Source organism: Pipra filicauda, unplaced genomic scaffold, assembly GCF_003945595.2.
Source record: "Pipra filicauda isolate LSUMZ 115617 unplaced genomic scaffold, ASM394559v2 scaffold8_size5757611_pilon, whole genome shotgun sequence".
Lineage (NCBI taxonomy): Eukaryota > Metazoa > Chordata > Aves > Passeriformes > Pipridae > Pipra > Pipra filicauda.
In genome coordinates this window covers 2428108-2500196 of record NW_024105087.1, presented here as the reverse complement: position 1 = coordinate 2500196, position 72089 = coordinate 2428108, and positions in this window count along the sequence as shown.

Sequence of the window (72089 nt, the reverse complement as noted above, 5' to 3'; positions counted from 1 at the left end):
GCGGGAAATTATGTCGATGCAGAAATTTACAGATCTTCTCCTTGACACGCACTTGTCGGAAGAGGTGTAAGCATGTGGGCCTACACAATCAAACACAATTAGGAATCTCTGTTAAGATAAATATTCAATATCTTTTGTATGTCTCCAGGAGTACTCAGGTAGAAATGCAACTCGGCTGCTAGAGAACATCACACACAGCCTCACAACTTCCTCGAAAATCAAGCAAGGGAGCTGGCCCCTCTATCTAACTGCTGAGAGGATGGTTCAGAATACAGCTCATGTGGGGAAGCACAGGTAATTTTTGCACCCATGTGTTCCTGCTTCCAGCCTCTCCTCCCTGTCAGAACCAGGCTATCAGCTAACTGGGGACAGACATATCCAATCTCTGCAGGCAGAGGTTGGACAGGGCTGTAATGTACTGCTCTTAATGAGGTACTTTGATCTTGCCCCTCCCTTTTTTATTTGCTTTACAGTGCTTTACCTCACTTTCATCTGCAGCAGACGGCCGTCGAACTGCAGAGATCCTCCTTTCACAAATAAGTTTACAAGGAAGGAACCTGTGAAGTCGGGCTGCATTTCAGGGAACTTAAACCTGTGTACATTTGTTTATAACAATTCATAGGATTCCTGGGAAGCCGTCCAGTCATGAAAGTGCTATGAATAATATTTTAAAAATCCAACTAACTATGAAAAATAATGTGGGTTTTTTTCCTCCGGTTTTTCAAGTTAGCTAAATGTAATCAACTAATGCAATCAATGTTAACTGAATGTAGTCAAGAGTTTCCAATTTCAGTGGTAGATTTACCATGCACTAAGGACTGAATATAGCCCACTGCCTTCTCTATTTATCATTGAATATATTGATATTCAATATCAATATCATGAAGAAGCTGACTGTTCTTTAGCAATTTCCATTAAAATGAATCTCTGTCATGGGAGCCATAGACAAATCTCTGATACTGGATATTTATGTGTCTTAATATCCCTTTTCTTCACATATATCTATATGTACTTATTCACACTTTTATACTCAAAAGATAGTTTTATGAGCAGGACTAAGACATCTTCTTGGATATCAGCAGATCTCCAATAGGAGCATTTGCACTAGCCATATTGCTGAAACAGATTCTATATCTTCAAAAATTGTAAAAAAAAAAAAAGAAAATCTAAATAATTAATTAAATAAAAGCCAGATCTTGTGAAAAAGACCTCATCAGCTACTTAACAGCTCTAGCAGATGCAAAGGCATTGGGCAGTTGCCTATAGCAATTTCATACACGTAGAAGTTTGGGAAAATGAAAATGAGAGAAAAATGCTAACTTATCAACTTATCGGGGGGGGGGAGGCTGTGACTCTGAGTATCACTTCTCTTCCCAGACAACTCAAAATCACTGTTATGTAAAAGATGCAATTTAGTGCCCATGTGCCTTCCTCTAAACATTGATGACACATACAGGTGTCTGACACCAGCACCAATAAACACCCACATATCTGTCAGCATCGGGGCACACGTGCATGCCGTTTACATGATTCGGGGTTTGTTTTTTAGTCATACCTAACTGAGCAGCCACATGAGAGCCATGGCCCATGAGTCACTGTCAGACATCAGATATCACATGTGGGAGAATCGCAAAGTATGACAGATACTGTTACCATTATGTAAACTTCCTGTCATCGTAGTTCTTGGATGTTCATATTCATCAGTTACCCTCTGCATGCTTCGAGCTGCAGCTTTGCTTTCTATGTAGGAACAGGCAAACCCAGTTGTTTCTGATTCTGAGATAGAGCCCGTTTTTTCCTATTGTTCAGAGTCTTGGTTCAGTTTTTTTACCAAGCCAGGAACAAACTACACACTTTGCTATTGCCGTACATTAAGTTTCTAATGCTAGGATTGTCAAAAAAGTTTCAATTGTTAATTTGCACCTGCTAATACAGAGACTATATATGCAGACCACATATTCAAACTTAAGATCAATTTGACAAGTGAATAGTTGAAGGGAGGGGCTGTCTTTAATTTCCTGGTATTTGTCTGACTCCATCATGTTGTGTAATCTTTTTCCCCCCACCTGAATGAAAAGATCTATAATGCCCCTTGGCACTATTATTTTCTCACATTAATAAGGAGAGCATCTGTGTGTCTTGACTCAGAAAATAATCTGTAACACATACAGTCTGCTAAACACAAAAAAAAGAAAGTGAGAAACCTGTATTTATCTGAAAGGCTGTGTTTTATAAGCAATGTATGCTCATAACCTGAAATGATATATGGAGGTAGCTGATGGCTGAACTGTGCCATGTTTTGAAGACACCCAGGATGGGAGTAAAATATCCTGCCTGGATGACTGCCCACCCTTACCAGGTATATACCCAGCCTCTGGGCAGCCACATATTACACACCAATTTCAACATTCAGAGGAGGTAACTTGGAGCAAGTTTCACAACCTGGCAGCTGATGGTTTTGCTGTCTTTTAAAAGGTTTTTGTATTCCTCAAAATTAAAGCGAAAGGTGTTATCCGATGCCTTGAAATGGCACAGAGAACGGCAAAGGCACCTTTGTTCCCACAGACTGTCTGAACAATGTGTTAATCCTTACCTTGAGAGATCACCTCTAGAAAACAGAGGAGGGTTCCAACCTCTCTGTCAGCGTGAGCCAGTTTTTCTACTGTTGCAGCCAAAAAAAGGTGCCAAGTGACGGCAAACTAGGTGTAGTTTTGTAATGAATAGGTTTGAGCAAACCTTGGCTTTGTGCATCTCCGCAAAACCAGGGGGATGGAAAAAAAAGCAGAGTTGTTCAAGCGAAGGTGGAGGAAAAATGCATATGGAAATGAAGTATTATTTTTGTTATCAAGCACCTGCTAAAGGACGGTGTCTCCATGCAGCTATACCTGAGATGATGGTGCAGAAGGTGACAGTGTCATCTTGGGCTCTATGTCAGCACCTGTTTCAGAGCAGGCTAGGCAGAGCTGCCCTGGAAAGCCCACCAGAGGCAGGGAAGCTGGATTGTGGAGTTCTGCAAGGCTGAGGAGGGTAAACTCTGCCCAAAAGGAATGGCAGTGGGTTAGGTATTACTTTCAGTGTTCTTCTACATCCAGGAACTCAACATGCTGCCCACGCTCCTCTCAAAAAATGTGGAAACCTGGACTGCCGAAGTGTTCTACCAGTTTTCTTCAGTTCATTTCCCTAGGGAGGTTGTTGGAGGAGAATGGTCTTTTTTTTACATCTGAATGTTTTGCAACAGAAAAAAAATCTTTTTGAAATGTTTCAGTCTCATTTAAATATAAGTGTTAAAGAGTCTGCTGTTAATTATCCATCCAGGATGATGGCATCTGTTATTTCTTTTTAAATGCTCAATTTACTTTAACTTTATAATGAAGTACAGTAAATCTATTTGCAGTGGTTGTTAACTCTTTGAATTAGTTTAAATTTTTTTTTTTAATATAGACTTTTTTTAGATTTTTGTGCCACCTTGTTCTGTTGAAGGACAGAAGAGAAAGCTAATACACGCATTTGAGGGAGGTTTAGTTCTGACCTGTTATGAAATCTCTCCTGATAGTTCAAAAAAAAAAAGAACTTTAGAAATTTTGAAGGAAGCAAACTATGTCATTTCTCTCAACTTTTTTTTTTTTTGAATTGCCAACATTTCATACAAATTTGCACTCCCAAATCTTTCTGCTGGAAGCTATTTACATCAGAAAGAAAGAATTGTGAAGCTGAGGGCTGAAAAACAGAATTTACACTTTTTTTCCCACAGCATTTCACATATATTTAGTGTTTCTTTTTTTTTTTCCTCAGGTCTTTGTAACACACTGTGTTCCAGATCTCAAGCTGGAAAGATTAAGTGGCATATACTCTATTTGACATGTCAAATTTCTGTTACTGCTGCCTGCAATACATGGGAGCAAATGTCACTTGTATTTTTTGAACATATGCAACAAATTTCAACCTAGAAGTCAGCTTCTCTTTCTTTCTTTTTTCTTCGTTCTAGTAAATGCCAAAAGAGCCAATCTAACTGTAGCTGACATCAGTAGTTCTGTGACTCCTCACCCAGAGTAATTTACTGGAGACTTCAGTAAAAATGAGAATTTTTCCCTCTAGGATGATTCTCCTAGGATCTGCAGTCCTGGAAAGCTAAGAAGCTTGGAGCACTCCACATTTTCCCAGTTTTGTTCGAAGCAGACAGACGAAAATAGAAAATCTTGCCCTTTGTCCTAAGAATGTGTATTAGGTCACAGGTCTGCAAACCAGGCAAAAGCTGGTGGCAGTGGCAGGACTGTCTATGCCCTCACTTGTACCCCTTCCTGCAAATGCCTGTCCCCTGAGCCCACTGATGTGTGGGGCCATGCAGCGAGGAGTAGGGTTGGGGAGGGATTAATCTGCTGTGATCCCTCCCTGGAGACAGTGCAAGGCTGTACCAAAGCTTGTGCTGGTGCCAGTTAAGGATGGATGACCCCCGAGTAAGTCTAAGCTCTGGTCACTTCTCTTGACCCAACTTTTCTTGTTCCCTTCTTGCAACAGCTTATGTTTCATTCTAATTTAACAGGATTGTTCTAAAAAACATCTTGAAGGTGAGATTCCTATTGCAAAATCTTGCATTCCATTTAAATTGCTACCAAAATTTACTTCCTTCTCAAAGCCTGTTGTTATAAGCAAGCTACAATTAACCAAGGAAATGGGTTATCCTTTCTAATTCCAAACCGGGTTGAATATCTTTCTCATGCGATTGAAAAAGGATATTACATAAAATATCAGTCTATATTATAAAAGGCAGTAGTGCAGCAATACTTCTACTTGTGACCATGATGTACTGAAAACGTTGTTATGATGGTCTGTTAGAAGTTCAAAACATACAGAAGTGAAAAGTTATTCTATACAGAAAGGGAAAAAAACCCAAGTCATATTTAAGTGACTTTTTTTGGTAAAAATATTTAAATTGATGGTAAATAATTTGTTAAATATGAAAATCAACTGAACAAACATAGTATTTTTGTAGTACTGTGTACATCTGACAAAAAAAAGGGAGAAAATCAGTGCACACCACAGATGATTTTGTATAAGTCAAAACAGTATTTATATACAGTTTCAAAAATACTTTGGAGACTGCTTATTCCCTATGAACAAGTATTCTCTCTGGAAAGACTTAATAGACATGGAGATATTTGTGAATATCTTTTCTCCTCCAAGAACAACCCAAAATTATATTTATTGCAACTAGATGACCAGTTCCTCTGAAATTTTCTCCGGGGCTGTGGAGCCCTTTGAGATGTCCCCCAGTTTTGCTGCTTAGCTTCCGGATCTGCTGGAGGACAGACTTAATTTTTTTTCTGTTCTTACCAGCTTTCTCCTCCCCAGACTCCTGTCACCCAAAAACTGCAAAGCCGTGGAGATTATTTATTTAAATATTAGGGCTAATCCTACTCAAAGTGGAATTAACTGCTGTGAATGCCCCTGATTAGCAGCCTGGTGTCTGTGCAAGGACAGGAAAATCTCTGATAATTAAAAAAAAAAAAAAAAGAAAAATCTTTATTTCCAAAACTCTGTCTCTCTTAGCTTAAAGTAATAGAATTTGTCTTTATCTTTTAACATTTTGAACTATGCTTTAAAGCTTTCCATTTTTAATTCTCTCGCTCTCTTCTACTGCTCCCTATACCAGAAAAAGAAAAAAAAAATGAAAATAAAAGAAAGCACTTTCTTTAGCAGATATAAAAATTGCATTGCACAGAATTTGAACCATGGATTTCAGCTGAGGAACTCTTACCTCCTCAGTCCTCCTTTTGAGCTGCCTGACCGTGCTCCTACTAGCCTTGGCTTTCTGCCTAAAGTTAAACTACATGTTTAGTATCTTTTTAATATTTCATGTGTCTCCCATCTGGTGGACCATGTTCTAGTGTCACAGGAAATGGACGTAATGATCTGGAGTTAGGTGGCCATTTCTCACTACATATGGGTATTATAAGCCAGTCTGATAATATACTGAAGGATTATTCATTAATAACTACCTGGCCCTTTCCTTTTTCAGGACTGTGTTAGATCACTCCACTAAACGCTACAACCCACGTTTGGATTATTTTTTTTACAATCATTATTCTATATTTATCCACACCAAAGTATATTTTTAGCCCACATCTTTCATCCGTTAGAGGATCTGTGTCCCTTTAGACCTATTTCATTCTTCCCTGCCATTTGCCAAATTTAGCTAACTGACATTACCATGTTGCTACTTATTCTTTTGGGGATTGTTATGATACTGCTAAGGCTTTGCTGATGAACTGTGGTGTAAATTTTCTTGACCGTTAATTAATAGCAAACATTATATTTTATGGATGGTTCAGGATGAAATAGGATTTCATCTTCCTACAAGACACATCAAGGATATATGGATTTTAGAAATTAGAGACAGGCATGCATGCACTCCGCATAAAAAATATATTCCCAGGAACCAATTTCCTGGTGGCAAATTATTGGCTGAATATATCAGTACAGATGGCTGTCTAAAATGCAATAATGCTAGGCATGTGTCACCATGATGTGGGAACTCATTCAGAAATGGAATACTGCAGCATTGGAATAAATAGATATGTAGCTGAAATTACAGATTGTGGAATATAGGATGGGCGCGGGCTGCTGCTGCTGCTTGGTACCGAGGCTCTAAGTTCCCTTCCTAAGAAGCACAGCTCTCTGTAGGCATCTTGTCATGTACTTGGTGCAATTTCAGGCCTTAATTGTCTATTACAGAATGGAGAAGGAAAAAAACAAAACAAAACAAAAATGTTTGGAGTTTGGCATAGCCAGGAGCTAATCCTTGAGGTCCATCATCGTCATTACAAGCAATAAGGGACCAAGCCAGACGGCCTGGTCTGACTGAGGTCAGGAGTTAATCTTGCCCCGTGGTGTAGTGTGATGCCTGGCAGCTTGTGGAGCAGTCACCAGCTATGGCAGGGAGTGTCACTGCAAAGTCACGTCCTGTGACCAGGAAGAAAGGGTGTCCCCTAGTCGGGAGGCACATCCCCAGCACAAGGCAGTCGGAGTTTCTGTTAGAGATGTCTTCTATTATAAAACAGATGTTTTGAGACGAAGTCAATTAAAAAATCCTTAAACACTGAGGTGAAGTGGGATGAGATGGTAGATGGTTTAACAAGGTTAAAGAATTACAAAAAACATCCCCAAAAAATTGTTGGAATGGGCCATGCAGATTAACTTGCACAAGGAGTAGAGTAAGGAAAACTATCAGGTGGTGAGAAGATATTCAGAGGTGCTGCCTACTGCGTAAACAGGCTCTGGAAGAGGAATTCTTTTAATCCTCAGTCCACATGTGCAATATTTCTTTTTGTGCGATCAAGTTCAAACTAGACCAATTGGTCTATTGAGAAGTATAGGAAGTGTTGGTGCAGATCAATGTCTTCCCAAGCAGTCACCATTCCATAACTATGAAGTCCACTTTGGCAACTCTTTTAGTTTTCGTTTGTGTATTTCATTTCAGAGAACAATAAACTGCAGTATTGTGGATATCCCAGATTTTGAAGAAATTCCTTTCAGTTATTAGATGGAGAGTTTTTGGTTTACAAGTATAATTCTTGAAAAGGCTAGACAGAAGTGAAGACACAAAATCACTGAAGCACTTCAGATGAAGAGAGAAAGCAATTATTTTCTCAATCTCCATATGTTTGTATTTTGAACATGGGTTTTCGTTTTATGTTGGTAACCAGAAAGACTCAGTTTTCACTTTGTATTTTTGCTTCTTAACACAGCACTTTAGTCATCTATAAATGCTGTGAACCCCACAAACACAGAAATAACTCACGGTTCTGAAGATCAGTAATGAAGCAACTGTTTGAAATCTTGAAAGGGCTACTTTAAGCGTCACATTAAAAATTTTGAGTTTACAAGAAGCTCTTTTAAATTTTCAGTAAAAATGAATAATGGGACACTTACAGCTTATAGACCTTACTGCACTTCATGCTCTTCAGTGACACCACACAATTGGTCATGATTTGCTATAGGAAATGTAATGATTTTACTTTAATTCCTTTCTATCGAATTTTCGTACTCTTCCTGTGCTACAATAGAATTAAAAAGGGGAAGAGAGATGGAACCTTGACAGTTGTGCCATTCTGGTACGTGCATAAAGTTTCTTAGCTTTTCGCTCTTTCAAGAAATGTAAAAGTCTACTTCTCTTTATCACATGTCATAAAAACACATGCCATGTGCATTGCCATAATGATGGTGTACATGGTAAAGCACTTAGCTTGTCTATGAAATAGGTATGAAGACAAAGAAACCCAAAGACTGTGAGTTTGCTTTGATTTAATTTGAATAATGATCAAAGAGGAAATCAATGCTGTTTCTCTATATGGATGTATAAATCACTAATATCCTTATACCAAGGTGTCTTCCTTAATGCTGTTTAAATACAAAAGCTCCTTAAAGTACAAAGATCAGACTATTCTCTCTTTAGCAGACTAGTTAGATATGTTATTTGTAGGCTTGTCAATAGACACTGAAAATACGGATATATGGTGTTAAATTCAACTTTCAGTGACAGATTCATGCAATTCGTGGGCATCCAAAGTGTTGCACTGAGAGCAGAATTCTGCTATCCAACCTTGCCTAGAATAAAATTTGTTCTTTGGATTAATAGAATTTTTGAAAGATCACAAAAGGATTGCAGTATACTGAAGATGTTTTAAATTTTGTTCCAACATTTCATCAAGCTAGAAGTCCTATCAGAAGCTGAAATTTCTCTGTCTTTCCCCCACCCCCTAAGGCCTGTGAAGGTTTGTTCTTGGAATGTAAAAGCATAGGAAGAAAATCTGAGAATTCATTATATATTTGGGGAATAGCAATTATAATTGCTTTTCTCACTGTCTCTTCTTGTATGGGCATAGTTGTACGTGAATCTGCTAAATATGGTACATATATTTCACTCAGATTAGAAACCAGGCTGACCTTCATAACCACGTGTACTTATGTTCTGCCTAAGGATAAATACTTTTCCTTAGCATCCATGGAAGAGCCTTCTATTCAGTCAGGTAAAGACAATTTATGTTTTAAGAAACATGCAATTTGGTTTTCATGTGGAAGTCTTTTTTCATGAGAAAGGAAGGGAGATGAACCAGTTTAAGAAATCTACAGTTATTCATTCATCTTAAATATAGAAGTTATTCAGTCCAATAGATTTTTTCTTAAATTCTAAAACTAATAGTACTTGTAAGTGTTGAACAATAGAAGAAGAAATACCACTCTCATTTCCTATGTCATCAAAAGATGATGTGTTATATTTTACTTTCTAATTCAGTTTTTAACTGTAAAAGTGGGATTTACAATGAGTTGAGAAATGCCTGAATAAAGGAGAAATGGGTCAAAAAATATTTACTATGACTATTAAACCACCATTACTATTCCTCACCACAATACCTTTCTGATTTATAAGAGCTGCCCCCAGAACAACTTTTTAGTTGGTCTCCTAGTTGGATTAAATCTTATTAGATGATTGACTGTATGTTAACTGAGAGGTGATTTATTATCTTTTATGAGACCTGGACATGTTAAATGTTATTTTCTCTGTTCTTGAGAGATATTTTCTCAAATACCTCTTAAAAAGTGCAGGACTTCTAAAGAGAGCTTTGAGAGAGCTTACACTTGAAACAGTGGCTGAACTGAGAAGTTGCTAAAAATAAATAAATGGAGAAAACTAGAAATCTGTGCTTGTGTATGGGTTTTTCTCCTCAGCAGTCACTAATGCCCACACACAAGCACAAACTGCCGGGTGCATCCTCACCTGAGATAAACTTACACAGCTTTCAAAGCTGCTCACACGACATTGATTCATCTATGATGAATCTAAGTTTGAAAAAGCTTAATAATACCCTCTCTATACAACAGCATAAGCAAGGAAGAAATTTAAAGTTGCTGCATTTTCTATGAAGCAGACTTCCTTTGCCTCTTTAATTCTAGAATCAAAAATTTATCACTTGGATGTAACCCCGTATTTCCATTAGAAGTGACCATTTAAAATTAGGAAGTGTGTGTTTCCATTTAAAGACAAATTTGTAGGAAGAAGGAAACAGGCTCCCTGAATTATTTAAAGCTTGGATGAGATATTTGTAGATTTATTAAAAGAAAAAAAAATTCAAACTGTGTTTTTCTCCTCATACTAAGGGATTCTACGCTTTCCTCTTGGCTTTCATGGGCACTTTGCCCAACTGCAGGAGAGGGCTCTGAGGTATTTAGTGCAGAATGAAGGCTAATTAAATTGTTGCATGTTGACACACTGTAGACTCCAGTCCAAAACCATTCTGAAATGTTTACTACATTACTGATTTATTTTCCTTGTGGGCACAACTCTAACTGCTTTGGAAGCTTGCAGCTGCACTGTCTGACTGGTGACCATATTTATATTGCATTCTGCTGTATTCTTCCCCACCATTCTCGTGACTTACTGCATGTCAGGATCAATCACATTCACTTTTAATTTTAACAAATTATTGCAATCATTCAGGCTGGTGGGCTCTCCTACAATTGACTGGCACTTTTTGGGAAAAAGAGAGAAATTCTTAGTCTGTACATTATTGGTGCCTCCAGAGCTCCTGACCCAGGAAGCAGAACATCTGAACAACTAAAGACAAAAAAAAAATTTCTTTGTCTCAAAACAGAAGGTAGAATTACTCTACAGTGCCTTTTTTCGACAAAACTTTGCAAAACTTTCATCCTCAGGGAATTTTCTTCCGACTTTATTTTATGCTTTAAAGCGCTAGGGATTGACACTTGTCATTTCAATGTAACAGGTGTAAGTGAAAAACTTTTAATCCATACTGCAGTACAACCTTTTCCTGAAAATGCTTTTTATGCCAGTAGTGAGCTATGTTTGCTTATCCAGTGCAGGAAAACCTTTCTCAGATTTATGTTTTTCTTGCCTTTTAATCTCTATACTTTCAAAAGCAGAGGGACACAGCTGGTTCAAGGCAGACTGGTTGATCCCCAGTTTGTTTTAGAACCTGATTTAGCCATCTGATCACAGTACTCCTCGAGATGGTCTCCCATTTGCAGAAACTCATGAGAATCCATCCTCGTGAAATCCAACAGGAGCTGCTCCTGGCTTCGCTTATGAGCAGACTTTGAAGAAGTCTATAACTTTGAAGAAGATGAGGTTACAAGAAAATTTTGGGGGAATTTCATTAAGTAGCACAGGTCGGAAATCAATGGTTGTGATTTCTGTGACTGTGGCCCAGGATGCTAGTTTGATTTAATGGACAAGAAAAGAATAAAAATGGTTGAACAGACCTGATATGAATTTCCAAACTAGCTGTTAAGCAGGGGTGTATTGCTGTAGCAGCATAACAACAGTCACAATGTTTTCCAGAATACAAGAACAAGAGCATTTCTTTCAGAAGACAGAAGTAGCTGGTGTGCAACAGAAATCTGGGTGACGTAAAATTCCAGAAACTGAGGTGTATCTGACAGCACAAGACTTGTTGAGGCCCAATCTGAATCAGAAACCGCAATTTGCCAATTCACGTGCTCTGGGAAAACGAGTCTGTCATACACGCTAGCGCGCCAGCAGCGTTTTGGCTTGTGATTCCCTTTTGCCAGCGGGAGCTATGGTGTGAGGTGAGAGATCTTCCCAGGGCTGGAATGTGCTTCTGGCCTTGGTTCATGTCGTGATCGACCTGCACTGCTACGTCTGCTGGTGTGCCAGCGTAAGAATGCAGTCAGAAGCAAACTGAATGGAAAAATTGGGCAAACCTCCACAATGGAAAGAGCAAGGAAGTGGATTTTTGGTTTAGAATAGAATAAGGTAGAATATTTCAGTTTGTAGAGGTCTACAGTGACCATCAAGTCCAACTGCCCGATCACTTCAGGGCTGACCAGAAGTTAAAGCATGTTATATCAAAGGTGTTTCTTAAGGGAAGCTTGGGCTAGGACGGTCTAAGCTCTCTGATGTGGCAAGCAAGTAAGACTTGGCAAAGGGAGTGCATGTGAAGTTCCCTCTCAAGGCTTCACTGAGGCTTTCATCAGAATGCTATATACATTTAGTTTTAGTTACTGCATACACAGACAAGGCAGGTGTACATTTATTTTTAGATAGCTTCTGAGAAAATAAGAGTAAAGCTGCATGCAGCAAAATTCTACTCTGGCAGCACAACATAAAAATAATTTGCTTTCTGTCTGCAAACAAATTTAAATCCTTATTTTGCAGTATTAAAAACAATGTAAAATGAACAGTTAGCATAAATAAGTCTTATTGCTCAGTGGACTCTCAGCTACATGTGATAAAGAATGTAGATGCCCATATGTTTAGATGCTGCAAATTGAATATTTAGCCAACTGGTCCCTGGAATAGAAGCAAAAATCTGAAGAGCTTGGACCCTTTGAACAGCACATAGGCACATTGAAAGGGCTTGTTAAAAAAACCATGGCAGCTAAGTGGAGACTTGTCTACTTGAAAACTGTAAGCAAAGGGCTTAGTTTTAAATGTGTCCATCTCACAAGACTCAGGACCCACGGTGGGTGTTGCCCTGGGGTCTGAAGCCAGGACTGGTCCCATTACTGGAGGGTGCTGTGAGGAGGGCTGATGGCGCAAGGCGAGGAGAGAGCGCTGTGTTTCCTGTAGGAGGGGTGAGTCACAAGTTCAACACTAACATGTTGCAGCACAAGTGGAAGCAGAAATCTCCCATGGGAAAACACGCTTCATAATTCTGGGAGCTGCAGGAGGCAGCAGGAGAAGCAAATCAGGTGGTTTGGCTGTGTGAGCAAGCCCTCCCAGGGACCCTGCACCTCCAGCATCTCAATACATCCCTCTGTTGCAGTATTACTGACTTGATGCTTCTTCAGCTTCTCACTGGTTTGGGTGCTGTATGAGATGCCATACTGCTTCTGCAGTGCTTGCTGGAAATCACAGGAGGATGCAGCCATAGTGGTAATTTCTTAATTGCTTTTCTTCTGTGGCCACAGCTTGTTAAAATACTTCTCTGGCTTACGGGAGCAGTGGTAGTCAGATTTGGAAAGGAAGTCTGTGTGGTTTTGCAGAAATTTGCAGCTTATTAAATGATAATAATGAAACCAAGGGAGAAAGATGACTACAGATCTGACTATTTGATGACTAACCTGGCCAATGTGGTAAAACAGACATGATTTGTGGATTAAGGACAGTGGTAATCTCTGGTTATGAAAAATGAAAAATGTATTTTTAGAATGAGAAAGAGGAGATGTTGATAGTGGCATTCAAGAGTCACAAAGTATTCCTACAATAGAAAAGCACATTAATAAAGGCCTGGCTGTGCTGCGACTGCCAGTCTCAGGTAATGCACACAAGATTCTTGGAGAGGGGAATGTTGAGTCCAGATCTTGACACAATTGTCATGAACCACAGAAAACAGATATTAAACATGTATAAAACAACAATAGCATCCATATCCCTTCAACTTTTTGATTCCAATAATTGTTCTCAACTACAATTTCTTGTCTTGCTGAATTACCTGTTTCTAGTAAATATGGAACAAATTATGTTTGGCATGAAAATATCATCTAACAGTCAGTTCTATAAGTTCAAAATATAACTCTTTCAGTGAAAAACTGGAATACTTTATGTTTACTGAAAGAAGTCCTTGGAACACTAAGATATTTATGAAAAGCCAAGCCAAGAAATCTCCAAGATACAATCAATTTGCATTGAACTCCCAAGCCACATCAGGCATTGCACTGCTTGCTTCCAATCAGAGATTATTCTAGAGAGAGAGAGGCTAGATTTTTGAAGTTTCTTAGATGTATACTTCCCACCGATTTCATAAGAAACATCTGTAAGTCTTGATTTCAAAGGGAGATCATCACCTACCTGCTTCAGCCAGTGTGGTTCTAAATTCTCTGCACATAAAAGCTGTGGCAGGATATGAGAAACAAACCCAAACTCCAACTGCTCTGCAAAATCCTTTTGAAACATTCATTTTAGGTCTTTTAATAAATAATTACAGAGAAGTAGCATGCCAGAACCTGATAACCTGCAGATGTGATGGTATCAGAAGCAACCTGCTGAATCTCCAGACTTTCTTTCTCAGACTGAGAAGGAGAAGGTTTCTTAACAGAAATTATTTTATTACAATTGTGAACAAATATTGAGAATTTAATGCTTTTATTGTGGTTTCTATGAAGGCACAATATCTCTTTTGGCAACTCATATGTTAATGGTTATTGGATTATGCCATAAAAAATTAAAAGGATGATCTTATACATTTGCCTTTTTGATGAAGCAAATATTGCTAAAGCTCATTTCTGTTTCTCCTTTCAGTTAGACTAGCTTTTAATACTAGGGAAGTTCAACTGATTGCAATCAAACATATATAAGCAATTTGCAACATGTATGTCTACACATGAGGAAGAAAATCTTTAGCTACTGCTTATTCAAGACTTTGTAAGATGAGATAAGTTAGGGCAAGAAAGAAATTTACAGGACTCACAAAACTATTCCAGGCACTTGGTAAATAGATTTATACTCTCAGACATGGAGGGGAATGACAAGCTTTTAGGCCTTCTGAAGTCATTCTGTAAGGGGTCAACATCCTACGACTTAGATGCATGTATGAAACAGACTGGCAATACACTGACACACCAAAGAAAAATGTTATGCTTGAGCATATTTAATTAAATACAGAAAAATAGTTATGTGAGCCTCTGCAGGGATTTTTCTTTTTTTTCTTTCTTTTTTTTTTTTTTTTGTAAAATATTGAGAAATCAGTTTGTTTAAACGTTAAGCTGTTCATAGGAAAGTAAGACCCTGGAGGTTAGAGAAAGTGTTGTCACTCAAATCTGTTCTCCCAAAGAGCAATTACTGTAGTCATTAACGTGCCTTGCTCCAAAATCTAGTCTGACATTAAATACTGCTTGAAATGTTCAGAAGACAGTTAAAAGGTAGGAATGGATCATTTTCTCATGTAACGTGCTGAAAAGCTTCCCCGTGCATTCAATCATCTGGCTTCACAAATCCTAGTGGTACCCTTCTGAAGCTGTTATGGAACATATTGGTTGCATATTTCATTTGTTTCTGGCAAGAATAATTAGATGAATGTTTAATTAGAAGTGATTTTCTTTCATGAATCATGGCCAGCTGACTGAAGGGTTGATGACAGTCCATATTAACCAATAATACATACATCAGAATAACTCTGACTTGATAGTATAACAAAATTATAGGTAGTTTAGAAATGCCCTAGCAGAAGGATAAATCCCCAGTCAGTATAAATCAAAGATTCACTGAAGTTGACAGGACTATTTTATTAGAAATCTCTTAAGAATCTGGGAAAATTTATTGAAATATTATTCAAAAAGGTTTCTGCTTTGCCGTGCTCTCTGGCTTGGATTCAAACCTTTGTGAGGCAAAATGCATCACTCCCTCTCATCCCTCCCCCTGCACCCAACTCGCTTTGTCCACCTGTTCCCATTCCTTTGGATCTGTCCATCTCTCCCATCTTGAGATGCGTTTCTTCCATCCACCCGCGGTATCGTCTATCAGCACCCCCTCACATCAGGGAGAAAACACCAGCTCTATGCCCTGTAGCCAAATATGCCTCTGCAGCAGCATGGGCAGGACAAACTTGCCCTCTCCGCTACTGCCATATTATCACCTTGCAATGGCCCCACTTGGCTGGTGGGAGACAGGTGAGTTCTGCATGAAATAAGACAAAAGATCTTCAGAAGAAAGACCCTAAAGCTGCCTGTGGTGAGGGCAGGCAGGATTTGTGGGCAGGTGAACCTCTACAGTCCCTGTACAAGGTTCCTCATGCAATTTGCATTAGACTTGTGTATTGAAAACATCCAACATCTTGTCATAACTGGTTTTGACTGCATTTGATGCATTCACGTGGCGACTCAGAGGTTACATGTTTATGTCATTTAGATATCTTTCATAACCTATAACCTTATATTTTTATATAAACACCAAGTAAAACATTGTATATGTTTTCAGTAAGCTGGAAATTTCATCTTCTTTTGTGAAGAAAATTCACTTATTTTACAGCCCACACTTTTTCCAGTTTTTCCAATTAACCTTACTAGTTAGTAGGACCATACGTACACATTCATTCCCAGTCATTACCAATTACTTTGGTCCATGGAACATTTGCTTGCTCTGGGGTACCAGCAAGGAAACAGTAATTAACTGAGATAGTTGCTGCTTTCCCTTGAAAGCTAAAGAATAGGATTATGCTCTTTTGATAAACTAATAGGCTTAAATCAATTCAATGTTAATAGGAACCCTGATAACAGGAAGACACCTCAAAGCCTTCACTGTGAACTTTTCCCATTACTTCAAAACTGCAGACAATGAAGATAAATGAAATTGCAATTCAACAGTCATAACAGAAAGGGTAGAGGATGAAATCGGTTTAGAATCAAAGACTAAGTTGAATGATCATTTTCTAATTAATGATTGTTATAATTCTTCAGACATCTGCAGAATCCTTTGCAAACTTTAGCTTTCCTTTGAGTTAGGCAAGTGACATCATCCTCGTTTTACAGATCTTGAATATAACACATGCTAAACTTGAACTTGCTCTTTGCCTCAGTCTCTTTGCCTTTTTCCATTCATCATGTTTAATATCAGATCTAATAAAAGCAGGAAGGATGGTGAAGGCAAGGCACTGCTCTTCTCTGCAGAACCTATTGAAGAAATGGAGCCATAGTTTGTTATGCAGCTTCATGGGCTTTTTTGCCCATGAAGTAGGGTCATGTTTGGCTCAATAAGATCAGTTGTCAAAGATAAGTCTTGACCAAGAACTTGGTGCCTAGAGCAGGATTTAAATGGATTTTGAATCCTTCTGCCAAAAACAAAATTCCAGTGTTCACCTGGAATTTGACATTTTCTCAGGGAATGCCTCAGATGTCGAAGGGATGAGCACCTCACAAAGAAACCAGCTGCAGCTGCTGCATTTTAAATTGCTACTGGTGCTCTCTCCGTCCTCTTTAAACAGTCACTCAGCTGCTGAGACTTATGGGTTCAGTGCCTTCCGACAGGAGGCCATGCTTCACTGCCTTGAACAGTTGAGACCACAGGAGATTTTGGGTGACTGAATGGCATATCCTTTCTTGTAGAACAAGGATTTCCAGTGTAATCCAGCTGGATAGCATAAAGCAGACAGGAACTGATACAACGTGACTAAGGCATTTTTGGTGAAGACCTGAGATCTAATCCATGGTTTTAAAATTGCATATAGTCCTTCAAACAATGTGAAATGAAGAAAGAAGTTACTACTATATACCAGGGTCCATATGTCCACTGGTCTGCGGATTTCAGATAAATAGAAGTAACTCCTTTAAAGCCTCACCTGAGGTGACTGAAAGCTTGGCAGACAGTGACCCTCCTCTCACATCTCAGTTTCTCTTCTGTCACTACCCAAAGTGACACCTGTTTAGTATCTTATTTGGAACAACTCAAGGGTCCAAGCACTTAACCTGGGTCTACACTTCACTTAGTCGCTTCGGTTTGTAGTTGTTTGCTAACTGTGAGCCTCTTACAGGACCATTAGCTCCTGCAGGAGCCTAAAGTTGAACTCACACCTCTAATATCTGGGATGAGTAGCCTGTTATTCAAAAATACTGGCTGTCCATCTTACTCTGCAATACTGTATAGAATTGCTCTATTTTTTTTCAATGTCTGTTTATTACCATGTCTACTTTTACAGAAACACTTTTCCCCTCCTTCCTTTGATTTGCCTGCTGGCTGTTTGTGTTTCAGTCTTTCTAACTGTTGGCCAAATAGTGTCTGCTTGTACAAAATCCTTTTATTCAGTATCCAATTTCAATGGAATCAGGAATTTTCCCCAATACTCTATCATACCAAATACAGCGCCTTATTCCCTGCATGTGAAATTAGACCAGGAACAGTTTGCTACTCCACAGAAGTTTTGGGAAGGTTAATTAATAAAAATATCTCAAAGTTAATGGGATAATACTAAATAAGTAACGCTGAAATGGATAAAAACTTAATACACCAGTCCGAAGGCTGGAAAAAAGCCAGTGGAAGGAGCACTATGACAAGGCTACAGTTTGGAGCACAAGGGTAACCAGGGGGAATACAGAACTGTATTTAAGCATTTTTGGAAGAGTATCTTCTCCCATGAATTGATAAAACTGTTGCCATGTGAAAATGAGTAGGGATTATATTTACTAAGTTTTACTTGTCATCTGCAAGAGGGATGAGTTAGGTAAGCTCCACACAGTGATTTACTCCTTCTGCTTAATTTTGCTTTTAGTAGATGGTGGGGAGGGAGGAGGGAGAGCTGAAAGGGAGGGCAGTGATCTAAAATACAAACAACCACAATAATTACGTAGCTTTATAAGGTTAACCTAGCTCTGCCTTCAGACAGAAGGGAGGCAGAAGAACTTTATTGCCTTAGATTACCTCTGTCTACAAATCTGAAGCACATTTAACTCCACCCTGTCTTCTAGGCCAAAAGTAACAGTCATTAAGTATATACATTTAAAGCTCAAGTTAAAGAAAGCCCAGAAACCACACACTGGTGGGGGTTAATTTCTCCTGTGCATTATCAGGAAGAGTGCTTGCTCCTGTAAAACTTAAGGTCTTGTTTTTAAGGGATTTGGAGGGAGTGGTTTTTGTTTTGGTTTGGTTTTTACTTTTTACAGTAACTACTTTTTGCACATCTAACCTGACAAGAAGCATGTCTCAATAGTGAGGTTAAACAGGTACAGCTGCCATGACAACAAACAAGCTGCTGGTGCTTCTTCAAACTGTTGCTGAAACAGTGTTTTAAATTCCCTGAAAGAAGATGCTTTAGCTTACCATGTCCAAGAAAATTAATATTTTTATGGCCAACTTTCCCCCATGCCAGTAGAAATACAAATATATATAAATAAAGCTGTCTTGAGTCGAAAGGCATGGTTGCTAGGTAGCCACTGTCATGATACTGAAGGTACCAGTGAAGCACTGAGAGGTGAGTCCCTCATAATTGCAGAGATCCATTTTTCATTCTCCTTGAAAATGAGTCTTTTTTTTTTTTTTCTATATAGATGACAAGATTACCAGCTCAGCAGGAAAAAGTGTGCAGAAAAACACAAGCATGAGGGTTTACTGTGTCTCCCTGTAGAGACACAAAGATTTTTCAGATGCATCCTAGAAGTGGGTGGGGAAATGGGAGAAGGAGCCCCTGCACTTTAATTATGAGAGGATGGTTATATGTAATAACAATGGGTGGCAAAGAAGCACTGCTTCTAACTGCCAGTGCTGCAAGATTACCAGTATTAAATGACAGAGCAAGGATAAAAAAATCACCAAAGCACAAATCTGATTGCTCGTTTCAAGAACTATGGAAGCAGCTGCGGTCTGTGGCCCTCATGTAAATCCTTGCTCCTCTGGACAGCAACAGTGTTAGAAGAGAGCGGGCTGTCTGGCTGTGAAAAGAAATGCTGCCAATCAAGTCACACCTTACCTTAGACCCTTTCCGGGATCTTTGGTATAAATGGGTAACAACTAAATTACAGATTGGCTAGAAATTAATTCTCTTTTTAAAAAATCACATTAAGCCCATGGGGGTAGGAATATGTAAAATCACTGCAAGGCATTTACTTTGATCCTGCCAAAGTCCTCCTTGGGGCAGGGAGTGAGGGGGTAGGTATGCTGGGGCTCAGTTAGTCTGTAGAACTCATCCTCTGGACAGGGGCGATATTTTGCTCATTGCACTGAAAGGGAAATGAGATACAGGGAAGATTAATTGGTTTGCTCATAGATGCACAGAAAGTTTGCAACTATACAAGGAACTGAAATCAACCCCAGATGGATCTTGTAGCACAAGCAATTATTTCTATTTATTTACAGTTTCTGTGCAAGTCACATTTTATGATATGTTCTTAAGAGACGGCTGCTTTTTTAAACATTTACCAACTGAAACAATAAACCATAATTGCTCTGGTGAGGAACTCCTTACTTTGCAGCTCAGTTCAAAAAAATCCTACCCTATCTCCTGGGGTATGAAAGATTCAGTAAGATTTCATCCTCAGGAAAGATGAAAGCAACGTATGAACAGCAAGAGCAAGGAGTCAGGCATCCCTTTGCAGAGTATGTTTTGCAGGCGCACTCTAAATGTTATGATGTAGTCCAAGGGCAAGATGTTGATTACTCAACAGAATGAAGCTATCAAATATTTTTTCTCTGCAATTGATGACTTACTACAAGCAAGACTGTTATAATATATACGAGGTAGTTTCTTGGGCTCTTAAGTCTGCTGGGGGGAAAAGAGTGCTATATTTTAAGCAAACTGTATGTTTGGGACCCTTTGTGGAACTCTGGATAAGCAGTTTGAGAAACTGAAACTTGATATTCACCACCCCCCACCCAGTTTCAGCATATTATGTAGCAATGTGCCTCAGTCCTACCTGAAAAGACAACTCTTGGTCAGAGAAGTTGTTGTGTCCACTCAGCCCATGGTTTTCCAAAAAGGCAGCAAACAAGACTGACAATTACACCTGAGTCAGCTGCAAGGTGACTCTAACTTACACACTCTAACTTACACACTCCCAAAGGTTTAGCTGGATTTGCTTAAGAACAAATGAGTTTCAATAAGGTTCTTGCAGTAGTGTCTCCACCCCACCAGTGATACAGTAGCTGGTTGAACATCTGGAGGGGAGAAAAGGCTGAAGTGCCACATTTTCATTTTGGGCACAGCGAGAGAAATCTTGAGGGCTTGCATATCTCTGCTGGGTAGGGATAATTGTGTCTTGTCCACTATGATGTTCCATCCATGTTGTGATTGATCTGTGTTTTTCTTGCTATAAAGGAGAAAACAGGACACAAGAAACAAGATGATAAAGTGCATTCTCATGGACCAGAGAATGGGATGGAGATTTTTCTGGAGGATGGTTGTCCAGGGTACCTGAATTGATACATACGGCCATGGTAAAGGTTTGGTTGCAGATGCCTACAAAGCTAGTTGAAACATATGAGTGTCAAGCGTTAAAGCTGGCACAGTGTGTACACTGACAGTGGTAGATTTACTCAGTAAACACTTGGGAACAGCTAGAGAGTGCTGCCCAGCATTTCAGAGGGCCTTAGTGTCTGGGAAGCTTGTAAAACTCACTGGTTGATTGGCATGTAGGGAGTTAATGAAGTTACTGCTCAGTTAGCTTTGTGGCTTTATCAGCTTGGTGTCAATCTTTAGTTGAGACAATGGTTAACCACTTATCTCATTAAAAGTGTGAGGTGTGGCCTCATGGGCAGTTATTTTCACTGGAAATAGTATCCAAAGCAAATACATTGATTCTGTAGCTCTAGCAGATGATTCAGCAAATATGGATAAACCTCTTGCTCTGGTGATGGCATAAGCAAGAGGAAAGCCCACAACTCTCCCAGTTGTGAGATGGTCAAACCTATGACTTAATGAGAAGGCAACCCAGCTCATCAGTGTTCTTGATCTCTAGCACAGCACTAAAGCAGTAATTCAGAGAATACTGAGTTTTCAAGGCACTCTAACACACTCATAAAATAATGCTTATAACATGACTAAGAGCTGAATAAGCCCTATCAATATTTTATGGCTGGTGAAAATAAGCAGAAGAGGAAGAGAAACATGCAGCTCAACACCTTGGGATCAGCAAAGAGGTCTCCAGTCCCTCCCATTTCAATCCTCACCATCTCTGGAATGCCATGCCAGCATGAGACTGCCCTCTGCCCTTTGCCTCTTGGTGGCAGGCCTCAGATAAAAGAAATAAATAACATAAAAATGGCCTCACCAGTGTCAGTGTCACTTTGGCATGACTCCTGCTGTGGGTGCCAGGCTGTCTCTCCTCCTCTCTGAGCCAAGGACACTGCATTCATCCCAGGGCTTGTTTCTAATATCTTGGTACCCCGAGGTCCATGGCAGTGGCATGTGTGGAAATTCACACTTCTGATGTTGCAAAAGCTGACTGAAACATGTTTCAGTGGTACCCCAGCTTTTTCCTTCGTTCTGACATTCCCAGCAGATTAATCTCATTTCCAGAGCTCTGTGAAGTATAATATCAACATCTGAGGAAAACACAAGCAGATGCTAATAACTGAAGATTGTACCTGTGATGACTTTGTGGTCTTCTCATGGTAGGAAAAGACATGATTTCCTATGGGATCACCTCCTGCACAGCAGTGCTGAGCACTTCCAGAGATGCCCAGCTGCAGAGGAACAGCCATCATCTGCACTCTGCCAGAGCCACTGGCTGTCTCACGTAGCTCCTCCACGGGAAGCAATTGATTACGCTGTGACATTTGGTAAACTCTCTCCACCTAAATGTGTATCTTGAAGAAAGTATCTTTCCTATCAAACAGTGCCTCCTCAGATTACTGTCAATCAGAATGAGCTTTCTCCGAATGAGCCTGATGCTGCCTGACAGGGAATGATCGAATTTTTCTCAAACTTCTTGGACAAAGTGAGAAAGCATGGTGCAATTTGACAGCAGCCTCAGCAACAAACAGCACATTTTATAGGGAATTGTTAATCGTGACGAGCCTTTCCTGAGCAGATTCACAGGTGACCCAATGCTTGTCAGGCTCCCAGCAGAGTCATTTTAGCTGATGTATGGAGATTTCTACTTAAGAAACAATATATAGTACATATATTTTGCATGTTTAATCCTCAGAAACAATTATAAAATGTAACAGAAACATTTGTCTGGGCTTCCTAATGGATGGATAAGTAAAGTGGAATAAATTCTGTGAGTCTGAATTCTTAGCAAAGATTACAGGAAAAAAGTGCTGCTAGTTAAGATAAAAAATCAGTTCACATTCATCAAGACATTAGTGATTAGTAAGGCTAAAATCTGAAATCAATGCACAGTCTCTTTTAAGAGTGTCTCTAGTTAGTTGAAATATTTATTTTTTATTTTCTTGCTTCCATCACAACCTTTCACAACACCAGGAAATGCAGTACCAAAGGAAAACTTCCAACCAAAATAGGAAATCTGTGAACATCAGGGATGGACCTTTCCCAGTAGCTAGATGCAGAGCATGAAACTCATCTTTCACAGGTAGCAGTGATTGTTAACCTCGCTATACCTAGAAATGATAAATGCATCTTCTTGCTTTGATTTAGCTTTTAGTAGAAATAGTTGTTCACAGGCAAAAATAAGAATGACAAAAGACAGCTAGTAATTATTACCAACACAAGAAATGTTTGCATTTAGTTAGGAAGAAAGGAAGAGCTTCTCATTGATACTTGCATATAATTCTGGCAATTAGACACCATTTCACTAATTACCTACCTTTATAGGATTTTAGAATAATTTTCTAATCTCTCCACATCCCACATATTAATTAGCTCCTACTTCCCTGTCATTGACTCCCAACTGTAAGAATCAGTTTAAGCTAGGATAGCCAAATTTCTGACTGCTTCCTCCAGCAGCTTGCCATAAAGGCTTGTATTAATGTCACATTTTACTGTATCTATCAACATTATGCAGATGTTAGCCATCAGGTACTAGCCAGCTCTCCACACTGCCAAGTATCCTGCCACTAGTTCTGGGTAGCATTTATAGAATACATTTTCTTCTGCTATCACAGCATAATAAAGGGTTATGAGTGCAGACTTTCAAAATTAAATCCTTCCAACATGAAACTTCTTGATAGACAACCCTAGGTGAAAAATTCATGAAATGTGAGATTAACAAACCTTTCACAAATGGTGAGCAAGGACGGTCATAATAATCCTGCAGTAATAAAGCTGGTTGATTTTCTTGTAGAAAACACACATACCTCACTTTTAAAATGAGGCAGCCGGTAGTGACTGGGGTTGACAAAATACAGAGAGTTTGTGGGGACGCCTGCCAAACCCTTTTCTTTCCCCATTGACGTATCACTTTGAAATAAATGTTAGTTAAAAAAAGCCACAGGTTTCGGAAATGAGTTGCTGGGATTTGCTTAAATTACAATGAAATAAAAAAGGTCTCAGCAGCTGAAGGGCAGGGGAATTGCCACCCCCAGAATACTAATTTAGCATTATTATGAGTGAACTGTGAAGGTCACTGGTGCAAGACAAGATACTGAGTGAGTGGAGTGGGTGAGTTTTATCTCCCAGCAATAAGGAAACCCAAGTCAGACAATAAGTGATTATGAAAGTGTTTCATACAGTCTACAATCTGAACATATAATAAACCAAATATGCAAGAACGGCTCCTGTACTTTCAGTATTAGTTGTATACTCCTAGATATGAATGCAAAAATGAGTCATCATACTTGAACGTTTCCCCCTCTTAGAGCAATTTACATACATTGATAAAAAATACCTATTTTTAATAGCAGAAATGCATATAAATTTTTTTTCTGTGGGTGGCAACTCCACCATGTGAGCTGATTGTGCAGGTGGCAGTGCTGGGCTATCCCAGTGGGCTGTGGCCTCTGGGAGCTTCTCCATGACTTCTCCATGCTCTTTCTCGCAGTATCTCCCTGATGCAGCAGAACAGTGATGGTGTTTATTCTTAGATATGTTTCAGCTGTCATAGCTTCATGCTGCGCAATTTAGTGATACAATCCTCTTTGCAAAGGTGCTCAACAGTAGCTCATCTAAGTAGTACTGTCTTCCCTCTGTAGTAACTTCACAGGATGGAAGTGCCTTAAGTGTGAACACTGCATGGTGTGCAAGTCAAATGGTGATGCTCTTCCTGAAGTTAGCTGTCATTACGAGCTCCTTTTTTAACTTCAGGAATTAAAGGAGACAGATGGAGGTTGCCTGGGAGGTTCTGTCATGTCTTGGACAATGTGTACACACATCTAGAAAGCCGGTTCCCAGTCACACTTGGTTTCCCATGAATTTGATACTATTTCCAATACTGAACTACTGTGACTAAGATGAGATCCTGGCACCTAATGTGCATTGCACCAGTATTTGGAAGCCTGCCTTTGTTTTCAGTGTGGTTTTTTACTGTTTTACCCATTTCTTTGACTGTCCCTGATACCCTAGAGGGGCTGATGTATAGCATGAGGTACAGCAGGCCATTGCAAATTGCCCTTAATAGGGCAAGGAAATCCACTCTGCTGTACTGAGGTCCCTGAGAAACCCCTCAGGAGAAGGTGTGTGGGACATCCTTCCGTGGTACTGGAACTGGTTGCCCAGAGAAGTTGTGGATGCCTCATCTCTAGAAGTGCTCAAGTTCAGGTTGGATAGGACCCTGCGCAACCTGATCTAGTGGGTGGCATTACTGCCCATGGCAGGAGACTGAAACTAGATAATCTTTAAGGTCCCTTCCAACCCAGACCGTTCTATGATTTAATGATCTTGTGCTTATGGGGCTCAGGTACACGTGAGAAGTTGGATTTCCACGAGTTTTCAGTACTGAAAACCAGGGCCAGATATTCAAACAAGTTCAGTTGCTTGCAACTTTTCTTTTGCAATCAAAAAAAAAAAAAAAAAAAAAAAGAGTGACTAAAACCACAACGGGAATTACATGTTGAGGGCTTTACAGAGAATTGCCCACTTAGTGCCTCAGCAAGAGGTGGGCTCATCTGAAAATTCAGCTCCAGATGTGGGGCTGAATACTTGAAAATTTAACCCGGATCTCCTTTGAAAATCTGGTTCTGTGTGAGAACATCTGTCACTGAAATGGTAATCAGACTATTATCCATGTACAATTTTACCATTTACATATTTTAATGACTCTTGACTCTTTCAAGCAACTTTGATAATGTATTTTCTTCAAGTGCTATAGATACATTTTCAGAGGCAAACCCAGCTCAAATGTTAAAGTCTTCATCTGTCCCACAGACCACTGCAAACTGACCGGGTGCTGTTACGTGGGACCCCCTCTTCGCTCGAGGATGGGGATCACAGGACTGGGAGAGAGCATGAGGAACGTCTCTGGCTGGGCCCAAGCATGAGGAATGTCTTTGGCTGGGCCCAGTGAGAAGCCTCTGGGCTCCTGAACTCCCAGCCAGCTGACTCACCCACCCTGTGGGGACCAGGGGCAGGATTGCTGCCAGAGCCTGCAGGGCTCTGAATTTCCTACGCTCCCTCGTGGGAAGATGTTGATGCTTGCTTGGGGCAGGGAGGAGGCTGTCTACCTCTCCAGTGACTGCAGAGTGCGTGGAGGAGATTACCCTCACTTACTCTTCAGGTTTCTGTGAATCCCTCCCCACGTGCATCATCTGGCAGAATATCAGGCAAGAAAGACAATGAACTAATTCCTGGAAACTCCTCCCTGTACATTTTCTCTGAATGGGGTTTTATATGGCTAGGGGCAGGCTGAGCCTTGCACTGGTAATAAATGAGGGAGGCCATCACAGTGCCTTCCTGAGATATTGACTGCAAGCAACAGGCAGGATTGTATTTTTTGTTATATTCTGTAAACTGCTGACAAATACAAAGGCATTTTGTTGCATGAGAAGACTTTACATACACATGTTTATTTGTATAGTTGACAGTCTCCTTTGTTTGCACAAAACAAAATTTGCATATTCAAGTCCCTCATTAAATGCACACCTTTATCCAAAACTGGCATGCAAATTGCAGCATAGCAGGGGTTGAGGATATACAACATAACTTTTATTATGGGTCAGATCAGACATGGGGATGTCCAGATATCAGAGACCAGCTTGTGTTTTCTGAGCTGATGGTTCAGAAAGAGAATGTTTTATTTATAAACAGCAAAGAGTATTATACCTGGAAGTAAATTAAACACGAAGTTTAGGCAGTCTAATGCCATTTTTAGAGTCACTTTTAATCACACTTTAGATATAAATAATATGCCTTGCCTCTGCTTAGCTATAAAATAAAAACAAAATGTGAACATATGCCAATTCTATAACCTTCCTATTACCCTACTTAATTGTTATATTAATACTTCTTTAAGCATGCCATTTGACTCATTTTATGGCTTCTTTCACAGTTCATGTTCAAATCAACACTAAAATTCACATAAATCTTAATTTGTCTCATATGTTTATGTACATTTACCTGCATTTGACCCTGACCTGCCAATCAGGGGCATAAATCTTCATCTTAGCACTCGTATGAAGCCTCATTGCTCTAGTGTGCACTGTGCCAAGACATCAACATCTCCTCATGCAAAGTTTGGGTTAGAAATGACCTTAAAGATCCTACCCTTTCCGTAGCCAGGGATACCTTCTACTACACCGAGGTAGCTCAAAGCCCCCTTCAAACTGTCCTTCAACACTTCCAGGACTGGGGCATCCAAAACTTCTTGGGAAACCTGTTCCAATGTCTCTCCACCCTCATGGGAAAGAATTTCTTTCTAATATCTAATCTAATCTAATCCTACCCTCTTTCAGATTAAACCCATTATCTTTTGTCCTATCACTACATGCCCATGTAAAAACTTCCTCTTCTACTCTCTTGCAGACCTCCCTTTAGGTACTGGAAGGAGCTATAAGGTCTCCCTGGAGCCTTCTCTTCTCCAGGCTGAACAATCCCAACTCTCTCGTCCCCCACAGCATGGTGCATACCTCAATTCCAGCATCAAACACTTGCTACAACTTCTCTTACAGCATAACTCTACATCCGCTTGCCCAGCCCTCGGCCCTTGCCTGCAGAAGTACTCTGAAAAATACCCCAAGAGAGGAGGGTATGTAAATATGACCCATCTCTTTAGCATTTTCTGGTGAATAAATGAGCAACAATACCCATCCTGATCCACCTTCTGTAAATCACACTTTACACCCTACTTAGGAGTTTGGGACTGTGGTGGATGGCAAGGTGCCCAACGTCGTTATATTACAGCACCAATCTCCTCCATGACTTTAGCCTAAAACCTTTATTTACTCCTGTGCACCACAACTGATTTAAAACTGACTTGAGAACATGTTAGAACTTACTATAAACAGGTTTATCGGTGTGCTTATTAAGCTTTCAACTGAAGAAAAAAAAAGATAAAAATAACAGTATACTTGTGTGGTACAACAGAAGACAATAGAAGGTGATAAATGAAATGCAGCTCTATATAGGGAGTAAAAAAGCAAAAGGCATTTGTAGGCAGTCTTCAAAATGTATTAATAGTGAGCAGCTCATTAATTTCAAGTTATCACAGGTCTAAATAGATTAAAGCTAATGTTTGGATTTGTACTGCTTTCTCTGAAGCGGTGTTATTATTCAGTGAGGCTATTATTAGCAAACAAGCCAACCCTGATATTAGTCACAGAATCAGTGCATGGCTACTTTAGAAACAAAAGTCTTCCAGGTATACTGCCTGCAAAAATAAAGACTTGTGCCTTTTTATCTCTGAGGGTGGGAGCCCTACCGTTCCCATTTTGTTTTGGTATGACATGACCTGCCGCTTTGCTTGCTGTTTCCACCTGAGCAGCATTTACCATTGTGGTTTGAATAATGTAACTTGCTCAGTTATGCTGACAGTATGTCAGAGAATATTGGAAAAACTGATGCCTTTTGATAACATTTTATAGAGAGACCTGCCCAACGCAGACACAGAGAATGAAGCAATATTTTGAAGTTAATGAGACAGCACAAGAGAAAAGAGTTACAGCTCAATTGCATTTTACAGGAGGAAACACACTGTTTGCTGGGTGGTTTGAAGGTTCCCCAGGGCCCAACTAATACAAGATTTGCACAAATTATAACGTTTCTATAAACTTCAACCCCGAGTTATTGATGAGAAGTTCAGACTTCAGAAAAGAACTCAACACAAAGCTGAAGCCATTAAGAAAGCCAACAGCATGCCAGCAGTTTTAAAGTAGTGCAGGTTAGCATAGAGATTCTGGGCTGAAACCCTGGTGGGAGTAAACACGTGAGGCAGGACACACATTTCACTGAAACCCTGGAATTTCTATACATGTGGATGCAGCTGTAACAGATGCAGTAGAATCAGAGTGAAGGATGAGGCATAAAAACTATGTGACCAGCAAAGCATTAGAGGCAAGGCTGCAGGCTGGCAGACACATATGGATCAAAAGAAAAATATACATACTTTTTCTGGATGCAAATTTAGAGGCAATTAAAATAGAAGGTGAAGTAGCAAAAGCTAGGAAGCTGCTTTTTGAGGCAAAGAGTGAGCCAAAGAAGTGAATATACCCAAGAGGAGCATGAGAACAGAAAGAGACCACTTGCAAGGGAAGATAGAGCTGATACTTGAGTTGGCTGGCAACCTTTCAGTCAATGATTTTTGAAAAAAAAATTTTTTTCTAATTATGTTATATATTATCCCATGCACATTTTCCTAGAAAAGTTTATTTTAATAACATTTCTTTAATTAAGAACATGCTCTGTCTTCTCCCAGCCAAAATGAAAAACATTTTTTAGAAGCTAATTATTCCTTTGAGGTGGAGTGAAAAGGAATGGGGAAGTCCGTGAGGAGCATGGCATAAGAGAAAATACATTTGCTGAAGTTTTTTTCTTACATTGTTCATTCACCCTTGTTAAAAAAAAAAAAAAAAGAACTTAAGGAAATCTTTTAAGCAAAATAATTAGTTATTGAAGCTCTTAAAAGACCACATTTTTTATGAGTCAATCACACAGGTGAAGACAGACATGCTTCCAGAGTAACACGTTTCCCATGCTATGCACATGTGGCTTTGCATAGTACATGCACAGTGGGTATGAACCCTTTTATATCCATTTTTCATGGGTATAAGCACATGGACTAGAGGAAAAGCAAAGGAGGATCAGACTCAGGTATTGTTGACGTTCATCATTCTCATTCAGGTTAGTAAGGCAATCCTGATGCATATTCCTTATTGCTAAAGCTGTGTAATGGCAAAATGATTTCTGTTTGACTGGTGACGGAGTACACTACAATAACTTATTTATCTGCTCTGCACACAAATGGGAACCAACATGTTGCTGTCTGAAGCCATAAAGGGTTCTCAGACTTCAGCAAATTTGGCACTCGGTTACAGTGCTTCAGTGACTCTTGCTGCTCAATAGCTACACAAACAGCCTGAATGCAAACACGTTACCTAATCAGGTATCTGTGTACTCAGAGATATCACAGCCTACAAATATATGCTTTGATAAAGGAGAGTTCATGGTCCAGATATTCATTCTTATAGAAACGGATTACATAAAGCTGAAAATGAAGAAATAAGCACGTGACCATGCAGCATGTCAGCAAATTGCTCCAAATAAACGTGGCCTTGAGTATACAAAGATATGTGGAAATGCATTTCTTCCAAAACAGGTCTCTGCACACGCTTTAAAAGTGGAACAACCCAAACAGAGCAAGAAAGATATATTCAAAGGCACACAAATGGCTTTTCGCACCAGTAAAATGTTTGGGCTGATGTAGAAGCACAGCAGAAATGATGATGCCATGTATATTCTGGAGGGAATAACAAAAAAATAAAGAAAATACTCCATAGGGGTGGCTGGAAATTTTACTGGAGCTCTGGTACTGAGAGCCACAGAGCAACTTCTGCTGTTTTACTGAGCTCTGTTTATGACACTTTCTGGTAAATTAGTGGCAAGCCTGTCTCTCTTTATTAATATTTTCCTATCTTCAGCTGATATTTAAGCAGAAATAGAGGCCTACTGTTCTTTCAACAAATAAATGATTGCACTAGCCGACATTCACAGTCTCAGCACCTACTTTTGAATCATGAATTTCCGTTCATCCTTAGGTATCAATATTATTCACATCAGCTTATTAAAGTGTCTCCTACAGATAAGCAGACTTGAAGTATTAAAAAAGGGCAAGTTAAATACAAACATAAGTAAAGAGAATGCCTGTATACAAGCACTCATTTCAAAGGTGAATTTTCTAAGAAGTGGGGATCATGGGCACTTTATTGATGCGCAAGAAACACAGAGATTATAAGAGAAACGGAAAAACTGTTTATATGGTATCATTAACACATGCAGTGCTGAAGCCATAACCAGGTTTGGGCAGTTTTGTGGTTCTTGAAAGGAACTGTGGGCTGTGGGACAGACAGCCTTTACCCAAATACTACATGGCAGAAAATACCACTGACAAAGTAATCTGAAAGAACTATTTCTCTAGCACCAGCCTGTAATGGGTGACTGAAGCAGTCTACCCACTGCCCCAGTTTCCCTTTCTTTGTTCCAAATGAATATACAGAAATCTATATGGCTATTTCTTTCCCGGACTGGCTTATTGAACAACATAAAATAAACATGAACAATATATTTTTTCCTTTCAGGCACTCAGAAAAATGCTTTCCCAGTTCATTGTAACTCATATTTCTTCTCTCTTGAATAACAGTGAGCTGAGGAGACCAAGACAGTGTGTAGTTTTTTCCCTTGTTTCTGCTTGGCTTTTCTTTGGGCCCAGTAAATCCATTTAATCCTTTTCCGGGCTCAAAGACTTCTTTGGCTTTTTTATCTGGGCTTCTGACTCCAACACATTTTACCTCAGGGCCCCGGAGGAGTTTTTTCCACATTACATGACCCTTCGCTTCCTCTTCTTTGCAACCAAAGGCATCGTCATTTTGGGAGAGTGATGCCAACTCACAGCCTCACCCAAGCAGGCACCAGCCATTGTGAGGAGCGGATGTGGGTCAGCCACCTCCAACCTGCAGCCATCCCCGGGCCTGGTCAATCCCTGAAGCTGCCAGCAGCTGCCCTCCAGGGAGGCACCGCGGTCCCCCAGTGAGGCACTGAGCATCCCAGATGCTGTGGCAGCTCTCACCGTGGAGGCTCGTCCGGCACACAGCTGTCCTTCTGCCCTTCTGGGCACAGGTCTGCTCTCTCACAAGCAGAGCGTTGCAAAGCAGATCAAACCCTTGCAGCACTTCTGGGCCTGAAGGGTGCCTTGGCCAATCTTTCACAGGCTGCTGATAGAACAGTTATTCCAGCTACCTGATTGCAATCATGTGTCTGGACATGCATCTGCACTATGGATGCAGCTTATGGCAGTGTACCATGATCCCCTTGAAAGGCTCAGTGGATAAAAGGCACAGCCGATGTCCTGCCCTGCTTTCCTGACTGATTTGGCTGCTGCTTCTGAAGTCCTTGGTGCCAGTGAAGAAAAAGTCCTCTGATCATACTGCTGGCACTCTAACGATTTTTTTTTTAGTATTCAGACTACTTTTATCTTTTGAAACGAAGGGTTGAATGTTGACTGGAAAATCGAAAGCATTTTATTTACATTTAATTCCCAAATGTTACAATTTTAGAAGTTAGTACCCTGAGGATAAATTAGATGATTGCAAGCCTTGTTGACGTGTATGCAGGCTGATCTAATCAGCCTATGACATTAGATGAGTTGCAATGAAAAGAAAAAAAATCAATGTTAAATAGGTTCCACACTTGTCTAAATATTTATTTTTCATAAACTATTTGTAATACTATTGGGAAATTTTTAGATACAGGAGATTAAATATACTGGAGGCTAACAAACTGTTGAAGCACAAATTAAGGGCTTGATCCTGGTGGACTCTAGTCTTTTTGGCTTCAGTGGGGACTCTTTCTATGAATAAGAAATTCATGAGAGTAAGTACAGAGATTTAAAACACCTTTATGAGAATACAGGCACCTTCTCTTTCCTGATCGGTTCCTGCCACGCAGGAACAATAGCACCCTAACTGTACAGACAAATTATTATAAAGCAATCTATTTTACATGCATCTGTTTTATTTTAAAAAGTACATGTGTGTTTTGGATCTGTCCAGGGACTACATATACATACAAATGCATAATAACGGGCCAACTGTCCATTCTATTTACATTTTTGATACTGTGCAAAATGCCTTTCAGCTGGTTGATTTTACTAGACAGCTTTATTTTGAAAGAACGTTGTTGGATTCTGGCTTGATGCATGGAAATATCCTTGCCACAAATAATCTTTTCAGTGAACTCCACTGTTCCTGCCAAACCGGCATGTTAAAGGCGAGCCACACTCCAGTGCCTGGTACTGAAGGAGAGGCATGGAGAATCAGGGCACAGCAAACTTGTCTTACCAGGCACAGGGAGCTTCATCACAGTGGCTCTTCCAGAGTTAAGAATGACTGGTGTTAAGTAGGGGCTGGTCCCAGAGACTTTTATATTTAAAAAACTATAATGGACAGCTTGGTCCAACTCTAAATGCAAGAGTGTCCAGATGGAGTTACCATTGTGGCAGTTTTCTGATAATCATAATATGTGTTTATAAGTACCTACTGGACAAAGTATATATTGCAGGAGCTGCTCTTCTGTCTGAGTCCACTGGATGCTGGTGTCCCCTTTGCAAGACTCTCTGTTCTAAAATATCTGTGTTTACTCTTGCTAGGAGATGGCAGTTCAACAGGGGCTTTATGCAGCAGAGCTCATGAGTTATACAAAGAAGATTTGGGAGTAGCAAGTCATGGAAATGGGCATGCCTGAAGTGGGGTAGAGGAGAGACACTCATTACCTATGCCATATATATAGCATTTGCAAATATCTTTTCTTAAAAGAGACCACTGTGTTCTGTCATTCTAATTACAAGTCAAAGGGAACTTCATGGTTACCTTCCCTAAGGAAGAAGGAAGCTTTACGTAACATGTAGCTTCATCCCAAATCATTCTGTGGTCTTTCAATTCAAAAAGACATCTTATCTTCTTAGGCAAACTCCTCACTTGAAAACAATTAGAATGTTTCTGGAAAGTAGAAGAAAGATGCTATTTTTGTGTGTTAGGACATGACTAACCTCAGAGTTCATACAAAATAAATGTAATTAGGCCCAGGCAAGTTCTGAAAGTATTATTAAGGTGATCTTTAAAGCAGAGCTAAACTCAAATCGAGCTCCATACTGACATTAAGACTTTAATTAATTACTTTGGAAACATACCTCGGTTTATATGCCAAAGTGGAGGTGTCTGCCTTTTCAAGGGCGGTGTTACAAGACTCTAGGTAGATGATCTGGCTAAAAACTTCACTATCTACACAGGAAAGGGGAGAGGCCAGCATCCATTTATAGTTTCACTGATAGAGGTGTTGCTTACTGTCAAATGACATTTCTTGATGATCGTTACTAATTTATGTCTAATGCCTACTAGGCTGGATATTATAAGTTTTGTATAACTAATTAAGGTTTAACAAGTACCTATGATATTTTAAAAGTTTCTATATATATTTTACTCATTGACCCTTTTCGGCTGTCAGGGCCATATGCAAAAAATGATGTAAATAATTAATCATAAGATTCTATTAATCTATTATTCATTCACTTAAGTGGGGCTTTAGTGTAGCAATTTCCGTTGTTATGTTTATGGGAGGGGACCTCTCTTAGGTCTTATTGCAAATAGTCAAAAATATTTGAAGGACTCCAGTAAAAAAAATTCTCAGACGTGCCACTAGTTCTTGGCTCTGCTGCTGGGGGGAAGGGAGTGCATGTAATAGCCAAAGTAAGCAATTCATTTCATATCCTCTTCTAAAAGGAGTAAGATTGTGTCAGCCCTTTTTGAGGAGCCCTTTTGAAATCCTTCACAATATTACACAGATGTTGTTTCCATACTTAATTCCTCTAAGCAGCAGGGAACTTAAAGAATTAAGAAAAAGGTCTTAATATATTTTCCAGATCCTATACTAATTTTTTTTTTCTAAAAACCCTACTCAGAGGCAAATTCTTTGGTAGATATTTGAATATGCAAACAAGATGTTAAATTAAGCAAATTACGTAAATGTGCTCTTACGCAAGTTATACGGTGTACCTGTGATCGGGACAAATCAACACGTCAAACTAAGGGCACGTGTGGTTGTACATCATTTTAGTACCCTTAACTTTAGCGCTGCTTTCTCTTAGTGTAAATGTTAATCAGAGAGGCGTGTACAATGAGCCAGTATATTGGAAGGTGAACAGTGATTCAACCCTCTACCTGCCTGGAAAATCCTGCAGCATTTCTTGAAACAAAGGTGGTGACTTTTATTAGCAGCAAGCTGTATTTTATAAACACAAAGCGATCAGTTAACTACCTCAGCTTTTTGGCACACCCGTAAATGAATTGACTTGTCTTTTGGATGGAATTCAAAAAATGACCAATGTCTGCTTCTGTCACTTTTACGCAAACCGCAGACCAGGGCAACATGCCATTCACAATCCTCCAGCTTTGCCCTGGGCTTGGTATGTGAACCAGTGATTTAGTGGAAATAAGTGCAGCTGCCTCTGAACTCAGCCCGAGTTGAAGTCACTTCTCACCGAGACTGGATTTGTACCAGGGCAGAGTTGCAGGGGAAAGAAGAAGTGATCAATCATGTTTTCAGCATGAATGTTACTTGCCTGCTTCTGGCGATTCTTTCATGGCAACACAGCCCTGCTGGCAGCTGTTGAGTTGCTCTTTGTAGTTTCACCCCCATAAAAATGTTATCAAGATGGAGTTTTGGCTGCAGTCTCTTGCAATACCTCCTTCAACTTGTACCTCCTGGGACGTGTGAGAATAAAACCCCAAATAGACATTAGAAAACCAGGAAGCACTCCATTAAGATCTCCCCACAAACCACAGGGCTGGGGAGAGCGGCAGCAAGACACTGCGCTGCGCAGGTTCTCGTTTTCACTCACCGCCTTGGCTCTCCCCAGGCAGGGGTAAGAGCCATGAGTTTCGGCCTTAGATAATTTGAGATTAGTTTAGCATCTGCAGAATCCTTTAGAAAAGCGAGTGTGTGCCATTGAGCTCCTGGCTGTGCAGCTGGAGCATGGGAGAGGCAGTTTGCTGGCTCCAGAGTGGTCAGGGAGTCAGCAGCGGATGCTACTTCTGATAGACTGGCCACAGATAGATGCTCAGAAACCAGGGCAAGAAGTTAATGAATCTCTTTCTTATTCCTTTTTTTTTTCCCCTTTTTTTCCTAATTAGCAAGACATAAAGTAAAAAGACCTGAGCAGGCTGGTTTGGGTCTGTTTTGCATCCAACACTAGTTAGCTCCAATAAAACAAACTGAAACCCGAGAGCGTTTGCAGGGATAAGTCCCACACCAAGGTCTTGCTCTTTTTGTCCTCACTTCAAGCTCATGAAAATCTGTAGGAGAGACCATCTTGACTTTTCATTTTTTCCTTCATTCTGGTTAAATCTGGGATAAAACGCACTGCATGGAATAATTCATATTAAATATTTCTAGGAAATATCCCTAAAATGGACTCTGCTGTCTGGTTATTTTGCTGTTTTCCTGACACAAAACAAAGAAAAGACTGTGTCAAGCTTAATAACTGCAAAATAAATAATGAGGCATTGTTTGCTATGTTTCTTCTCCAGCTTATTGCCCAGGATAACTAAGGGCTTTCTGAGCATTTTTAGATACACCAGCATGAAGCTTCAGGAGGACAATCTTATTTGGTGCCAACGCAGCAAAACTGGGGATCGTGAGAGGACCCAGGGACTTTACCAGAAGTGAGGACCAAGACAGTAGTCAGCAAAGCTGGCTCTCAGCCTCCTGGTCAGAGCAGGGCACACCTCCACTGTCAAGGTTTCTGTAATTTCAGACCCTGTTTCCAAAAGCCGGTCTAGCAGCTAGGACAGGACAGAAGGCAGCCACATCCTGGTACCGCGGGAAAGGCAAATCAGGGGAACATAAAATTTCCATCCTGCGCCTGCAAAATGCTATGATTCTGTGAAAATGTTCAGGTCTACTGCCAGCAGTGTTGGAAATGCTCAGACGGACCATGCTTCAAGCAGAGGCAAATGAACGTGCAGATTAGCAACTGGAAGAGGAGCAAGTGCAAAAATGTTCTTCCTGGCAGGCACATCTGCAGTATAAACACTGACCTCCCACAGGAAGAAAATAAGAATGTGGTATGGTCTTATATCTGTGAAAAGTGGCGTATTCTAATTCTATGTAGTGCTTACATTTTTAAGTACTTCACATATTTCTGCTGTTTCACAGCTGCTTGTACCCAGATCTCTGCTGATGGCTTTTGGAGAAAAACATCAGAGATTCTTTTCTCTGGAGTATGATCATGCTCCTTCCTACAAGGTGCTTTACCCCCGACAGTAGAAGGAACAAGGTTTCAGTGCTGTTTTATGTTTGACTTGTCTTCATCCATTCAGAAATGAAAGTCATCGTGCCTTTTTGCACTTTGTAAATGGAAAAAGATAAATACTTCCTTTCAAAATTATGGAAGAAAACATGTTCTGCCTTTAATACACTGAAAACTCCTAGTGTAAGGTATCAATTTCTATTTTAATGGTGTGAATCCATAGAAAATGCATTTAAATCCATATTTGGATTACACTATCAGTTGCAGTATAAAAAGAGAAACTTCACAAAAAGTCCAGCTGTGTTATTTTAGAGTAAAAGTGTGATAAGTCATAGGAGAATCTAGTTTGATGGAATATAAGTAACTCTTTACCACCCTTCTTTACTGCATTAGCAGCATATGAGTCACACTGGTACTGATTATTCAGCTTCTCACATTGATCAGCCCTCCTTCCTTTAAAATTTCTTGGAAAAAAAATGCTAAAAGCTTTGTTCCAATTCCAATGCTGTGATATGACGCAGGGCTGAAAATTTTAAACTTTGCTCGGTGCCAGAGATACTCACATCTCTGACCGAAAAGCTAATGATCATTTATTCTGTTTCACAGAGAAGAACTCTATGACCCCAAATTATTTTGATTTTGTGCCTGTTTCTTCCCTTAGATAATGCATTTCAAAACCAGGTGTAATACTCCTGCATTTACCTGCGTGTGTTTCAGGCCTGTGATTTGGCATTATGGTTTTGTGTCTCAGCCAAGTAGGCTATATTCTGAGTGCTGCAGAGGAGACAAAATCCTTAGGAGTTAGGAGGTGTTGCACAGCTTCAGCAGTGGTCCACTGCCATGAAAGCTCACAGGTCTCACTGACTTACCTGGCGTTAGAAATAGGGTATAAGTGTGAAATTCAGGGCCACAGGGAACATTGAGTTAGAAATTTCCTCAGGTTTTGCTATGGCAAAACTGAATTGGCTGGAGATTAACACTTAGAAATATGGTAACTTGGAAGCATGACTTTATGAATTAATTATTTTCTTTGTGTAAATAAAAATATCCACTGTTATATGAGAATGAATGAAGTTAATGGAGATCTGTTTTGCACCAAAGTTGTAGTACTGATATACACAAGAGCAGGGTAAGTTTTTTGCTCAATCATTGCTAATTATTTGCAAGCAAAATAAAGAAAAATTTCACACAAGTTTTGGTGATGAGAGTTTGGAAAGAAAATGTTTAACTACGGATACAGAAATTTGTACTGATATTTTGTTATACATTTGGAAGAAGCAACAACTTCTGTAGCATGATGGCCTCAAGAAACCTAAGTGGCCATGGATCAGGCCCTCTCACCTGAGAACGTGGATTCTCATTATTATGGACTGTGTGGTCCCTTCATTGTGGTGAAACATTATTGATGAGATGTGGGATGTAAGCTCACTGCAGCTGGAACTTACTTTTCTGGAGAAAGCCCATGTAGGCCACTAAGAAAGAGACACTCCAATCCATACAGCTTATTGGTTCATAAATAGAGTCTAAAATGTGTAAATCTGGGTTTTCATGTGTGATAGGGATCTTTTTTCTTTCGTGTGATTGCATTCATGAAAATATTTAGTCTGAACTATATATACAGACATATCTAATATTTTAGGAATCTTTTTGGATCATCTCACATTATCTTGGCTGTTTGCAGCTGAACTGAAAGTGCCAGAAAGCTGTCTGAGCTTGATACAGCTTGGAAAGAACCTGACCCTTTAGTAAAGTCAGCAAGTCAGACACAGATAACTGTTTTCTCCGTTCTATGAATTTTCTTTGACAAAATACAAATTGAAAAACAGTACAAAAGTTGCAGTTAAAAAGAATAGAGAAGAAATAGGTATTAAACTTAACCCCCAACCTTAAATACTGCAGAACTTGATTAAGTTTGAGATCATCACTATCAGGTGATTAAAATGTTTTTCAGAGTAGTGTGCTTGAGATGCATATACATGTACATAAAGCTAAACCATGGCATGAGTGTAGAAAAGCTTTTAGAAAAAATTCTATTTCTGTTAAACTTCACAAAAATTCTATGGGAGGAAATGCATTTCTGTCTGCTCTGTGTCAAAATTTTTTTCTGGTAAATATATTTATGGGTTATAAAACTACTAGTCTGTACGAGCAGAGAATCCAGTCTGTTTATGGTAGAATTGCTAGGTGAATGATATGTTTCAGTTCCACTGTAAATCAGCTTGATGGATCAGTAATTGTTTGCACCAGTTAGGAACTTGGATTTATATGTTTTATGGTATATTAAGATGGGAACTGTTGCTGTGCAATGTAACATAAAATGTTCCATTGTATGAAATCTGCCTGGTCTTTTCTTTACTTACTGTTTTCTGTAGCTAAACCATCATTATCAAGGATTTCATGTCATTCAGGTCCCATTTGAGCAATTCTTGGCTCAAATAATTTTCATATTTCACATATTTCATCCATTCATATTTCACATTGACCGCTTAGCTTTGAAAGCCCTCCGAACTAGAAGCTACATGGCTTGTCAAGTGAGGAACATCAGTGGCAGAAATTCCTTCAGCTATAAGGAGCCAAGAGTTGTTCTGCTCATCTCAGGATTTTTCCAGACAATCACAAAAACTAGAAGCAAATCCTTTGTGCTGCTAACGGTGGGCAGCATGACCCATGTTGCCTCACAGGTGGTGGCTTTTGCTCTATCAGGGGCACAGTATGTTGCCTCAGCAGTTAGAAATGGGCTTTATTCCTCTCTATCCCGAAACTGTGCTCCAGAGCGAACGGAGGGATGCTTGGTGCAGCTCTGACAGCTGAAAAAACTTGGTCATAACCTAAGCAGGCTGACTGGAAGGCTGCCCCTCGACAGAGACCTCTCTTCTGCTCTGTATGTCTCTTGTAACTGCAGCAGGTTGACTGGTATCAAAGCAGAAATTAGAATGCAGCCTAGCCAGTATCTAACATTATCCCACTTCCTGATTTTCTTCTGTTACATCCAAGTTCCATACCAGGAAAACTCACTACTTTCCAATTTTTCTCTCATCTGACTGCTGCTAGTCCATGTAGTTGTGAACATTTGACAACCTAAATTCAATCTAAGCTGGTTTTGATCTTGCAGAGCATATACATTCCTATCTAGAGTGGATTAGGATACCTGTTCGGAAGGAATTTCTGGTGCTGACCCCTATATTTCCAAATGAAAAATTCATCACCCATATATATTCTCTAATACTTGCTTAAAATTTGCTGTTTCTACAAACGTTCTTGCCAGTAAATGCAATAGCTAGAACATGCACAGTAAGCAAACACAAAGAGGGCATTGAAACAGTTGAAGAGAATATGTTTATAAACTGAAATGAATATTCATTGGAAACTTTTTTAACAGTGCTCACCAGTTCTATATTGGAATACTGTGTAAAGTTTACACTCCATATAAAGAGTTACACTGTTCCCTTGTGAAATCCGTCTTCTCCACTGCCTCCATATTGGATATTTGCATTTTTAGAAATACCATCTGCCAAACCCCACACAGACTGCAAGTGATTTCCTGGTTATATATTTTGGATATTCTGTGGTTAGAAAACTATGGAGCCATATTACATGTCCTAGCCTCCAGAACATCTGTGAGACTGAAACCACATGAATATAAGCAAGTCAGCATGATAAAAATGATGGAGATTTTCAGTTATATTGTATAGGCATGCTTGCAAAATTTTTTCAGTTTTATAAATGTATCTCTGTATATGTGTTACTTTCTTCTTGTCTGTACAAATAGCTTTTAAATATTACTTTCTGCATTGGATCAAACAAGCTTTAAACTCTTCTCCCTCAAGAATCTGCACTGTCTGTTTTACCTCCCCATCCAGGGCCCTTTTGGGAGCATCCATCTAGGAAGACACACAAATTATGGTAACTATACTATTCATTAATCAAAAATTGTTTTGACTTTTACTTCTTTTGTGTTTTTTTTCTCCACATGCAGTCAAGAAATGGAAACTTTTGGCACACTATGGGGCATATAAATACATTCTCTTGAAGTTCCAACCCCTCTCTCGTGGTCAGGGACACCTTTCATTAGACCAGGTTGCTCAAAGCCCCATCCAACCTGGCCTTGAAAACTTCAAGGGGTGGGGTATCTATGAGTTTAGCTCAGTTGGTTAGAGCAGGGTGCTAATAGTGCCAAGGTTGTGGGTTCGGTCCCTGTATGGGCCAGTCACGTAGGAGTTGGACTCAATGATCCTTGTGGGTCCCATCCAACTCAGAATAATCTATGAAATCTGTGACTTCTCTGGAAAACCTCATCACATTCAAAGTGAAGAATTTATTCCTAATATCTCCTCTAAAACTACCCTCTCTTTGAGTCTAAAGGTGTTACCTCTTGTTCTGTCACTACATGTCCTTGTAAAAAGTCCCTCTCCATCTCTCTTGAAGGCCCCTTTTAGGCACTGGAAGGAGCTATAAGGTCTCCCTGGAGCCTTCTCTTCTCCAGGCCGAACAACCCCAACTCTCTCAGCCTGTCATGTAGGAGAGGTGCTCCAGTCCTCTGATAATCTTTGTCATCCCCCTCTGGACTCCCTCCAACAGAGGTGGAGAATCACCTCCCTTGACCTGCTGGCCACACTGCTTTTGATATAGTTCAGGACAGTTTCTTTCTGGGGGGTGACTGCGTGTTGCTGAGTCATGATGAGCTTCTCATAAACTAATGTCCCCATCTCCTCAGGGCTGCTCTCAATCCATTCTCTGACTAGCCTGTACTTGGGATTGCCCCAACCCACATTCAGGATTCTGCATTTGGTCTCTTTGAGCTTCATGAGGTTCACACGGGCCCACCTCTCAAGCCTGCCCAGGTTCCTCTGGATGGTATCTCTTCTCTCCAGAGTGTCGACCACAACACACAGCTTGAATGGCAAACTTGCCAAGGATGCGCTCAATCCCGCTGCCTCTGCCTCCAACAAAGATGTTGAACTGCACTGGTTCTCAGACCAATCCATGAGGAACACCACTCAACACTTGGAAATTGGTCTTCACTTGGAAATTGAGCCACTGACTGCCAGTCTTTCAGTGAGAACATCTAGCTAATTCCTTATCCAATAAGTGACCCATCCATCAAATCCATGCCTCTCTAGTTTTGAGACATGGATGTCATGCAAGACAATGTCTAGGAAAAAATGCTTTGCAGAAGTCCAGGCAAATGACATCAGTTCCTCTTCCCTCATCCACCACTGTTGTAACTCTGTCATAGAAGGCCACCAAATTTGTCAGGCAAAATTTACCCTTAGCGAAACCTTGTTTGTCTCCAACCTCCTCATTATTTTCCATATGCCTTACAGTAGTTTCCAGGAGGATCTTCTCCAAGATCTTTCCTGGCACTGAGGTGAGGCTGACCAGCCTGTAGTTTCCAGGGTCTTCCTTTTTTCCCTTTTTAAAAATGGGGATTATCTTTCCATTATTCCAGCCAGCAGGAATTTCACTGGACTGCCACAGCTTCTCAAATATGATGGACAGTGGCTTAGTCATTTCGTCTGCCAGTTCCCTCAGGACCTTTGGATGCATCTCATCAGGTCCCATGAATTTGTGAACCTTCAGGTTCCTTAGATGGTCTTGAACCTGATCCTCTCCCACAGTGAGCAGTTCTTCATTCTCCCAACACTTTCTGGTGAAGACCGAGGCAAAAAAACTCATTAAGTATCTCAGCCTTGTCCATATCCCAGGTAACCAGGTGTCCTGTTTCCTTCTGGAGAGAGATCACATTTTTCCTAATATTCCTTTTATTACCCACGTACAAGAAGCTTTACATGTTGCCCTTGATATCCCTGAGAAAATTTAATTCTATCAGGGTTTTAGCTTTCCTAATCTGATGCCTGGCTGCTAGGATAATCTCTCTGTATTTCAACCAGACTTCCTGCCCCTATTTCCACCTTCCATAGGCTTCCTTTTTGTGTTTGAGTTTCCCCATGATCTCCTTGTTCATCCACACAGACCTCCTGGCATTTTTACCTGACTTTCTCTTTGTTGGGATGCATCATTCCTGAGCTTAGAGGAGGTGATCCTTTAACATCAACCAGCTTTCTTGGGACCTTCTTCCCTTCAGGGCTTTGTCCCATGGTACTCAACCAAGCAGATCCTTGAAGAGACAAGTCTGTTCTCCTGATATCCAGGGTAGTGGGCTTGCTGTGTTCCCTCCTCGCTGCACTAAGAACCTTGTACGTCACTTGTCAAGTATCTTTTGCTTTGGCTTCCTCATTTACAAGACTTGGATGATATTTATCTACCTCACAAATCTGTTGGGCTCAGTCATATTTCATGTCGTAAGCACTTCTGGAGAAACATTTGCTGTGTTGTTATATCAGTGGATCATGTTATTCACTATTTTGAAGTTTACAAATTGAAAACCTTAAAAAATGTAAGTGCGTGCAAGGAGCCCAATCCTGCTACATAACTTAGAGCAAAACCACTATAAAAAAATCCAGTGGATATATGTCTGCTTAAATAATGAAGGAGTAATCCAGGCAGAGTCACAAAATGTCTAAATGGTAAGTATAGGTTGGGTTCTCTCCTTTGCTTCTGGGAGGATTTCAGAAAAATGCCATTGAGAGGCAGATCATAGAGATTGTACAGAAGGATCAGCACCAACAAACAGGAGTATTAGTCACATTCTACTAATGTGATGAGGGTCTCTGGAATTTATGGTGTTTCTACAGGGGACCTTAAGCTATAATTTTGTCATAACTAGTTTGCATGATCAAGCCTCTGGCCAGAGAATTGTTCATTAAACCATTGATTGCCATTACGGTCCTTCTCTGTTTAATTAAAACTTTCACAGAGAAATTGCCTTATTTGGACTTCTTTTTTTTTTTGTATTTTACTATCACATGTATATGATTTTATATATATATACATATATATATGAGAGACAATGCAAAAGAATCAGAGTTTTTCCCTTTTATATATATATATGTAATGGCTTATATATATTTACATGCTAGATTTTAACTATTTTATTCTTAATTTCTGTGAGGAAGATGACCATTTTGTATAAAAATAGGTTAACTGGAAAAGTAAAAGTAACAGCTTGCATAGCTGGATTTTAGTTAAATGTATTTTGTATTTGAAAGAGGTTTAATGCAAACTGTATGCATACTTATTTTGTATTCATATATGTGTGTGCATCAATACAATTATTTAAATATATAAATCCAACTGCTTGTAGTGAGAGTGCTATAGCACAGAAGGTAAAGCTTAGTTTAGCGGAGGAAACAAGTACATAGACATAGACAGAGGCTTTAAAATCAAATTATTTCTATTTGTTGCCTTTATCAAAAAGAAGTGTGTGAAATATGGACCTACTGAAGTCCATGGCAAATCTCCCACCATCTTCAAAGGGATCTGTATTTCGCCCTGTGTATTTTCTCAAAGAGAGCTGCCAGTAACATCTGCCAGCTGGAGATCCAGTTAGATGTGGGTTAAGACAAAAGAAATGTGTGTCAGCATTTCATTGCATGACAAAGGGTGAAGGCTTTGAAACTCTGCTGTGGTAGATTAGCACATAAAATGTACTTTTTTCCTTTAAAACAAAATAGAGCAAAACATTTGCCTGATATTTCTGTTTTGGTGCATCTTTGTAGGCATAATCACATAAGGCACAACTGTGAAGTGAGTGTCCCTCACCTGAGCTACCAGGTTTCAGAATGCTGGTGGTCTCATTTAACTTGCAATCTCACCCTTACTCCTCTGGAGATTGTGTGCATACTTTTTTATTTTGTATTCTCCTTTTAATTTTCCAGGGTACTGTCCCATTGCCTTCATCTTCTACCTGGATTGTCACTGAGTAAGGAGGTGTGTCCGTGACCTCTTCAAAACCACTCTATGTGCTTGTAGAAAATAAGCATTACCTAGAACAAGTCTTTCTCCTGGTCACATTAGATGTGCTGCTATTTCACTTATTTCCAATATTATTCAATAAGGAAAGAAAGTAACATATAACCTTAAGTTGGAGAGCCTGGCACTGTTGGACATGTGGTCTATCTAGAAAGGACAACCCATGTTGGAGGTTTGGATTTGCAAGATCCCTCCTGGGTGTTCATGGACAATCCTGATGTTGGCTTCTGTGTATTTTCACCTTAGTCTCTTTAAAATTCTACACATGGATAGGAATAGCTTTATAATATTATTTTTCTGATTAACAGGCTGCACATGGGTAGGAAAAATTGGAAAGTGTAAAGCCTGTATTCCTATGGGCCATGAATTAAAAATGAAAACCACAGGTGGTTTGGGTTTTCTCCTTTTAAATCAAAACACGATGACTGAGGCTTAGCCAAAACCAAAATATGGCTGCCCATGGACATTTTTCAATAAAAGTCCCCCAGATTTTTATACATTCCACTGAAAATCTTTATTGTTAGCATGTTAGGCACCGCAAGTGTCTTGCCCAGAATGTAGTTTCACATTCACATTTTTTTTCTTCATATTCCTAGCGCTTTGCAAACACAGTTCTTTCTTTTTTAATAGGATATATCTATGAGATTGTTCTGTATTGCATCCTGATATTTCTTTAAGAGAGAAATCTTTGTTTTGGCTTGTAATAAACATTATATTATGATAGCCTAAGAGCCTTGAAGTCATGCAGCTAAAGCATTACAATGATAAGAATTCATTCTTTTATCTTCTCTTTATACTATCAAAAGATGTTTTGCTTAGTTTATTCTGTCAAACATTTAATAAGATTAATCATTTTCTGACCCTGGAAATTCAAACACTTCAGTACATTGAAAAAATGATCAGGCATATAAATGGGAAAGATTTACATTGTTTGTCGTGTCCAAGAAGATACAGATCTGTGCAGCAACAAATATTCAAGCTATTGCTCATCATTATGAATAGTAAACTGTAGGCCTTAGAGGGTCAGACAAAGGCGAGTGTTGACTTATTAAATCATGTTCCAGTGTAAAAAAGTAATCAAGAATTAACTAAGTAATAATCCTGCTTAAGCTAGTTAAAAAAAATAAAAATCACTGTGGTTGTTGGAACACTTCCCTGCAGGAAAAAGGCTTTGTGTGTATTCTACTTCTATTTTTTTTATTAACACTTTATTTAAAACCCCCTAGGAACAGACTTAGAGAAGACTTCAGAAGTTTCTTTTTGAAGTTCTCTCAAAATTTGTCAAGTGTCTAAAAATTGCCCAAGAAAGTAAATGGCAACCAAACAACAAATGAAGCAGGAGCCGGAAAGATGGAAACTGGCAGCATTTACAAGCTGACTGACTGCCTTTCTTAGGTTTATTCAGTAATAGAAATGGAGTAAAAAAACCCATAAGTATCTTACTTCAGAAAAGTACCAAACATGCCTCAGCACAGTAAAGATGAGACTTGCAAGTGCTCAGGATACTTACCTGTTGACCGTAAACCCAGGCCTTTAATGTTAGACACACAGACCTGGTTTTTTTGATTATAATATTATTTAGCTAAATGCTGCTAGAAGGTGGGCATTTTCCTAGATGCTTACATTAAGTGTAAATTTAATCTGGAGAATGCAAAATCTTTTGGATAACTGTATCTGCTTGAAAGTTTGAGGCTCTCCTGAAGCTTCCCCTACTGATCACACCTCCCTGCTCATTACACTGTATTTCATCAGCAGTTATGATTACTGGTAAGTCAACCAGTCTAAGAAAACCACAGGGAGACCAATAATACAAAAAGAATGTCTCCATGCCATAATTTCTAATTTTTTGAGCCATCTTCTGTGATTGAGGGCCAGCAGCAGGGCTGCCATGCAATCAGTTGCCAAAAAATAGTCCCGTAACCTCAGCTTAAACTCATTGATCTCTACAGATTCAGCTCAAAAACATGAAACTAAATATAAATTTTTCTCCACTGCCTAACAGCAAATTGAAAAAATCAGTATCTGCCATTTTTGTAGGGAACATAAGGCCTGATTTTTTACATAGGTGATGCTTCTTTACCAGAAGACGTTTCCTTGAAGAGATGAAGTGATAGAAAAGTTTTGACTGGTGAAACGGAGGAAAGATTTTGACTAAATGCCACAATTCTTGAAGCAATGTACTGCCTTGCCAGTGCCAAGGGTTTGCCAGGTGACATGCTTAGTTTCTAGGAATCCACAGTATTCAGTTGCTGCATCCTGAATAAATAAGTGCAGCTAGTTTAGGCATAAGATGCTGATAGATGGCTTTCAAGGAATCATGTTTTAGGCTGCAGACTGCTCTGAGATTTGAAAGACATAAACTTCTGCCACAGTTAATTGTTATATATTCCTACAGCAATGTGTAAGAGGTGTTGACCTTCTGCATGTGCTTCACTTGTATCAAAAGCTCTGACCTCAGCAATCAGGTCTTGAGGAAGTTTCAAGACTGGAAGAGAGAAAGAAAACATTTTACCTGTGGCTGAGGCAATGACAAAATATTTTTTTTAAATTATTTTCAGGGTTTAAAATCAATAAGTTCTGCCAAACTTGAGCCTTCAGGCCTCCTTTCCTTTTTAAAAATTAAAGGAACTTTCAGCAGGAAAAGGCAGACTTAGAAAACTCACTTTACTTTCTAATAAATAATTTAAAATACAGCTAAAACATACCCTAACATTTTTTAGATTTTATCTTAAACAACAGTAATTTGGAAGGAAATGTGTCTGAAAAAAACAATCAGAAGATTCATGTGGATTTAATGATAAACTTCACTGTTAGAGTAAGGAGTGAGACTTTCAAAATACTGAGTTGAGTTCCTTTTATTTATTTCTGGTAATTGAATTCTTAGTATCAAAACTGACATCAACTGTTTCTCTCTAGGATGAAGACAAAGCCTTTGTTTTTAAAAAGCTGAAGTTAGAGTTTCAGGAGCTGAGACTTTAGAAACTGTCAACTAATGAGAATTCATTGACATCATGGGAAGTGGCAACACTGTATATTTTGATTTAAAAACATTCCATCACTTAAGAATGTAATGAAAATTTTCAAGACATTTGAAAGTTCTGTAACTTTTTCTCTAGTGTCTACTAGAGAATAAGAAAATATTTTTATATCTAGGATTTGATTGACTGAGTGTGTTGATAGATGATGTTGTTGGAGGTTTATATAAGTATATGTAGATTGTATAATTTTGTGTTTTAACTATACTGTATATCTACTAACATATGTATTTTTATGTAGTGAGTAATACTGTAACATATGTTCATGTTTTAGTACTTTGGAGGTAGTTCAACTGAAAAGGAAATGGGATTTTGTGTCTCCTGGATGTTTGTTTTGACCTTTACGTGTTCTTCAGCAAACCTGAGAAGCTGAAGTTAGCGGGCAGTAACTGTGACGTGAGTGATGAACATTTCATGGGAGTTAGGAACACTGTCCTGTTTCCATATCTTAAAGTAATCAGGTTTTAGTTTCCGGTGTAATGGTGTTACAGGCAATTATCCTCTGCAGTATATGTTGATATTGGCTGGACTTGGTTAAAACCTGGCACTCACCCATTTCCACATACTCTTGGCTACAGAGCAGGCTTGTGGACTCGCTCCTGTGGCAGGACCAGAAGGGGCACCTCCTCAGAAGCCCACCACTGTGAGAACTGCACAAGGCTGTCAAAGTTAGATCATATCTTTATGAAATATGCATATTATTTGATATATTTCCCTAGAAATGCTGAACTGGAAGACTGCATCTCAAGTAGTTACACAAATAATTTGCATCTGATTGATTGATGTAAGGCCAAATATGAGAAAATGGGCATGTGTTCCAATTCAGCATCTTACAGCTGCAGATACTTTAGTGCACACTATAAATTAATCCCAAAGTGAAACTCCTATGACTTTTTTCCAGTTTACCTGTCATGAATGAGGGGTCAATAAGTTTTTCCATCCTTTTGTCCATCCTATGGGTCTCCTACACCTGTTTCTCATCTGAGCTCTTAAGTCCCACAGCTCTAGGAGCTTGCTATCTCTGGTATTTCAATGGAGAAAATACGCAGGTCAAGTGTGGTATGACATCAGTAAACCTCTTTTGCTCTGAATTTTTGAACTGTTGGGACATCTCTGCCTTGGAGATGGAGGAAGAACATGCTTTCTATGCCTTCTCTGCCTGTTGCCAGCTCCTTCCCTCCTCTTATTCCCAGCAGCTGGAAGCTCAGTTGTGCTTCCATGTTAGATACAATCAAGTAAATATATCCAAGACACATAAAGCCAGACAAGGTTGTGCACTAACATTATTGAGCTTCCTTGTTCCTTTTCTAGCAATCCATGATGCCATCCACCATGGTTCCTTAAATCTGTCATAAATTTTCTTTCCTTTTAGACCTCCCCTTTTGATTTAATGTAATGCAGCATGTACATGTGCACATACAAGTAATGAGATAATGCAGCAAGATCATAGCTAAGATGGGTTAAATTGAGATGTATGTAATATTTATTTTTTATATATGTATATTCCATCAACTCCCCACAGCCTTCAATATGTGATTTGATTGACATTCAGTTTTACAGTCAATTGAGCTGTGCTGGTTTCCATTTGCAAAGTAAACAGCTGCTATTGTTATCTAATTCAGGCTTTGGACAAGCATTCTAGCACATAAGTAATTTTTGATTAATTTCTTGCTTCAGCTTTAGCTTTTAATTAATGTCATCACATATTTTACAAGAAAGACAATGGCCTTCAAAAAAACCCCAATAACACCATAATGAAATAGTCAGTTACTGATCTCATTCAACAAGTTTCTATAAATGTTCAACTCAAATAACAATGACTTTTACATCTCTTGTTCTAATCATTAATGACAGTGCTAATACTCTTCAGACAGCAAAAGCACTTTTTTGATTTTTCTAGCACGAAGAGAATATACAGGGCAATGTCTTGCATAGCACAATGGAGAAAGCATTTATCACAAGAAAACTCAAAACTTGCTGTTTTGTGCAGATCAATCTGTTTAATCATTTGCTATACAGCAGAAGCTGTAATACCAATGAATCGATTACTTGCTGCACATATTCCTATCTGAATTGGATTTCCATATCTGAGTTCCCTAGAATAACTAAGACTGACCATACTTGGGGGACTGCTCACCTCCTGTGGAAATCTTCTTTTCACATGTATTAGGAACTGCAATTTAACAATCACATCAACATTTTTGCTTTTGGCCTTTAATTCGCTGTATTTCTACCACATATTAAGGCAGGATTAAAACTCTTCTTTCCTTCCTATAATTAAAATGATGCTTGCTGGCTTTTTTCACTCAGGTTTGTGAGGCTTTCCTGCTTAATGCTGGGGTGACTGACAGGCAAGAAATTACTGACAAATAGCAATGTAACTGTATCTACACTACCAGTATTTTCCTGCATAGCTGTAACAGCCTATGCCAGGAGGGGCTGAGTAATGTACTTGTGTCTACAAAAGCCCCACCACTGCAGGATTTGTTATATGAAAGTTGCACTTCAATAGCTAGTGATTATGTTGGTCAGGGTGGGTAGCAAGTTCTTGCAAACATTAATTTTACCGTTACAGTGTCCACCTTGTATCATATAGTAATATGAACCTAAACGCTTCTATTCTAGACCTTGTCTTAGGGAAATACAGAAAGCAGATGAGAAATTAAAAAGTATTTTTTTTGTGACACAGTGGAAAAAATAAAGCAGATAACTATTTGAAGTAATCCTTATTTCAATTTTTTCCCCACATTTATTCTCTGATTTATAACTACTTAACACTATGAGCAATCCAACTTTTCTTCTTTTGTTGAAGTGCTACTTCTGCTTTGTGATCTGGAAGCTGTGCAGATTGTTCCCTGCCAAAAAACCAGAAAACAACAAGCTCTGTGGAAAAAAAAGGAAATGCAGGCTTTCTTCTCATGTTATGCTCAAAATGGTACAGTATTATAAGGTTCTGTCCCTGAAAACAAATCCAGTATTAGCAGAAATCAACATAATTTACAATATTGGTTGATTCTTTCCTTCTTCAAACCAAGGGAACTTCCTTTATAGATTTACATAATGAGAAAATCAAACATTTTTCATTCCCGGTGCTACAGCGAGGACTACAATTCAAGTAGTATAAATCAAGAGAAACTCTCTTGAATAGACATTAACTATAAAATATTTACTAAATATATTTACCTTTGAAGCACTTTGCTTTCTCAGGTGCAGGTTATGGTGCTCAGGAGCCAGGATCCCCGGGGTCCGGACTGTGTGAAGCTGGGAAGCTTTCTCTCGCCTGCTTGCAGGTTGTCATTGACTGCTTTTTGAGAGTGCAGTTGCCCTCTCCTCACCTCTTATTCATAATGAGGTGGAAAGCTTCACAGTCTGCATTTAGTAATTGTGGTGACCTATTAGTGTTACTATTTTCCCACTCTTAGATCTCTTATTTTATCTGCTGTAGGTCATCCACAGACAATGCCTGGCTCATGACAATTCTTGTCTTCACCTGTCCAACCCTAGCCTCTTCTCTAACACACAGTTTGGATTCTGGTCTCAGTTTCCCAGAGCAACCAAAAAAATCATCTGCCAATCCTTAATATTCATCATCTAGGTTCACATTTCTTACAAGATCACTTCAGGGAAGGACATCAGGTCTAGTAAGCCCTCCATGATGCCTGGCAGATGCAAGGCTAGAGGGAAAGAGGAACATTCCACAAAGTCTAGGGAAGTTCTAGTGCTGTGACAGCAATGAGAACATGCAGCTTAGTCTGAGTTTTAGACAAAGCCAGAAGCTGCAGCACAATTAGACAAAGCGCTCTCAGGCGCAGTAATGGTAACCGAGTCTCTGCACAGTTATGATTTTGTGTGTGTGCATATGGAAGAAACACCAAAAAACCCACCCCAAAATCAACCCAGTGTTGGGAGTACAGAGGAAAGGAGGGATAGAGCTTTCTTAGAGAAGTATCCTCTCACAGGCAAGGCTTCCCTACCTTGTGTAAGAGGAATTTCTCAATACACCTGAGCACTGTATATACTTTTGTCATCAAGAAAGCAGCATCAGCAATGGGATAAGCACAGGTTAGAGATGACTCCAGTGACACCTGTGCAGTGTCACTATTTGCTAAAACACCGTCTAGCACTGTCCTCGTAACATACTTGTTAAGGACAAGAGAAAACACAGCTAGCAGTATGATATGCAGTGTTGTAAGGTTGAACATCAAATGCAACACTGAAGCTTTCAGAAGTTTTCAGCATTTTCAACTTCTTTAACTCCTTGTCTTCCCTAACACAAGCATGTTTTGTACTTGGATCTTATTGATCTGACCTGAAGGATGGAAAGAAGCGATGCAGTCTGCCTGAGAGCTGAATTGACAGTAGTAGAAAAATGAACACTTTCTCTGCTCACTACCAGAGGGGAATATATATTTTCTCATACCTAAGTGCACAACAGATATGGTCATGAAAACCTGGGTTAACAACTGGACAACTCTGGGAAAGTAATTTTGTGGAGGAACACCACTTCATAAATGTCAGAAACATTCTTACTGGAAGACGTAGAACCTTAATTAAAAAAGATGTTGTCTCTCAGGAGATACTGAACAAGGAACTGAGATTATTACCAATGAATATCCAGGACTTGCTCAGATGGGTCTAAGAGCTGGTGATCCCCATTTCTGTCTCTCTGTCTCCACTGGAGTGGAATGTGGGTGCATTATTACCATGACCAAGACCATCTGGGAAGCAGAGCCTATTATCATGCTGTCTTGCACACTGCCCACAGTTTTGATGTGGGGGAGAAAAAAAAAAACACAAAACCAAACTTTTTTTTCATGAAGGAGTCATATGGGTTGTTCTCAGTACCACTGAGTTGCATGAGGTCTTTCACAAAGTAAAAGTAGGAAAGAGTAAAAAAGGTAAGGTTCCTAGCTTGAAGCATCAATGATGTGAGGTCCAGTCTTGCACTAGAAGTAAGCTTTAGCAGGTGTGTAACTGAGAAACCAAGACAACATTCGAAGCTAATACCAAATATTGCAAGAAATTGCTTTGAAACAGGAGTAAGCAGGGACACCATTTGAAACCAGGTAAAGTTTGTTTTCCTCTGCAGAAACAGAAGAGCTGTGAGATTTCCCGATGCTGTTACTGAGTGACAATAACTGCAATTAATGGGCAGGATGCTATCTGTGTGGGTGACATTGTGCTGTAGTGCTGCCACCTTTCAAACAGTCGTTTATAACAATGGAGAGCAATTAAGTGTATTACAATGAAGAAAGCTAAAGGACAAGAAAGAAGACAACTAGGATGTTGGGTTTTTTCAAAAAGAAAGGTAAGTTTTTATCACTAGTGACGTGGCATCAGGACTTTGAACTGTCTGCTTCTGTGACTAGCAACCTTTCCAAGATGATAATCCAGTAGGAGAAAGATGTGGTAGCAGGGCTGGAGAGCTAGAACCGAGTGCCTATGGAGTATCTTGGGAAGTCAATGGCACGGTCCTCAGCCCAGTGGCTGGGGGAGGCCACAGCCCAGCACTAATGCCCTGTTACTGGAGCAGTCCTCTTCAAAAGCACCTGTGGAGGTGGAGACAGCTCTGCAGCCCTGGGTGATCTCAGTGTGCAAGACACTCCTGAGGGCTACGTTCACAGTCAGCTTCAGATTGGACTTGTTTCAAAAGGATTAAGGATGTTAATTAGTGGATTTATCCCTTTTAACACAGATGGTCTTGGATCCAGACTCCTCTGACCCAGAAATATTGTCATGAAAGTGGTCTCTTTGCTCAGTGGTGGATTTTTGAAGTAACATTCATAAACTTCCACCTCCCAGCAACACGACTCAGCATGGTGGCCGCTCTCCCCAGACCACAGGGCTCAGTGGTGCAAAGGGAGCAGGAATGTGTAAGACTAATCTCTTGGATACTATTGTGAACAAATGGCTTCTTTTCCACTTCTTGATGAAAACAATCAGTCCAGTAGATGTTAGGTAGAAGGAGATGTTAGGCGGAAGGAGATGTTAGGCAAGGAGACTTAGGGAAGAAAAATCTATTTTTCGTATTAGTATCTCTAATCTTGTGCAGCTGGAGTATCTAGGTCACCAGAAACTGAGCTCCCATAAAAGGAACAAAGCATTACATATAAGTATATAATTTAAAGAAAAAAATACTTATAAGTACGTGGACCACAAGATCCTCCGTACTGGCTCAAAGCAAAGGTCAGTTTATCCTCCAGTCTTGTAGGGATGCTGGCACACACAGAGGTTGGTTTAAGTGATAATTTCCACATTATGGTTTGCAATTTAGTTGAATTGGTCCCTTCAGTTTTTTTTTTTCAATAGGTACCATTTTTCTTAATAGAGCACTTCTCGGTTTTACAAAATTTTAAAAACACTCCTACAGATCCAGTTTGAGACAGGTCCTTCAATTCATTTCTCCTAGAGTTCAGCTTTGGTTTGGGAGCCTGCATGACTGATTCTACAAAGACAAGTTACAAATAATTCATGTAACATTTCTGAGAGTTTTATTGTCACCAAGAACTTTTCTTCTCTCAGATCCGGGATTCACCCCACTGACTTTCTGACAGACTTCCTGCTCCTGAAACATTTGAAAAAGGTTTTATTATTAACTTTTATTCTTTTAATGAGTTCCTTTAATAAGTTGCTCCTCACTAAATTGGCATGCCTTCCTGTGGTTTAACATTTAACTTGTCAAAATTTATGCACTTCTCCTTTCTGGGATGTGATTTGTTATTTCTGAAGGGTATCACTTTTACCTGTAGCCACCTTTCCTCTGCTACCTGAGCTCTTTTCTGAAACTTCTTGCTAGTGGTGTATTTGGAGGGCAGGTATACCTTCCCAAGTGTTTAGTTAAACAAATCTCCTAATTGCAAACATTTTATTCCTTTTTTTTTTTTGTACTCCTCCTTTCCCTGACCTTTTATCTACCTCCCTCCCTCATTTTATGTGATATCCAAATGTTGGACTGGGAGTGTTTCTTACCTGACATGACAGTGCTGAATTTGAATACAGTGCAGTCATTATTACATGTGGACGAGGGTCAGTGGTCATACCTTCCATAGGATCCTGTGCACTACTCAAGGAATAATTAAAAAAGGCTGAAGTTGTGCCATTTCCCATTCCTTCAGCACCAGCAAGCAACATTGTCACCAGGCGGCCACTGTCCTTCACCCTCACCTGAAATTCTTCTTTTCATGTGTCATTCAGAAAACTGAATAACAGCCAAGCATGTCAGGTTTTTTTCTTTCTTTTATTTTATAAAATTATCATGATAAAAAAGTGTTCCAGGCTGGGATTTTGTATGCCAAGTTTCAGTGCAGAGTGAGTTTTTATGACTGAGTTATAAACCCCTTAAAATATGGTTTTATAATGGAAATGCTGACACAACCTTTATACACACACGGACATAATTCTAGATGATGTAAAATACCTTATATGGAAAGCCAAGATAAGTGGATTTCTGCTATAAAGAGCAAGTAGAAGATGAAAAGTACACCTTTTAGTTAAGTGTTTTCATTCTTTGTTTTAATTTTGATCAAAGAACAAATCATATATCTAGAAGGGTAGGTTTTTATAGTCATACTTCATGTTTGTATAAGACTAAATTATGTTTTTAATCTTTCTAGCTACCTAGAGTAGTTCTTCCAGGAATATCATTGTTTCCCAAGGCAAAAATCAGACTTATGCTTGCTATTGATAAATCAAAGGAATTTTATTAAAAAAACTGGAGAATATCACTGGAAATATAAAGCAGTGTTTTCAAATAATACAGCACTCAGAGGAAAGTGTGTTAGAAGTAACAGACTGGATATAATTGAAACTGACCTCATAAAATCTACAATGTATTTTTGTGATGCTTCTTTTCAAGGTCATTTCAGGACAACTGAGTATCTGGGAAGTAATGATACTCATCACCAAACAACACTCAGAATTTATGTCAGCTACAGATCAAAAACTCTGGATATTTATTTAATGATTATGTGCAATATCAAAATCCCTTAAGTTGGAAAATCATCATGATAACAACAGAAAATATTAGAACAGGTTACTCTAGTGATTTTCTATACTTAATTCTTATTTCAAAGTAGAGTTTTTTCTAAAAGCAATGTTTCAGTTTAATATTTCAGTTTGTTTTCTTCTGCATGTGATCTTTTATTTAACTTCATAAGGATAGGAAAGGGAAAAGGGACATTTTTAGCCTTTTGGTAACCCGTGATGTGCAAGTTAAAATTTAAGACCTTGGATTGCATTGCACTTCTACATTTGCCATCATCTCAGTTTTGGGGCTTTTCAAGAACGTACTGAGAAAATATTTTTTTTCATTTAAAGATATTCGATTTTAAATATATAAAATACTTTAACAGCAACCTATAAATTGATTTAATTGGTCAGATTTGTGCCTCAGTGACCTTTTCAAGACTAGTTCTTTTTATCTCTATTTGAGAGAAGAACCAGCTGTGAAATATTGATTGTCCTTATCTTCCTGACACCACGGTTTCTGTCATCGGTTGGGTGGAAGTGCACATCCCCTGCATAACTGAAGAAGCTGGGCTGCTGATCAAGCCTCCAGCTTCCACTGGCTGGAGGTTTGCAGAGTATTTTGCACTATGCCTCCAAGTGTCTCTGCTGAAATAAAAGGGGGGGCTTAAAACTTGAGGAAACTGAGCATTTTTTTCCTTGCCCTGAGCAGGTCTTCCCCAGCTGCAGTGATAAAGATGTCTATAAAAACATAGACAGACTTTAGCGAGGAAGAAATGTAGGCACAGAGAGATTATGTCACTTGCCCCAGAGTGTGCAGGAAATTTGTGGTGGGGCCAAGAAGAGGACTGAGGCGCTCGGCTTCTGCACCTCAACCACAAGACCATTTCTTTTTTCCTCACAATTAGTGTAACAAGTAACGTCACTGCTGTAGGGCCTAGCAAAGAAAGCACTGCGCTCTGCTAAACAGCTGCTCTGTTACAGACTGGAGAACAAATATTTCTCCGTGAATGTTCAGCCAATCTCTGAAAATTCAATCGAGAACTGAAAATGTTGGTTACAGCCATGATTATTTTCTTAAAGAAAGATACAGAAAAGAAAATGTTTATTCAAATTAAAACAAACTATTTTCTTCTTTACATGAAATTCCATTTCTCAGCTTTTGAAGCAAACAGATGCTAATACAGAAATATTTTTTTTCTTGGTTTCAGTATACACTTTAAATGTTAATTTGTTGTCTCTCTGATTTTGAGTTAGTCATCAAATATTTTCACAAGGAACAAAGGTTCCTGTACAGCAGGATGCTGCAGGTATAGCAGAACCCATGCCCAGGGCTGGTTATGCTCCAGATGCACATGGAGATCTAGTCCATCCTGGAACTGCGACACTATCAGCACTCCCTGGCTTCCATCCTGCCTGCTGACACTCTTATGGGAGACTGGGACTGAGGCGAGCTGGAGTTTGTGAATATGACTGAAACCTGCAAAGGGCATCAGAGGTGAAATTACTTTGAAGCAGTGTAAGTTGGGACGAAACTCAAAAGCTGATGAATTCCTTTTGGGCAGCTCTGCGTGAAATTCTGTGTGAGGTCATGAAAACTGACTATACATTTTTATTCTCTGAAGACAGAGAGAGATGTCAGGTTGCTGCTCCTGAAACGTCCAGGTGTGAAGTGAGAGCTGCTGTCAAAATGTTTACAAGGAGCACCAACAAAAAGGAATAATTATGAAAAGCAGAAGAAAATCCTTAGTAGGCTGTACCCCTCATGAAGAAAGTAATAACCCAGGTTCATGTGAACACTGAAGCATTTGCTTATACTTTGAGATTCTAAAAAAATGTACAGTTGGCTGACACTGCATATGCAGGGAAGTGTTATCCAAAAAAAAATTACAGGAAGAGATGAAACTGCTAGAAGAAAAAAGCGTTGGGTTATGCGATAATGGTGCAGGTTCTGCAGAAGACAGACTATAGATATTTCTGACAAAACTAGATTACTTTTCTACCAATGAACACGCATTCATTTGTTGAACCAACGGACCAGAGAATTATAGCGACCTGTTAAACACAGCCCCACGCTCCGCTCTGGTGAGGCTGCGCGCTCCACTGGAGCCAGCAGCGATGAACATGCTGTTGCACTGGCAAGATACTGAAACTGTGTAACTGCAGTTTATACAAGAGAAACTCGCCTGCCTCTATCACTCACAGAAGCTAAGGAGAAAGGGTTTTACTAAAACTATTGCCTTCTGTTCTGAATCATATGTGGTAGTTCAGTTTATTCTGGGGTAGATACAGGCTCCATCTAAGTAACGTGTCAGAGGTACTTGCCACATTGAGCAAAATTTTCCCTTTTCTATCTTTGTATTTCCTCATTTTCCACGACACAATACAATGATCCGTAGGTGATGGAATCAACTTCAGAAAGAGTTGAAATCTGTTGCTGCCCAACCCTGAAATACAAGAAGCTGCTTTAGCTTTGAACAGAATGATAATGTTTATTAATTTCATCGATGCTTCTGTTTTGAAAAAGGGGGTAAGCAATTCTGACAATATAAAAAAAAGGTGCAAACGACTCTTCTAGTTTCGCAGAAACGAAAAATACTATATGAGGGTCCTCCTAGAAACAGCATGGAAAGGTTCCAAACTCTTGAGTTGCATTAGGTCAAGGAGAGTTACGAACAACTACATATGACCTTCATATAAACTGCATAACTGTAGTGCTCAAATATTTAATCATCTTTAACGTGCATAATGTGTCTAATTATTTAATTTACTTTAATGATAGAGGCTTTTTGTCAGTCCAAAAGATTTTGATTCTGAACTAACTATGGTGAGAGTAGTACTGGATAAAAAACTTCCTGAGTTATTCACAGTATTTCCTAATAAGAAGACAAGTACATTTAGGCACATTAAATAGCTACAAATGGTGCAATCAACCTCTGGACAACAGTATTTCAGCCTCTTGGTGAGCATATCATTGGCATACTTTCCTTTTTGTTACACAAAACCCCAAGTGATTTGTATTTGTTGTTCTCTGTCAGTTAAATTATCCTTAAAAGCATTAAAAACTTGCATATATTTTTATAGAAAAACAAAATAAAGGTTTAGTTCAGTAATGGGGTAAAATGAGAATTTTACAGTTTCTGGTGCTCTGCAAAACACAGCCAGAATTTGGGGCAGATTCTTGGATGCTGACAAACGTATTCCAGGACTGCAGTGAAGTGTTCAGTAGCTCCTGGGAACAGACTTGATCCTGAAGTCACTATTTATGCATCGCTCTTATTCCAATCTGTGGGAGTTTTGCATGAGTTAAGTGTCAGTCACTTTGACATTTAGCCCAGCTGGTTGAATGATCTACCATGACTATATGGTACATTTTAATCTGAATTTTCTTCTCCATACAGTGTTCCATCTCTTGCTTTGCTACCTGTCCTCTAGCTAGTTCATGAATGCCAAAGGCATCATTTAATGTATCTGGTTTAGAAAGCGGCCTTGGAAGGAGTTTGCTTGCAAGGAGCGATTGGTAGATGAGTTAACAACTGGGATGGAGAGGAAGTCAGCTGGAAAAAGAGACAGGAATTTCAATTTTACCACTGAAGCACATGTGAGTGTACCTCTTTGCATGATTCAGCTCCCTGATGGTGTAAATGAGGATGAAGTCAGCGGGGTTTACCCTTGCATCAGGCTCAGAGAAGCGTGTGGGTTCAACTGTAATGACCAGAACAAACCACATTAGTAGTAGTAACTATAAGCTGAAGGAAGTGTTTCCTGTGAAATGCTACTTGACAAATCCATATCATTTTCATTCTGTGAACATAGCAGCTTGCAATTCACAAGCGTATCTACTATAAAATTTATAATTTGCCTCATTCCTTAGCCTTTGTCTTGTCCTTTTTTTTTTTTTTCTTGGTGGAGGATCTCAATTTCTTACTTATTTGAGACATCTTGTTTTATTTGGGCTCACAGATCCTATGGTATTGCAGGTCACTGATGGGGCAAATGTAACCTGCATGATGAAATATCTCAAAGAAAAACCTGATAAAGCCCAGTGCAAAATTCATCTTCAGCAAATGCTGCCTTTTGATTGCTGAAAACTTTCTCAACCTGAATGTTCATCCACAACAATAATCACTGAGAATTAACTAAAAACGTCTAAAATTTTCTTTCCCAGAATATAATTTCAGGTTCTTTCCCCACCCTTATCCCTGTCAACTGATTGAAATTTTTTCTTTTACATTCTTACACTGATTTTCCCTCTTATTCTGCATTTCCACTAACATGTCTGTCTTGTCTCTGTTCTATACCTATTTTCTTTGGCTTCAGCTTATTGTAGCATTTAAGAATATGTTTATCTTGGAGCACACAAGCAATCCTGTTTCTCTGTAGTGGGATTAGTTATGTACCCAAGGACTTTATTTAGCCAGATTTTTGCTTCCACTATACTATTCTATTTAAGAATTTATCTGAAATGGTGTGGTGATTTTCATCCAAATTACATCATCATCATATTTTCTGCACTAGAGAGATGGGATTAGCACGGGGCAAGCTTGCCATGCAATAATATTTCGAGTGTCAAAACTTTGCAATTTGTTTTTAGCTTTAGTCTACTTCTGTCACCTTTTTTTTTTTCGGGAAATGTGCGCATAGGTGCTTTAAACCAAAAAGAAAAATTTACTTCTAGAAAAAACTTTCTTGTGATCCAGACAATTATTCTGGATCCTAACACAGACATCTATAATAATTTTCTACACCTCCTGTGTATGATGTGTCTATGTAGAGCTGACATATGTAACAAAAGACCTATAGGTGACCCATTCAATAAAGCATCTTGCTGGGCAATTAAAATAGCAATAAACAGATAATCTTAGGCATTTGCATTCCACCCCAGATCTATCTTTTAGCTCTCTAGAACGTTTTTGTAAAGAAGATAATGTTCAATTCGAGAAAACATTTAGCATCTTTAATTATTAGGATTACGAAAAGTTATCAATCCCTGGCAAAATTATAAAGACAGTCAAAAAATATAAGTATCATTTTCTTGTAAATTTGTTTAAATATGCATGAACTGTTCTTTGGGCATGAATTCATGGTTTTGCACCCCAAATCTGTGAGTGAAAATTTTAAGTTATACCTCTGTAAATCACAGCTTGACCACCAGCATTTTTTTTGGGTAGTGAAACATTTTGATACCATGCTCAAGGGTATCTAAAATGTGAAAAGCCCCTCATTATGGGCTTAAAAGACCTACAACCTTCTTGTTTTGTAGGAGTTATGAATCATGTGAAGTCTATCTTGAGGCTCTAATCAATCTACTCTTCAGCAGTCTCCAGTGAGTTTCAGTGTTCAAGCTGAATATGTCTTTTGCAGAGAAGCACTGACAAATGCATAAAATAGGATCAGATGTCATGGCAAGAGTGTTGGTGTGCAAGCCCTAACAGTCAGTATAGCAAACCTAAAAGAATCTTTATTTTCCTCAAATAGATAACATTCTGCTCTTATATTTTTTTCCAGTGAATTAACCCTGTTACTACAGTAAAGCAGCATGTGACTGGTGAGTAAGAAAGAAAAACCAACGTGACCTGTCTCTGAAGTAATTTCTTAGTAAAATGAGAGACTTCAAACAGACCACTGTGAGAACAAGAAAACTTGGTAAAGACAAGGTTATCTGAAGCTCTGCACTAGCACTATTCACTTTCAAGGAGCCCACCACAAAGACTAATGTATCAAAATTCAGCAAGTAAAGGAGAAATCATGTTATTTTACAATTTAGACATATCTATATATGCGTATTTACATATATATACATATATATAAATATACATGGGATATAGGTACATACTTGTTTCTTGCAGTCACATACATGTCCTTCCTTATCAGATGGCTACCATTTGAGAAGCATTTGGAAGGAGACCTATATTCAGAAAGTGTAGCAGAATGCAAGGCTGACCTCTTCAACAAACTTTTTCTTTTCCAGGCGCTTTTTGGGGAGCTATCTGTTATTATTCCCATATTAAAAAGGATGGAGAATATTGTGATCAAACGGGATGCTGTTATTGATTAAAAAAGTCCTCAGAGGCTACATGAAGTGAGAAATAAAAGTAACCTCTGCAGTGAGTCTGTGTCAGCCCTCCTTTTTTTTCTCTTTCCATTTATTTTCCCAGTAGACACATAAAACGTTGGGCCATTGTCAGTATAAAACTTGTTTAACACACATCTCGTCACCAAAAAGTTAAGTCATAAGAGGTTTAATGCTTGTGTTTTAAAATAGTTATATGATAACTAAATTGGCTAGCTAATTTCTGCTGCCTCACAAAATACCTCCCAGTCTGCCTTGCTCCATCCCATTTCAGGCACCCAAGCAGGACAATAATTTGTCAGATGGAAAAGAAAGTGCCATCCAGAATATTTATTTGCACCAGCTGTTCAGGCCTCTTCAGAGGAGAACTCCTGCTGATACATGGCAATTATAATTTAAACAAAGATATTCTGCAGACCACAGATTCCTGTAAATCTCCATTATAATTCACATAAACAAAATAGAGATGGAGGGTTATATGGAAGGCTAGGTACTGCAGCAACTTTCTTCAGCATATAAATGGTCTCATACAGTTTGAGAGTGCCAATTAGGAGCTGAAGTCTCAATTTAAGGCACAGTTTTTCTCCACTACCACTTAAACTCTATTAAATATAAATACTTCATTCTCATTAGTGACTGAAGGAAGGTTTTATTTTCCAATAAAACAATGTAGAAGTCATGAAATCTCAAAATTATGCAGCATTAATATCTCCAGTAGACATTGCAAAGGTGTTTTTTTCAGAACACAATCCTTGAAAGAACTCTGAGACTTAAGCGGAGGTATGCATTTAATACTCTATCATTCATCACACACATGGTGCTTAGTTCTTGTTTACAGTATAATAATCAGTGCTCTGCAACCTACTGTGGAAGTTCTGCTGTGACTCATTCAGTGCTGTTAGATGACTGGATGACCCAACTAATTAAACAACTAGCTGAAGTCTATAATTCTTGGACATGTCTTGTCCCACCCAGAAGGTTATCCTGCCCCACTCAATATAAGGAAGGTAAGCAGATAGGATTAGCAAAATATGCAGCCCTGAAAAGGAGAAGTATCTTCTGTTCCTGGCTGGGTTCCTGCATTTTTTTCTACAAAGTCCTGTTTAGATGGAGGGAGGGCAAACATATAAACCTTTTTTCTCCCTCTGCCTCCAGCCACTGGAGCTCATTTAACAAGAAGCTACTGCTCTATTTTAGAAGATCTCAATGCTGTGGATTACAGGCCACCTATATCCCAAAACAATGACCAGCAAGTGGAGAGATCTTGTTGCAGAGAGATGTTCGTGGCTGGTGTCTGTCAAGACCAGGATTTCAGGCAAATCCCTCTCATTACTGATGATGGGCAGCTGCATGAGAAGCATGCTGTCTTTAGGTTAATCCTTGCTCATGCTGTGGGCTGTTTTCCTTCCTTTTCTAGTGGAACTTTATTTCTAGAAATTCTAACCCACATTCTGCAGCTGTTTGGAGAGTGATCTCGTCCCAGGGATGCTATGCAAACTAAACTACTTCGGGCGCGAAAAGCCCTTCTCTTTTCAGGGGAAGACTTTCCAACACTGCAGCAGAGGAGTTCCTCTACCTGGGTACAGCTCCCACAGCCGTACCTGCTGATGCCCTACACCCTGACACCACAGACCACAATGGTGCCCATTACCCTCTTGCTCATTCCAGCACACTGCTCCATTTGTAGCTTTTTCTCCTTCCTTGGCTACTTTTTATGGCAGCTCATCACTATTTCTGTCACTCTTTCCTCCTTATTTTTCCACTTTACCTGGTGTCTCTTGGCATGTTCGATAGGTGTAAACAGACCCAAGTCAGTCTTGGCATCTGCAAGCATAACTCCTCTGACATCAGAGTTAGGGCCACTACTAACAGGATGGACTTGGCACTATGGATGCACTGCACATCTCAACACAAACCAACAACTTTGTTATCTCCTTTATTGGTTTCACATGCACCTGCTACCTCTAAGCCCAACTGAAAACTGTGCTTAGATCTCATAAAGGTGAAAATTTCCTGTAGTTCACTGCACCCTCTCAGCAAAAAAGCACTCTGTCTTCCTCACAGTCTCCCCCCCAGTTTCTCCCTTTCTCCCTCCAGTTTTAGGAATCAGTAGAAGTAGAAAGTCTAGGTTTAGGGCCTTGTGGTGTTGACTTTTGGCAGTTTTGTTATGGTTTTTACATAACATATGTAAACATATGTCTCTGGCAAAAGTAAAGTGTTCTCCTAAATGAAAAGGTGCCCAGTATGATTTTCTATTAATTTTGAGTTCACAAAAAAAAAAAAAAAAGAAACAAAGTGCTATAACAAATCATTACCATGGTCTAAAAGTAACAAACATTTCAGACTCTGGGTGAAAATTTATGCATTTGAAATGCAGACTTATTCAAGCCTTTCAGTGCTGGATGGTTTACAGTAAACACCTAGATAATGCTTCTTGGGAGTAACCAAGTATGTCTATTTACTGGATTCTGATTTGAGAAGAGATACCAGAGAAAATTGCTTGTAAGACTTCCACTTGCAGAATAGTGGATAAATCTCCCTTTATTTTGAGAATATTTAAACGCTGAATTTATCAGGGCCACATAAAAAGTGGGAGGTTGCCAGATGCAGGGGATGTGATTTTCCTTCTTCTGTAAACACAACTCAGCAGCAACCAAAAGAATAAATTTTTGTGTTAAGTAAATTAAGGTAATAAATACACAGTGTCTCACACTAGCTTGTGACATTAAAGTATGAAAACAGGAACAGAGGGGTAGAAAACATGAAGAAAAATCTGCATATTTTACAAGAGGTGTGGACAGAGAAGGGAGAACAGGAAATTGCGGAAACTTTTATCTCAACTACTTAGGACTTTCCCTGGGGATTCCATTTCTCTGTAGTCTTCCTCTACCTTGCCTGACACTCCCTATAAAGCATTTTATGAGACGTGTTAAGTATTTTATGCAAAAATTAAGTTGTATTGGATTTCACTGTTGGTCAAGGCAAGAAGGACACATTGCCAGAATAGGTAGTTAATCTCTTTCATCTTTCCAATGCTGTCATTAATGCTTATCTGTTCCCATAGGTATTGCAAAGTCATTTGTTTTCTCCAGTGGCACAGTACAATAGTAAAATCCTTTGATTTGACATACTGGTTGTTTGTGATGCTGTTTTTTCATGTTCATTTTGAGATCAGATTTGAGCTTTCTTGTCTGTGATGTTTCTAATATGCTCTCTAGCTTTTCTTTTCTGGGAACTCAGGAGATTAACTTCACATTTTTGTCATCCCCCTGTGTGAGAGTGGTTTGATATCGATGCATGTGCGGTAAGAGCACTTGTTTTAGATCATACTATTTAAAGACCCTATGAATGAATTGACTGAATCTCTTTGTGGGGCTTCCATCTCAGTTATCATCTGATAGCCTGTCTTTTGCAATGAAAACCTGCCTAGGTCTGCCCTGCTCATATTTAGGTAAAGCAGGAACCCATCACCAGCTCCCATATCCTGTTCTGATGTCAGAAATGAGCTTTCTTGATTCATAAGGAGACCTTGACCAACTCAGTCAGCTTCTTGGTCAAGCAGAGGGAATGTCTTGTTTGTGACAGTAAAAGGTTTGTCCACAATGATTTAGGGTAAACAAAATAGCTGAGGTCATTAGCAAATTCTCTTTGTAAAAAAAAGTTTAAATGCCTCTCATGTCAGGATGTCTAGTTTCAGGAGAAGACTATGCCTTGCATTCTGTTGTTTTTGAAAAATGTTTCTAATATTGCCATTAATATATCTGGGAAGCAAATATAATATAAATTAATTATCCTAAAAATAAGTCCTTGTGAGATGTTACATTTTGCATTTGGTTATCAATGTATCAAGATATTTGACCTGCATCATGTCTATAATTGCTCAGTTACTTTTGGTAGCTATTCCTCAGCATTTCAGGACAGTATGTGGTGTGTGAATTTGTTTATTTATGCACATGGAACTGGAGAAGTCCTGATGAATCTGAGGGTGAGGAGGCAAATGCTGGGCAAAACTTTCCTGGGGGAGATGAGAGCAATCGGCTTCATGGTGACAGGGGCCACTAAAAACTGGTCTCCTAAGATCTGTTACCGCCAAGGAGCACAAAGATACAAAGAAACTTCCTCTGGAGTGTTTGAATTAAAAAAAAAAAAAGAAAAAAAGTAGAAAAAATTTACTTCTCTGTTTATTTTCTCAACTTGAATGTTGAGACCAAGGCTTGGGGTGGCCCAGCCACCAGGAAGGTTATATGAACTCTCCAGACTACTATAAAATGCGAATATTTACAGACAATATAGGTAGCTTGCCACTCCAGAGATGAACAGAGGATATGTAGATGTTGGTAAAGGAAGATGCCACTGATGTGTGAGATTATTATATCAAAAAATTCATAAGAAAGTAATTTGATCTTAAAATTCAAGTCTGAGCTTTAATAGCTCCAGTAATTCTTAGCAAACAGAACAAATTAAGGTAAATGAAAACTAATTTCATACTAGAGAACAAGCGCCTGTGAGAGGTAGCTTTTGCCCCTGCCTTGTTTGTTGACTTGCAGAGGGAATGAAGTTGAATATTTCAGCGTGGTTTAGTAAAATCCATAATTTTAAAGCACAAGAGAACTTATTTTCACTTCCTCAGGACTTCAATCCTTTAGTTCACTGCAGGTAATTAAACAGCAATGCCAGCACAGACTTCAGTGTGAGCACCTGGTGAATATTCTTCTGGTCTGTACAATGGCATCTAATATAATTTTTTTTAATATTGCAGAAGGTGATTTTACCTGACTGAGAACAACATTTCTGTGTTTTTTCCTTCTTTCCAAATGAATCTATCTGTGGCCTCTGTTTTTTCCATTACTATCAGAGACACATAGCAGTATTGATCATCGCTTCTTCTTCTGATCACAGTTCTGGTAGCTGAGGTTTAATAAGTAATAAAAAGGAAGACATGGGACTGATTTTTTTCTTTACACTGGAATGATTGTGAGAACTTATGTCCGAGCCCAACTGCACATCAAGAGCACATCAAAATGAGTTTTACTGCTTTTGTTAGGCTTTTACACAGTAGTTTCCTTTGAAGTAACTCAGTGCACAAATGGAGGAGACACTTCCTGGGGTGCCAGAAAAATGAGAGCTTATGGCATAATTCCTCCAAAGGACACAAAAGTATGTAATGATCAGGTCTACTGATCAGAACAGTGCAGGATTTGTTTAATACACAGTATAATGGCCTTTTTGTTCTATACAGACCAATATTTTTCAGGCTACCCTGTAAGGAGGAAAACACTCCCTTCAAAAGTCAGCATGAACATCTGAGAAGATGTTCATGCCCATGCAGAGTTCATGAAAAGTCTCTGGCTCATTTTGTTTCCTCCTATTCTGCATTATTTTTTTGTCATGAATTTAGATTCATCTTTACTCTGACTTTTTTTTCCCTGCAAGAGTATAATCTGATAACCTTAGTAATATTAAAAGCACATGGCTCATCCACTCTTCGGCTTGTAGAAGAAGATGAAAAGAGGCCTCATCTGCTTTCTGCAGTCTGTGATGGTCATGTTAAATTTGGGTACTCTAATAGAAGTTTTAGGGGATTATTGAAACTGCTGAAAACTCCTTCTTTCACAGAAGCCATAACAGTAACTCTCTAGGCTTGAAGGTTGGCTCCTGTTTTATGATTTTTTTGATGAAGGTGGCACATAATGATTTAATAACCAATAATGCTAAACTAAAAAATAGCAAACTTAAACTAAAGACTGTAGTAGTACTTTTATACATTCAGAGCTGATTTCATCTTTTCCTAATGTCCTAGTACATCTTATTCTAGTACACCTTGTGTGAACCTCTTTAATACAGTTTTTTAATGGTGTCAACCCAAGAGTGATAGGTTGGGTTTCATTCGTGTTAATGAAAATTACTTACCTTGTGTGACCCCTGCTCGGTTTTATTTTAAGGTATTTTAGAAGTTAAATGTCATTTGTTTTTCATCTCCGGTATAATTTTTGTTAATCTTCTTTACATATCTTACATTTTAAGAAAGGTCCTTCATGAAATTGAACAAGTGTAGCTACTCATAGCATTTGTGGTAGCTACATTTCATAGAGCAACATTTTTCCAAGCAAGAAATAGTACTGTTGCTTTCAGGACCCAGCTTTTAGGAGTCACTTACTTCTCTGAAGAACAAAGATATTCTAGTCTATTGTTTATATTAATAGTGAATTTGATTTTCTGTAAACAACTTACTGGTCAAATTACAAGTAATTTATTATTACAAGTCCCATTTACGTGGGCTGTTATCATCATCATGTGAAAAACCTGCATTTTTTAGCCTGCTTTTTTCATCTATCTCCTTCAGCTCTGGATGTGAAATTAAGTCGTGTGGTTGTTCACCATGGAGGGTTTCTCTGTAAGTGATCACCTGAGAACTGTCTCAAAATGTGGAACAAAAAAAGGCATCATTGAGCCCCACAGGCTGGAAGAATAATTGTAAAGGGCTGATAGTCGGCTCTTATGGAACAATGAGTAGATATTCATACAGATGGTCTATATTTAAAGAAAAAAGACATTTAAAATAACTTGAAATACAGTGGGTTGTCGTATGTTATGAATTCTCAGCCAAAAACTCCTTGGTAGCCATTATACCCACAGGTTCATGATGATGAATCATGGCAGGCAAAGGCTATTTAATCTTTGACTCCAGGACTGAGCTCAACCTTGAACAAATCCATGACTGTCTGTTATATTTATAATTTGCTTCCTTAAATACTGATATATTTGATGCAATTAGGCAATAACAAATGCTTCCCATTAACTACTCAGTTCTATTCCTATTCCTGCTCATGCACTCTTGAAATGTCTGCCTGGTACCGAGCACTGAACAAACAGCCTGAGATATATAGGGCAGAGCTACACTCAGGAATTATGCTCAAACAGCCTTATACAGTATTTGGGTTGTCACTGAAAAACAGCCTCCAAAGAAGATTTCCTTGCATCACAAAAGATTCTTGTGATTTAGTTTCCTTCTACTTCAGTCAGAGTTTCAAGCCCCTAAAACCAGGCACGAGGGTTATTATAGGTAAAGCAGAGGTGCTGTAGGAGAACTGCTCATTTAAAGATTGCAGAGACCTACTCCTTGGCTCCTGAGGATGGTGTTAACCTCTTCCTTTTTAAAGGAAGTTGAGTTAAATGAAGTTTCAACCATTTATGACGGATCAAGGACCTTGTTGAATTTGAAGGAAAAGGGCAAGTTAAGGGGTGGGGAACAAATTTTGGAGAGGCTTAAGTATGTTTTTTAAATCATCTCATGCCAACTCTTTCTACCCTTTCTATGCAGTTCCTCTCACCACTTCACCACTTCCTCTCCGCATGGTATGTGCAAAGGTAGTTTTATGATCAAATTCAGGTTCTTTTCTGCCTGACATCCCTCCTCATTCCAGTCTAAGTCCCGTGTTTCACACTGAAGTTTCTTGAAGCCAGAAGCAGTCTTATATGCAATCTTGACATAAGTAAATCCAACAAGGGCTGAATGCTTGGTACTTTGGATGGAAAACACATACCAAATCTATTAAGGATACTTGCACTATGCAAGTTCTGGTATGGACCCCTAAGATGAAACTATGCATCTATCTTCAGTAGCTTTTCCTGTCTTTATATATTAAGTGAACTATTGTACTTTAGATAAGGCCGTTACAGTTGTGTAAACAGCAGTAAAAGTGCATCATTTGATGAGTCAGTTTGTTTCAAACAACAGACAACCCACAAAGTTGTAGAGCTCATTGTAAAATTGCAGCAGGTCAAGAAAAAAACTGCAAAGTAAGAAAATTAGATCTGAGGGTGATATTTGTTACTTGTTCAATAGAATTTTTTTTTCCAGGGCTGAAACTTGTCCCTTTTGCAAATCCCTGGATGGCCTCTTTTCTCTACCTCACAGAAAGTACCTTGGATACACTGCAGTCTTTGCAGCCCATTTGATTTATTCCTGCCTTGAATTGTGATTTTCACGTGTTAATACTTTGCTCCAGTTCTTCTCTGTATTGCAGCATGTGGCCATTATTGCTCCCCTCCCCCAGGCCTATTTCCCTTGTTATATATCTGTTTCATTTTCTTAGTTAAGTTGAATGTGAACTTGGGGTCAAGAACAGACAAGTCATGTGATGGGACTGAGGTATAACTGCATTTTCCAGGTTTTTTCCACTGCATTGTCTGGGGGTTTGGAAGCGCAGTCTCACAGACGGTGCAAAAAACCCAAAGTTCACAGTTCAGCTGTCAGTTATCAAATAGACTCAAGAATTAATGTCCTCAAGGAAGCCTGGGCTGGGAAGCTATCCGATGCAATCTCTCTTTAAGAAGTACTCGGTGAGATGTGAAACCTCCTTTTGAAAAGCACACTGATTGCAATCCCTCCATAAAATCTAACTTCTGGAGGGCTAGGGACCCTGCCCATCCTGGCAGATTACTGGAACAAATTCTCACTGGTTTTTAGTCAGTTTTCCATAGTCTTTAAAATTACATTGTCATGCTCTTGATGCATGGAGGAAAGCTGGACTTCATACTCATTTGAAGATGTGACAAACACAAACAAACAAACCAAACAACAGCCCTGACGTGTTTCTGAAGTGCTGTGCGTGGCTGTCCAGCATTAGCTCCATGAATGTATTACAATACTAAGAGCATTTTTTGGGCTAGCATGCTATTATGCTGCCATTTTACCTTTAATAAATAATGGGTCACTTCGACGTTGAGCTTCAGAGAACAAAACATATTTAGAATGCAAGAACAGTAATTAAAGGCTTGTAATAAAATAATGGAGCATTTACCTAAATGACAGAATTACTGTTGACAACCTGAACAGCAATGACATTTAAGTTTTCCTGAGACATTTCTCATTCAAATTATGTCACTAGTTCTGAGGCTTCCTTTTGTAAGTCTTCCTGCCATGTATCTCTATAGTTATTATCCCTCATTGTCAATATAGCCAGTCATTTCTTCTCCACATCAGTTTTGATTGAGTTCTTCCAGTTTTCCCACACACCTATCTGTGTATAAACCTCTGTGAGTGATTGATATGGATTCATGCTTTTATTCTAACTTATCAATTTCTTTTTTTTTTTTTGAATCAACCACCAAAGTTCTGTCTGTATAGCGTGGAAACCTAGTCAAACCTGGAATTAAAAAGCTGTAGGCTGAGTATGGGTATAATACCTTGTTGTCATGTGTTTTGAAAGGCAATACATCCCTGGGGCACACTCAGGTAGACTGTCAGGCAGGTATCCCCACTGCTGAAATTCACATGACCTTGACCAGAGTAAATTCTTTGCTAAAGCAGAAAGGGGAGGAGTAGCCTTTCAAAAACCAAAATATTGGATCATAAATTTCTTTGACAACGTTGCACAATACCACAAGGCTTCATGGCATCCCCCCAGCATGGAGGGCATTGCTGAGGAATGAGTGATACAAGGAGGTGAAAGAACTTGAGGACAAAAGCGAGTCTTTGTTCAGGCAGATTACCTGGGGGGGGGGGGGGAAATACAGTACATGATGTACCGTGTGATATATTGGTCATACAAGATATTTCTAGAAGGTTTCACTTGCTGGAGAGCTGTTTTTCATTTAGGGAGGAATTTCTCCCTGAGCAGAGTGTTTGGAAAAGGCCAGTGTACCTCTGAGTCTCACTGAAGCCATATTCTGGTACATAAGGCACTCAACCTCATACAGTTCCCCTGCACACAGAAAAATTTTTCCTCTGCTGAATTCCCAGTTTAACTTTCATCAGATCTAAAATCATGCAGGGGATTTATAAAGGCATAAGACTCTGCTTGAGTTTGTGCAAAGAACATCAATCAGGCCTTCACCCCAAACTCTCCCTGTGCCGCTGAGTGATTTTGACCTGCCAGGTCATTCTGCCAAGCTGAAATTTCTCCGGCTCTGCTGGGTACCTGTTGGTGCAGTGCTGACCAGGCCCACCATGCGTGGCTGTGAGGCTCAGAGAACTTGTGAACAGCCAACAGGTACATAAAAAGAGCTGCTGATTTACAAGCTGTAATGTTCTGCTGACCAGGTAATGGGATGTAGCTGCACACTGAAGTGTAAGGGCATGACTGAAGGCAGGATGTGCCTGTGTGCTCTAGTGTGCTCTATCAAACGTGGCTGACAACCGGCAAGGGAATTGCAGGAGAGATTGAACTGGGGTGTTGCACCTCACTGGCAGCCTACAATGCCTACCTGAGGCTGCAGTGAAGATTTGCTATTATTTTTCACCTGGGTTAAAACCACAGCCTTTCACTTACCTCTGCTGCAAACAAAACTTCAGCTGCTCTACAAGGGTGCAAGATTTTAAATTCATCCTGATAGAC